Below are 72,089 nucleotides of genomic sequence, written 5' to 3'. Positions count from 1 at the left end.
GGTGTGATCACTCACCTAGAGCCAGACATCCTGGAATGTGAAGTCAAGTGGGCCTTAGGAAGCATCACTGTGAACAAAGCTAGTGGAGGTGATGGAATTCCAGTTGAGCTGTTTCAAATCCTGAAAGAGGATGCTGTGAAAGTGGTGCACTCAATATGCCAGCAAATTTGGAAAACTCAGCAGTGGCCACAGGACTAGAAAAGGTCATTTTTCATTCCAATCCCAAAGAATGCTCAAACTACCACACAATTGCAATCATCTCACACACTAGTAAGGTAATGCTTAAAATTTTCCAAGCCAGGCTTCAGAAATACGTGAAATGTGAACTCCCAGATGTTCAAGCTGGATTAAAAAAAGGCAGAAGAACCAGAGATCAAATTGCCAACATCCGATGGATCATCAAAAAAGCAAGAGAGTTCCAGAAAAACATCTATTTCTGCTTTATTGACTATGCCAAAGCCTTTGACTGTGTGGATCACAAAAAACTGTGGAAAATTCTGAAAGAGATAGGAATATCGGACCACCTGACCTGCCTCTTGAGAAACCTGTATGCAGGCCAGGAAGCAACAGTTAGAACTGGACATGGAACAGCATACTGGTTCCAAATAGGAAAAGGAGGACGTCAAGGCTGTATATGGTCACCCTGCTTATTTAGCTTGTATGCAGAGTACATCATGAGAAACGCTGGGCTGGAAGAAGCACAAGCTGGAGTCAAGACTGCTGGGAGAAATATCAATAACCTCAGATATGCAGAAGACACCATCTGCCGGGGGCCAGCGTGAGGAACTCCGCCCATGGCAAAGGTCATAAGGAAGTAGGCTTGGCATACGCAAAAGCATGATTGTGCCTCAGGAGACCCCCTGTTGCCGAGCATCTACCCCCAAAACCAGAGTCTGTTCTATGCTCTCACCTACACCTCTGACTTTACAGGAGCCTCTCCCCCATAACCATTTCTCTCGGAGAAGGAGTTAACTTGCAGCTCCAGTTAATAAAAATTCCTGGGCGTGACAAAAGTGTTTCAACTTAGAAATTCTTCTGGAGGTCCTCTAGCCTCCCTGATCAGGTTTGTCCGGCCACACGTGATTGTTTACAGCCTCCCAACTGTGAGAGGCACGAGATGCTTTGAACCTTTTTAAATACAGACTCTTTTGAGAAGTCAGAAAATTATTAGTATAGTATAGTGGGTTGATTAGAAATTATATTGGTGAAGGGTTTTTTCATTTGTCAATAATCACTGCTAATTCCCTGCCCTGGGTGTGACAAGGGTGTCTCAGGTCAAACCTCTCTGCTAACAGACTAGCTTGTGTGACAACCTCTCAACCGTAAACAGCACAGAGTCTGGAGTATTAGCATAGGGTTTTTCTCATTGTTGAGTCAGTGACTGACGCCAGGCCTCCCTATCCTTAGGCACCTGGGAATATATTAATCAATTTATTTGGAATATAGAAAAGGAAATATAGTAGTTTTTGATGTTAGCAATACTAGACTTTTTGAGTTAATGAATTTTCTCTTGTTATAGATCACTGTACTTTGTTATAAATCACTGGGTCCTCGCTATGCAAACATGTACCTTTATCCCTATCTTAAGACTAAATAGATCTTAAGGGGAACATTGGTGAAGGGCTTACATTTGTTGAGCCAATATTTGCTGCTAAATCTCCATATTCCTTGCCCTTATAATGAGTATAACTAGCATATAGGAAAAGTAAGTATTAACCTTTAAGATTAATCATGTTAAACCTTAGGCTAAGTAAATTCCTTTCCTAGTTGTAACTCACTACACCCTCACCCTATAGGAATGCAACTTTATTTGGAGGTTGGCGCCTGGTTTAAGGAAAAAATCACCCCTGGAAAAATGAGTTTTCTGGTTAACTGACCGGTATCAGAAAGGGCCATAAAATGTCAGCAGGCCTCATGGCCAGAAGATGATGTAAAACCCATAAGACCTTTGTATAATTTTATATGAAGCACCTGATTGTGACAAGGGTCAGGTCTGCTGACCCCCACGTGACTCTGTATTCATCCCTATGTATAACAAAAAGGTATATAAACAAACCTGAAAAATAAAGAAATTGGATCAGTTTCTGGAAGGACTGATTCCCCCGTGTCGTTTCTTTCTTGTTCCCCGTTTTCCTGGCTGAATTCTCATCTGGTACGAGGGTACGCACCAAGCCTACTAACTTTGCCTGGGCTTCTAAGATCGGACCGGGGAGGCCTCAGTACCTCCTCTCCTTCGGGAGAATGGAAAGACGCCTGTGGCCTACGTAGATGGTGATTGGTATTCCACATAAACCAAGTTATTCATCTTCTTTTTCTCCACTAATATTTCCTACTAAACTATCCGTTTCTAGTCTCTCTACTTATCTGTAATTAAGTTTTTTCCTAGGACGCCGATTCCATCACACCTTCGAATCACCCTGGATCCATTGGGACTGGACCCCAGCAACCATCCTTATTGCAGAAACTGTACAAGAGCCTCTTGGTGAAAATGAAAGAGGAGAGTGAAAAAGTTGGCTTAAAGCTCAACATTCAGAAAACTAAGATCATGGCATCCAGTTCCATCAGTTCATGGCAAATAGATGGGGAACCAGTGGAATCAGTGGCTTACTTTATTTTTCTGGGCTCCAAATCATGGCAGATGGTGACTGCAGCCATGAAATTAAAAGACACTTACTCCTTGGAAGGAAAGTTATGATCAACGTATACAGCATATTCAAAAGCAGAGTCATTACTTTGCCAAAAAAGGTTCGTCTAGTCAACGCTATGGTTTTTCCAGTGGTCATCTATGCATGTGAGAGTTGGACTATAAAGAAAGCTGAGCACCGAAGAATTGATGCTTTTGAACTGTGGTGTTGGAGAAGACTCTTGAGAGTCCCTTGGACTGCAAGGAGAGCCAATCTGTCCATCCTAAAGAGATCAGTCCTGGGTGCTCATTGGAGGGAGTGATGATGTTGAAGCTGAAACTCCAATACTTTGGCCACCTGATGTGAAGAGCTGACTCATTTGAAAAGACCCTGATGCTCGGAGGGATTGGGGGCTGGAGAAGAAGGGAACAACAGAGGATGAGATGGCTGGATGGCATCACTGACTCAATGGACGTGAGTCTGAGTGAACTCCAGGAGTTGGTGATGAACAGGGAGGCCTGGTGTGCTGCAGTTCACGGGGTCGTAGAGTCAGACACGACTAAGCAACTGAACTGAACTCCAGTATGAATTCTCTGATAAACTGTAAGGTGTGCGTTTTGACTAAAGACTTTGCCACATACATCACATTTATACGGTTTCTCTCCAGCAAAACTCCCAGATGAATTCCAAGGTGTGAATTTTGAGTAAAGCACCGGCCACACACATCACATTTATATGGTTTCTCTCCAGTATGAATTCTCCAATGAGCTAGAAAATAATATAAATTGCCACATAAATTACATTTATATGATTTCTTTCCTGTGTGAACTGCTTGATGGTTGGTTAGAGCTCAACGTGCATTGAAATCTTGGCCACACTCGTTACATTTGTAAGTTTTCTCTCTAGTATGAATTTCTGAAGAATTCCAAGGCTCACATTTTGAGTAAAGCACTGGCCACAAACATCACATTTATATGGTTTCTCTCCAGTATGAATTCTCCGATGAACTAGAAAATAAGATGTGTAACTAAAGGCTTTGCCACATACATTTAAAGAGCTTCTCTCCTATATGTCTTAACTGCTTGATGCTCAGTTAAGACTAAACGTGCACTAAAGGTTTCCCACCCTCATTACATTTCTATGGTTTCTGTCCATTATGTATTGATGAATTATAAGGCCCCAACTCCAACTAAAGACTCTGACACACTTCTTACATTTGTAACGTTTCTTTCCAGTATGAATTCCCTGATGAATTCCAAGGTGTGAATATTGATTAAAGCATTAAAGATGGAAAGAACAGTACTTCACGTATTCATTCCCTCTCTCCCTCCTTCTGATGCATGAGGAATAGTACAATATGCAAATATCTATTACTTTTAAAGAACTACTAAACCAAGACCATAGGGGTACAAAATAGGAAACTGGATATTTCAAAAGGTTGAAATCAACTTTATAAATACTTAAGCTCTGGAAAACCTCCTTGTGTACCATGTAGTGGGCAGATCACCTGAAGAAAGGACAAGTTTAAATTCCTAATGCCAATCATGAGGCTTTTCATGTCTGAGTCAACAGGGCTTTGAGCTCAGTCACTAAAAACGGGCTACCAAGAGGCATACAGAGAAAATGCAGAGACACACCCCCAGGGCAGATCCCAAACTTCAGAGGCAAGTTAGCCTTACCCACAGAGAGCACAATATCTGAGGGTTTCTATCATCACATCCCTGTACAAGGCCCTCTCAACAGGGTTCAGGCATTCTCATGCCTCAAGAGTGAATTTGATGGCCACAACCTTGAAGGTCAACTATCCCTGATATGAAAATACATTTCACCAATAGGCTCTGAGCAGAGTTTTTATTTTCACACAAAAGGAGAAGAAGAAAAAGAGGTAAGGATCATTTCAGTAGAAATAATATTCTGATAAATCAATGGAAAGCTATTTGGAGCCAATTCTTGGTCTCTAATTGCCTATATTATGTATTGTTTCTGAAATAAATAATGAATCAAAATTAGTAAAGTTGGGACTTTCCTGGTGGTCCAGCGCTTAAGACCCTGCATTTCTATTGCAGGGGTTTTAGGTTCAAGTCTTCCTCAGGAACTAAGATCCTGCAAGATGCAACTTGCAACCAAGAAGGAAAGACAAAAAATATTAGCAAACTTGATTTCATGGTTTAAATAGACAATGGAAAGACTAGAGACAATTAAAAGAATTTTAAGAAAAAGAAACTGAAAAAGAAGAAAAAAGATAAAACAGACAATGATATGAAACACCAACTAGTCCTGAGATCTCTTTCTGAACTTTCCATTCCATTCCCAAACACTTGTTTTCAAGGAGGTGCTCATTTACTTTTAAATGTACTATAAAAAGTTAGAACTGATTTTCACTCATTGACCTCTTTTGCAGATTTTACCATGTACTGTACATGTTAATACCTGAGGTCCACATACAGCTTCCTTACCCTGGTTGACTGAGAGCAGAAAGCGCATCCAGATCGGTCCTAAACAGTCCCTGCTGCCCAACCGCACCAAGACCCCGTCTCCAACCCGTGGGTGAGAAGCCCTGCCCAGGATGGTGCCCATGGGAGCCTCCTCACAAGGGCCAGGTCACCAGGTCATAAGGAGATGGGATCTAAGTGGAGACGACAGGCCCTGAGGGAAGGCCCTAGGTGAGTGTGCATGTACAGTAGTCAGACAGGACACTCCAGAGTCAGACATGATTAGTGAGTCCTGAGAAGGGCATTTCAGGAAGGCAGTGTGAGAATCCACTGAGAATATGACCCTGCCTGAGAAAGAGACATCCCTGACTCCTGCATTTGCCTCTTCTGGGCTTCTTCATCCATGAGTCTTCACAGTTCTATCATGAAAGTTAAAAACATGCTGTTTAATGCTTAGAGTCAACACATCCCTTTCCTGAGCCCCAACCACACACACACAGGGAAGCCCTCACTGTGTGGAACAGACAGTCCTCTGTGGCCACTATCTCAGGAGGGACTCAGGACAGTCAATTCCCACATAGAGTCCAACAGGGGACTTTCCCACAATTTCCTTGGATCACACTCCCCTCCTGGTGAGGCCTCATGTACACAGTGGCAGGGGGCACCTCTGCTGACCCCAAGATGCCCTTCAGGTCACACAGCAGGCCCTGGTCCAGCTCCACTCAGAGCAGAGCGTTCTCCCCTCCGCCAGGGCCTGAACTCAGTCTCAGAAGTGGAGGCTAAGAGCCCTGGTGCTCAATGCAGGATCCAGATCTGAATCATCTGCAGCTCTGTGCACATTCCTGGGGCGAAGCCCCACACAAGACCCTGAGGAGCATGTCTGATGGAGGAGAAACGACTAACCAAAGGAGTGTGTGTATACATACCATACACCCTGTGACCATGTGACACATGTACACTGTGAAATATTTATCACAACCCACTAATGAACACATCCATCACCTCCAAATTCCCATGTTCTGTGTGTGGTGAAAACACTGATGATGCACTCTCCTGAGAAATTCCCAGCATGCAGTAACAGAACAGGATTAACTATGGCCAGCATGCTGCACATACCTCCCCAGGACACATTCATTTCACAACTCAAAATCTGTAGCGTTTGACCAACATCCCCCCATCTTCCCCACCTCCCAGCCCCAGATGACCACCATCCTACCCTCTGGTACTAGTGAGTTTCATTTTTTTTTTTTACATTCCATATAATGGAAGGACATACCAGTCTTTCCCTGTCTGTCTTAATTGGCTTACCATGATATTCCCTACATTCATCCAAGTTGTCCCAAGTGAGACAAATCTCTATAACTGTTTACAAGAAAGTTGCTATTGAACGAACAAATCTTTATCCCAAGCTATAAAAATAATTAAATGTAAAGAAAGCAGAAAGCCAAAAGTAAAACCATCACAAAGAACATGTTTAAAGTTCCTTGAAAAGGCATCATGTAGTAAGAGTTAGTCCAGTTCTTGTCCCATTTCTTCTCTCGCATAACCTCTACTCTCACCAGGAATAGGGAGACAATCAAGCTGAGAGAATCAAGTCACTGCTGCAGCCCCCACCTCAACAGGCTCTACACATGGATGATCTTTTAATACACATAATTACAAAATACACATGCCTCACAGACAGTTTTGCAATTCTCATTCTTATCTGTATAATTTACAGAAGCAAGATTTGCATTAGATTTTTGCCAGGGTCCAGCCCCGGTGGATCCAGGGTAATTCGAAGGGGAGACGGAGTACGCACCCTAGGAAAAAACTTAATTTAATTACAGATATATAGAGAGATTAGAAATGGATAGTGTAGCAGGAAAATTAGTGAAGAAAAAGAGGCTGAATAACTTGGTTAACGTGGAATACCAATCACCACCTACGTAGGCCACAGGCGTCTTTCTGTTCTCCTGAAGAAGAGGAGGCACTGAGGCCTCCCCGGTCCGATCTTAGAAGCCCAGGCAGAATTAGCAGGCTTGGTGAGTACCCACATTCCAGATGGGAATTCAGCCAGAAGGGGAAAGAAAGGATGACACGGGGTAATCAGTCTTTCCAGAAACTGATCCAATTTCTTTATTTTTCAGGTTTGTTTATATACCTTTTTGTTATACATACGGATGAATACAGAGTCACGTGGGGGTCAGCAGACCTGACCCTTGTCACAATCAGGTGCTTCATATAAAATTATACAAAGGTCTTATGGGTTTTACATCATCTTCTGGCCATGAGGCCTGCTGACATTTTATGGGCCTTTCTGATACCGGTCAGTTAACCAGAAAACTTATTTTTCCAGGGGTGATTTTTTTCCTTAAACCAGGCGCCGACCTCCAAATAAAGTTGCATTCCTATAGGGTGAGGGTGTAGTGGATTACAATCAAGAAAGGAATGTACTTAACCTAAGGTTAACGTGATTAATCTTAAAGGTTAATACTTATTTTTCCTATATGCTAGTTATATTCATTATAAGGGCAAGTAATATGGAGATATAGCAGCAAACATTAGCCCAACAAATGAAAACCCTTCACCAATGTTCCCCTTAAGATCTATTTAGTCTTAAGATAGTGATAAAGGTACATGTTTGCATAGCGAGGACCCAGTGATTTATAACAAAGTACAGTGATCTATAACAAGAGAAAATTCATTAACTCAAAAAGTCTAGTATTGCTAACATCAAAAGCTACTATATTTCCTTTTCTATATTCCAAATAAATTGATTAATATATTCCCAGGTGCCTAAGGATATGGAGGCCTGGCGTCAATCATTGACTCATCAATGAGAAAAGCCCTATGCTAATTAAGACTTTCAAAATACTCCAAACTCTCTGTGCTGTTTACGGTTGAGAGGTTGTCACACAAGCTAGTCTGTCAGCAGAGGTTTGACCTGAGATACCATTGTCACACCCAGAGCAAAGAATTAGCAGTAATTATTGGCACAACAAACAAAAAAAAACCCTTCACCAATATAATTCCTAATCAACCCACTAATACTATACTAAATATTTTCTAACTTCTCAAAAGAGTCTGTATTTAAAAAGTTTCAAAGCATCTTGTGCCTCTCACAGTTGGTAGGCTGTAAACAATCACATGTGGCCGGAAGAACCTGATCAGGCAGGCTAGAGAACCTTCAGAGGAGTTTGTAAGTTGAAACACTTTTGTCATGCTCAGGAATTTTTATTAACTGGAGCTGCAAGTTAAGTCCTTCTCCGAGAGAAATGGTGATGGGGGAGAGCCCCCCGTAAAGTCAGAAGTATAGGTGAGAGCATAGAACAGACTCTGGTTTTGGGGGTAGATGCTCGGGAACAGGGGGTTTCCTGAGGCTTGATCACGCCTTTGCGTATGCCAAGCCTCCTTCCTCATGACCTTTGCCACGGGCAGAGTTCCTCACGCTGGCTCCCGGCAGATTTTAAAAACAAAAATCAATGCATAACGACTTAATAATTCTTACCCAACTGACTCAGCACTCTTCCGGATCTAGTCCCCACTGTCACCTGCACACTAGCTGTTTCCACTCCATTTGGTTGATCTGTTTCCCTGGTTCTTTCCCTGTCTCTCTTTCTCTGCTCTCCTGCTGTGCCTGTCCTCCTCTACTTCTTCCCTGCCTCCCATCCCGCCTCTCTCTGCCATCTGTTCACCTTCAAGTTGCTTTCTCTCAACCTCCCTGGTGATCCTCAAACTCCCTGTATTTCTGCCTTTCTTCTTCCACCTCTGCCCTCCCTCCCTCCCTCCCAACACTCCGGCACTCCCAAGTGGTTACGCTTCCTTTCAGCTCTCTTCTTTTCTCAGCTCCTCCAATCTCTAGAAGTCCCCTTTCTCTCTCAGCAGGATATTGAGGCTCTGGTCCCAACTCTTGTATCCCCTTTGCAGGCTGTCTGTATAAACTGCCTCTCCACTGTCGCCCTCTTTGGGACCCCTGATTTACAGGCGCTCTCCCTTGAAGGCTATAGAAGAGGGCAGCAGAGGATGAGACGGTTGGATACCATCCTGGACTCAACGGACATGGATTTGAGAAAACTCTGGGAGATACAGGGCTCGCAGAGTCGGAAAGAACCACCACACCTCCCTATGTTGCTCACCCTTAACGCTCCGGAGATCCTGCTTTTCTCTGAATTTCTCTCCTTTCTCCACCTGCTCCCTTCAAGGCTCATTCTCTTTCATGAAGCTGTCTCTTTCAAGTTCCTCACAATCCTCTTCACTACCATCGCTTATCCCACATGCCTTTCTCATTTCTCTAGGAGTCGCTGTCTCTGCTTCTGATCCTGCCTTCCGCCCACTATTTACAGGGTAGGAGACTGAATAAGAAAGGCCCTCCCGCATGAGCCAAATTCTAGCGGGTGGTATTTGGGTCTGAAGAACCATGGGCGTCATGCGGCTGGTTCAGATCACCTCCCACTACCAGGAATCAGGGGAAAGGTCACTCTGAAGGGCAGAAGGACCGGCCTGAGGAGACGTGAGAACAGAGGGGCTGGGAGGGAGAGGGGTCTCAGAGCGGGGAGAACTCTCCAGAATCCCAGGACCAGGGAGAGAACCCGGCCTCTCCGGGAGTGGGGCGGCAGGTGAGGCCTCCAGGGACCAAGGAGAGGCTGAAGAACATGGAGCGAATAAACCACCTTGTCTAATAGAATTGTATGTAATCATAAGGCATTTGATTTACATCATACCTGAATGGTCTAGCGGTCTTCCCTACTTTCTTCAATTTGAGTCTGAATTTGGCAATAAGGAGTTCATGATCTGAACCACAGTCAGCTCCTGGTCTTGTATTTGTTGACTGTATAAAGCTTCTCCATCTTTGCCTGCAAAGAATATAATCAAACTGATTTCAGTGTTGACCATCTGATGATGTCCATGTGTAGAGTCTTCTCTTGTATTGTTGGAAGAGGGTGTTTGCTAGGACCAGTGCATTGTCTTGGCAAAACTCTATTAGCCTTTGTCGTGCTTCATTCCGTATTCCAAGGCCAAATTTGCCTGTTACCCCAGGTGTTTCTTGACTTCCTGCTTTTGCATTCCAGTTCCCTATAATGAAAAGAACATCTTTTGGGGGTGTTAGTTCTAAAAGGTCTTGTAGATCTTCCTAGAATAGTTCAATTTCAGCTTCTTCAGCGTTACTGGTTGGGGCATAGACTTGGATTACTGTGATATTGAATGGTTTGCCTTGGAAACGAACAGAGATCATTCTGTGGTTTTTGAGATTGCATCCAAGTACTGCATTTCAGACTCTTTTGTTGACCATGATGGCTACTCCATTTCTTCTAAGGGATTCCTGCCCACAGTAGTAGATATAATGGTCATCTGAGTTAAATTCACCCATTCCAGTCCATTTTAGTTCGCTGATTCCTAGAATGTCGACATTCACTCTTGCCATCTCCTGTTTGACCACTTCCAATTTGCCTTGATTCTGGACCTAACATTTCAGGTTCCTATGCATATTGCTCTTTACAGCATCGGACCTTGCTTCTGTCACCAGTCACATCCACAACTGGGTATTGTTTTTGCTTTGGCTCCATCCCTTCATTCTTTCTGGAGTTCTTTCTCCACTGATCTCCAGTAGCATATTGGGCACCTACCGACCTGGGGAGTTCCTCTTTCAGTAGCCTATCATTTTGCCTTTTCATACTGTTCTTGGGGTTCTCAAGGCAAGAATACTGAAGTGGTTTGCCATTCCCTTCTCCAGGGGACCACATTCTGTCAGACCTCTCCACCATGATCCACCCATCCTGGGTGGCCCCACAGGGCATGGCTTAGTTTCATTGAGTTTAGACAAGGCTGTGGTCCATGTGATTAGATTGACTAGTTTTCTGTGAGTACGGTTTCAGTGTGTCTGCCCGCTGATGCCCTCTCGCAACACCTACCATTTTACTTGAGTTTCTCTTACCTTGGACGTGGGGTATCTCTTCACAGCTGCTCCAGCAAAGCGCAGCCACTGCTCCTCACCTTGGACGAGGGGTATCTCCTCTCCGCCTCCCCTCCTGACCGTGACTGTAGTCTAGCTACTCTTGGCCCTCCTGCGTCCATGCAACCACCACTCCTTGGACATCGGGTTGCAGCTGGCGGAGTAAACTGTAATTCAATACTACAGTCACTGCTAAAGGGGACTGCAGCCAGGGGACTGCTCCTTGGAGAAAAAGTTACGATAGAACTAGATGGTTTATTAAAAAGCAAACGAATCACGTTGCCAACAAAGCTCCCTATAGACAAACTATGGTTTTTCCAGTAGTCAGCTAGGGATGTGATTAAAAATCGGATTTGAGAGTTGGTCCATAAAGAAGTCTGAGCATAGAAAAACTGATGCTTTTGGATTGTGGTGCTGGAGATCAGTCTTGAGAGTCCCTTGGAGAGCAAGGAGATCAAACCAGTCAATCCAAAAGGAGACCAACCATGGATATTCATTGCAAGGACTGATGCTGAAGCTGAGGCTCCAATACTTTGGCCACATGATGCAAATATTGGACTCATTGGAAAAGACCTCGAGGCTGGGAAAGATTGAAGGCAGGAAGAAAATGGAACGATAGAAGATGACACAGTTAGCTGGCATCTCCAACTCAACGGACATCAGTTTGAGCAAACTCCAGGAGATGGTGAAAGACAGGGAAGCCAGGCATGCTGTGGTCCATGAGGTTGCAATGAGTGAGTCATGACTGAGCGACTAAACAGCAACAGCACATCATTGATACAGCATAGACTGGGAATTTGTGGAGTGTGTGTCTGGTTTTTTCCCAGGCAAACAGGGGGCTGAGCAGGGGTCTTAAATCAGTGATAACGAGGAAGGGTGGCTTTTGACAGTAAGCCTTTTCCTGGAAGTGGGAGAATTTTTTAATCTTTGCTCTTTTCCATAATTACAGGATCCGAAGTAAGCTTCAACTCTGTCATCAGAAGCTACAATACCAAGAAAAGTCAAAGAAGATAAATATACATGTAATAGTTAAAAAATGGAAACTTAGGAATATTAACCCAATAATAAAAAAAAAGAACAACAAATGACTGAGAACCTCAGTGTATGTACCTTAGAACATCAGTGAGGGGCCCTGCATGTTCCTTTCGGCTGTGTTGTGTCTGGTCCTGTCACACCTTAGAGACATCAGTAATGTGTTGAAAGACGTTCCTCTGAATCAACAAGTCAGGGGTCTGGGTTGAACCAGAACCCAGCGGTTATACAGACGCCAAAATCTTAGCTCTCTCTGCACAAATGCCAAACTGAAATACTTGAAATACAAACACAGAGTTATGGAGGAGTAAGAGTGGCTTTCTATATGTGTGAGGATAAAAGGGAACACTTTAGGCCCCCTCCTTGGTGAGTAGGGAGAGGTTATATCGTCCACTAGGGATATATGCTAAGCATCAAGGCAGTAACAGTCTTGTATTCTTGTTTCCTCTGCAAAGTTGTAAAAGGATGGGGTTGGTGACAAGATGAAGTTTTGTGCAGGGTCTTAGGTGGTCTGGTCTCCTAATCAGTGCAGTGGTAAAGAATGCACCTGCCAGTACAGGAGACTTGGGTTTGATTCCTGGGTCGGGAAGATCCCCTAGAGGAAGAAATAGCAACCCATTTTGTGTCCATTGGGTCACAAGAGTAAAAACGATTGAACCAGTGTGAGCATCCTTCTTTGATCAGCAATTGTTCTGCCCTTTGGAACTCATGGAAGGTCATGGAGGCTGCAGTCCTGTCTATAAGAAATGGGAACCAAAAAGGCCTCTGTGCCTGGGAGCCCCACAGGGCTCTGCTCTGCAGCCTCAACACTAGGAAAAATACTTTCCATTTTGCCATTTTTCTGGTGATCACGGAAAAAAAAGTCTTTGCACAGCATCCTGGATATTATGTGTATGATTAGACAGTAATGAACATCTACATCATACTGATGTAACTAAATTATCCCCTCATCTCCTCTTTTACCAGGTGTGCTATGGTGAAGAAACAGCTGCTGAAAATAAGCCTTTCTTCATTAATAAAGTGAAAAAGCAGTCAGCTCTTCTCTGTGCCCTGAGAAAGCAAGCTGCATGTTAATTGTCCACGTTCCAGATGCAGACAAACACATGGATGTGGACAGATGTGGTATTATCCTTAAAACGGTTTGGGCCAGACACCTGGGGGTCAGTCTTCACCAAATTCCAAGAGTAGATGTACTGAGGATTTAACACATATGAAGTAGTAAACACAAACTGAACTGAATTATCCAAGAAATACTCAACATTATTGGGAAAACAAAATTAATCACCAAAGTGAATGGGCCTGGAAATGATCATACTGAGAAGGTAACATGCAGGAAGTCAGGGTTCCCCAAATGGAGGACATAGGCTGCAAGTGTCAATGTTTTTTATCTTTCTCTAAGTGGCAGGAGGAGGAAACAAACTGCAAGTGTCACGCATTTCCCCCTTTTCTATTCAAAATTTTAATCTTGAAAAGGAGGTTTCTCTTAAAATACTGTGTTGCTATGATGACACCTGGTTCCACCTAAACTTTTCTCAAACCTTGAGCTAACCAATGCGTTTTTCTTATGGAAATGTTTTTATTAAGCTATGTTAATGAACTATGTATTTACCCTAGACTCTTCAAGTCGGTTTGCTAAAGAGACTCAGAACCGATAATGGGTCAATAAATCAGTATGTTTTACTCATACAGTTGTTCTCCTAATCTATGTTAATGAAACTATTTATTTGCTTGGAAACCTGCCTTTCTTCAAGATTCAAGTCAATCGTTTTATGGCCCAGGACAACTCACCTTGTGCCAATGTTATCTCAAAATGCATGTTGTGGGTGAGGGGCCTGGTGCCAATCTATGAGTTTTGAGACATTTCCTTTCTCCAATTAGCAGCCTGCTAGTAGCTGTATAACATTTCGCTAAAGACTAGCAGGGGGGCACTCTTTCTGTCCCCTTCTGATGTCTATGTCAGAAACTTTGTGTCTTTTATACTTTAATAAAACTTTATTACACAAAAGCTCTGAGTGCTCTAACCTCATCATTGGCCCTGGATTGAATTCCTCTCCTCCGGATGCCAAGAATCCCGGAGTCTTTCATGGCTCAGCAACAACCTTTCAATATTAAGTGAATAAGTCAGAAAAGGGGATGACAGAGGATGAGATGGCTGGATGGCATCACCGACTCAATGGACATGAGTTTGAGTAGCCTCTGGGAGTTGGTGATGGACAGGGAGGCCTGGCATGCTGTGATTCATGGGGTCACAAAGACTCGGACACAACTGAGCGACTGAACTGAACTGAAGTCAGAGAAAGACAAAGATTAGACAGCACTTATATTTGGAATCTGAAAAAAGATACCAATGAACTCATTTACAAAACAGAAACATCCGATAGTATAGCATAGGGAGCTCTGCTCAATGTTATGTGGCAGCCTGGATGGGACAGGGGTTTGGGGGAGAATGGATACATGCATATGTGTGGCTGGTCCCTCGACTGTCATTTATCCCAATCCCTTAAAAGATCTGAATCCTCTTGGGACCCGGTAGTACCCTACACCCATACACACTTGACCCCCTAGTATAAATCCACCTCACTCCACCTCATCTTTGCGCTTTTATTAAAATTTGAAAGTGGAGTAGGTTCACAATGTTGTGTTAGTATCAGGCACAGAGCAAGTTGAATCAGTTATATTAAAAAAATTATTATTATTATTTATTGCTACATAAATTACATTTCTACATTTTTCTTCCTGTATGAACTGCCTAATGGCAATTTAGGCATCACTGTGCACTAAAATGTTTGTTCCAATGGTTATATTTGTAAGGTTTCTCTCCAGTATGAATTCTCCAATGAACTACAAGCCTTGCATTTACACTAAAGGCCTTGCCACATAGATCACATTTATATGGTTTCTCTTCAGGATGCCTTCTCCAATGAATTGCAAGTATTGACTTTTGAGTATAGCCACGGCCACATACTTCACATGTATATGTTTCACTCCAGTATGAAGGGTCTGATGAACTGTACACCTTGCTTTTCGACTGAAGGCCTTTCCACACACATCACATTTATATGGTTTCCTCCAGTATGTACTCTCTGATGAACTACAAGCCTTGAATTTACACTAAAGGCCTTGCCACATAGATCACATTTAAATGGCTTCTCTCCAGTGTGAACTCTCCAATGAACTACAAGGCTTTCATTTACACTAAAGGCCTTGCCACATATATCACATACATTTAAATGGCTTCTCTCTGGTATGAATTCTCCCATGAATTACAAGTTTTCACTTTTGAGTATAGCCATGGCCACATACTTCACATGTATATGGTTTCTCTCCAGTAGAACTCTCCAATGAATTACAAGCCTTACATTTATACTAAAGGCCTTTCCACACACATCACATTTATATGGTTTCTCTCCGATATGAACTCTCCAATGAATTCCAAGGTGTGACTTTCAAGTAAAGCCATGGCCACATACTTCACATGTATACAGTTTCTCTCCAGTATGAAGGGTCTGATGAACTGTGTGCCTCGCTTTTCGACTAAAGCCCTTTCCACACAGATCACATTTACATGGTTTCTCTCCAGTATGAACTCGCCGATGATGTTGAAGCTGTGTATGCTGTTTAAAGCAGTGGCCACATATATCACATTTATATGGTTTTTCTCCAGTGTGATTTCTTTGACAAACTATAAGGGTTGGTTTATCATTAAAAGCCTTACAACATGTTACATTTATATGCTTTTCTTCCTGTATGGATTCTTTGATGTCTAGTGAGTTCTGCTGCTGGTGCTGCTGCTGCTGCTGCTAAGTTGCTTCAGTCATGTCCGAATCTGTGTGACCCCATAGACAGCAGCCCACCAGGCTCAGCCGTCCCTGGGGTTCTCCAAGCAAGAACACTGGAGTGGGTGGCCATTTCCTTCTCCAATGCATGAAAGTGAAAAGTGAAAGTGAACTCACTGAATCGTTTCCAATTCTCAGTGACCCCTTGGACTGCAGCCTACCAGGCTCCTCTGTCCATGGGATTTTCCAGGCAAGAGTACTGGAGTGGGGTGCCATTGCATTCTCTGAGTGAGTTCTGAGTCCTGAAGAAAAGTTATGTTACAATCATTATAACTGTAAGTATTTTTCTTGTGTGCTTCCTGGTCTGGTACCAGTTCTGAGGGACGTATAACAGCACTCTCTTGTTTGAGAATTGCCTTTACAGACACTACGAGTTCTCTGAGGTGGTAAACCTGAGGCACTACTGTTGTTATTCACCACAACCTGACTACATTCAGAAACTGTCCCTTGAGATTCAAGTATCTGCAACTGATCCTGCATCAGGCTTTCAACAGGCTTATTTCCTGCATCACTTCTACTATCATGATCTCTTCTATTGGTGAGATTTTTGTTATAGGATATAGAGGTTTCTCTGTCATTTCTTTCATCATCTGTCCACAGAAACTCAAAATCATGCATATTTTTCTGTATCTTTCTGAGGAAATAATCTTCGATTTCATGGCTTTCTGCTCTTCCAAACACCACTCTTTGAAAAATTTCTTCTTTACCACTGTCTCCTTTGCCTGTAATTTCTTGATCATACGTATTTGAGACACATCTATGAAATATAAAAACCATATGCATTCTATCAACTACAATGCATAAATAAACAGTTTCATGCTGAATACATGGTAAGGCATATTCATGCTGAACAGAATTACGCATCTTCCCAATGATTACCTTAAAAATGTTTGAAACACTAAACAAACAGAACTCTTTAAAAGTCAAAGAGTAATCACATGTAATCCAAATTAATTTTAGGGTCGCCTAGCTTCAAAGGTACAGTCAGAACATATTAATTTTTTCCAACCTCATGTCAGTTCTTAAAAACAAGGGCATTTTCGCACCATGACTTCTAAACTCATTCTACTTGGTAGTAAACACACTGCTGTCTCATAATTGAGGAGAAAATATGGCATATTGTACACACTTTATGCACACTTATACATAAGTAAATGGTAAAGAACAGATAGGGCTACATAGGTGACTTGGTAGTAAAGAATTAGCCTGCCAATGCAGGAGACATAGGATAGGGAGCTTCAATCCCTAGGTGGGGGAGATCCCCTGGAGGAGGAAATGGCAGCCACCAAACCATTTTTGCCTGAAAAAAATTCGATAGATAAGGAGCTTAGCAGGCTACTGTCCATAAGATCACAAAAATCAGACAGAATGATCAACTGAACAAGCATTCATTAACAGGCAATACACTGCAATGGTAAATAATCCCAAAGAAGCACTATAACGAATAATGGAAAACATAAATAGCAGGTGGTAACTGTTCAGGAAATTCCCTAAAATAATGGGAAAAAAAAAAAAGAAAACTTTTCTAAATACCTCTTATAAATCTATCAGTAGATAGACATATAGGCATTTTATGACATTGACAAGTTGTTCATGTCAGTTACATTGTGTAATACATAAAGACCATCATATTTAAATAACAAAATATTAATAAATCAAACATTCTTGACTTGAAGAACAGTCATTAGGTACAGCAATTCCCTATTTATACAGTAACTTTAACTTACTCAGTTCAGTGGTTCCAAGATACATGTCAAGGAATAAGCTTTGGGGCCTCCCTTCTGGCTCAGAGGTAAAGAATCCACCTGGTAATTAATGCACAAGAGTTCCATTCCTCATCTGGGAAGTTCCCTCATACCTTGGGAGCAACTAAGCTTGTAGGCCACAACTCCGTGGTCCAGAGTTTGGGAGTCACAACTACTGTGCACAGGCATAGAGCCAACACACTGTAACAAGAGAAGGCATTAGAATGAGAAGTCTGTGCACTGCAAGTAGAGAATAGCCCTTGCCTGCCACAAGTGGTGAAAAGCCCCTGAAGCAACAAAGACCCAGTGCAACCAAAAAGAAAAAACATTTAAAAAATGTAATGTATTGGTATGAAGAAAACCAATATTATTTGAAAACCTATTAACCAGAGTCAGAGACAACTCTCATAAAAGTGAAAAGTGAAATAAAAACATACAAGATGTAAAGTAAACAAAGAGATGTCACAATAAGCAAGACAGGAAGTAAATATACTCTTAAAGCAAGAGTAATCTTTGAGGCAAATTCCCTGTGGTCCAGTTGTTAGGACTACGCACATACACTGGAGGGATCACAGATTCCATCCAGGAACGGGGAACTAACACAACCTGCCACATGGCACAGTGGAAAAAACAAAAAACAGTAACTTCTGACCTTTTCTGTAAAACAGGCATCATTCTATGCCACCTAACAGTCGTGTCCAACTTTTAGCAACCCCATGAATCGCAGAACGCCAGGCCTCTCTGTCCACCACCAACTCAAGGAGTTCATTCATACTCGCGTCCATTGAGTCAGTGATACCATCCAGCCATCTCATCCTCTGTTGTCCCCTTCTTCTCCTGCACCGAATCCCTCCCAGCATCAGAGTCTTTTCCAATGAGTCAACCCTTCGCATGAGGTGGCCAAAGTACCGGTGTTTCAGCTTTAGCATCGTTCCTTCCAAAGAAATCCCAGGGTTGATCTCCTTCAGAATGGACTGGTTGGATCTCCTTGCAGTCCAAGGGACTCTCAAGAGTCTTCTCCAACACCACAGTTCAAAAGCATCAATTCTTCGGCACTCAGCCTTCTACACAGTCCAACTCTCACATCCATACACGACCACAGGAAAAACCATAGCCTTGACTAGACGGACCTCAGTCGACAAAGTAATGTCTCTACTTTTGAATATGCTATATAGGTTGCTAGTAACTTTTCTTCTGAGGATTAAGTGTCTTTTAATTTCATGGCTGCAGTCACCATCTGCAGTGACTTTGGAGCCCAAAATAATAAAGTCTGACACTGTTTCCACAGTCTCTCCATCTATTTCCCATGAAGTGATGGGACCAGATGCCATGATCTTCGTTTTCTGAATGTTGAGCTTTAAGCCAACTTTTTCACTCTCCTCTTTCACGTACATCAAGAGGCTTTTTAGTTCCTCTTCACTTTCTGCCATATGGGTGGTGTCATCTGCATATCTGAGGTTATTGATATTTCTGCTGGCAATCTTGATTCCAGCTTGTGTTTCTTCCAGTGCAGCTTTTCTCAAGACGTACTCTGCATAGAAGTTAAATAAGCAGGGTGATAATATACAGCCTTGACGTACTCCTTTTCGTATTTGGAACCGGTCTGTTGTTCCATGCCCAGCTCTAAATGTTGCTTCCTGGCCAGCATACAGATTTCTCAAGAGGCAGGTCAGGTGGTCTGGTATTCCCATCTCTCTCAGAATTTTCCACAGTTTATTGTGATCCACACAGTCAAAGGCTTTGGCATAGTCAATAAAGCAGAAATAGATGTTTTTCTGGAACTCTCTTGCTTTTTCCATGATCCAGGAGATGTTGGCAATTTGATTTCTGGTTCCTCTGCCTTTTCTAAAACCAGCTTGAACTTCAGCAATTTCACGGTTCACGTATTGCTGAAACATGGCTTGGAGAATTTTGAGCATTACTTTACTAGCATGTGAGATGAGTGCAATTGTGCGGTAGTTTGAGCATTCTTTGGCATTGCCTTTCTTTGGGATTGGAATGAAACCTGACCTTTTCCAGTCCTGTGGCCACTGCTGCGTTTTCCAAATTTGCTGGCATATTGAGTGCAGCACTTTCACAGCATCATCTTTCAGGATTTGAAACAGCTCAACTGGAATTCCATCACCTCCAAGTAGCTTTGTTTGTAGTGATGCTTTCTAAGGCCCACTTGACTTCACATTCCAGGATGTCTGGCTCTAGATGAGTGATCACACCATCATGATTATCTGAGTCATGAAGATCTCTTTTGTACAGTTCTTCTGTGTATTCTTGCCACCTCTTCTTAATATCTTCTGCTTCCGTTAGGTCACTACCATTTCTGTCCTTTATCGAGTCCATATTTACATGAAACTTTCCCTTGGTATCTCTAATTTTCTTGAAGAGACCTCTAGTCTTTCCCATTGTGCTGTTTTCCTCTATTTCTTTGCATTCATCGCTGAAGGCTTTCTTATCTCTTCTTGCTATTCTCTGGAATTCCACATTCAGATGCTTGTATCTTTCCTTTTCTCCTTTGCTTTTCACAGCTATTTGTAAGGCCTCCCCAGACAGCCATTTTGCTTTTTTGCATTTCTTTTCCATGGGGATGGTCTTGATCCCTGTATCCTGTACAATGTCACAAACCTCATTCCATAGTTTATCAGGCACTCTATCTATCAGATCTAGGCCCTTAAATCTATTTCTCACTTCCACTGTAGAATCATAAGGGATTTGATTTAGGTCATACCTGAATGGTCTAGCGGTTTTCCCTACTTTCTTTGAGTCTGAATTTGGTAATAAGGAGCTCATGGTCTGAGCCACAGTCAGCTCCTGGTCTTGTTTTTGTTGACTATATAGAGATTCTCCATCTTTGGCTGCAAAGAAAATAATCAATCTTGTTTCGGTGTTGACCACCTGGTGATGTCCATGTGTATAGTCCTCTTGTGTTGTTGGAAGAGGGTGTTTGCTAAGACCAGTGCATTTTCTTGGCAAAACTCTATTAGTCTTTGCCCTGCTTCATTTTGCATTCCAAGGCCAAAAATGCTTGTTACTCCAGGAGTTTCTTGACTTCCTACTTTTGCATTCCAGTCCCCTATAATGAAAATAACATCTTTTTTGGGTGTTAGTTCTAAAAGGTCTTGTAAGTCTTCATAGAACCGTTCACCTTCAGCTTCTTCAGCATTACTGGTTGGGGCATAGATTGGATTACTGTGATATTAAATGGTTTGCCTTGGAACCGAACAGAGATCATTCTGTCTTTTTTAGATTACATCCAAGTACTGCATTTCAGACTCTTTTGTTGACCATGATGGCCACTCCATTTCTTAATTATTCCTACACCCTAAATTCAGCAAACTTCCTTTGCCATAAACGTTGCCACAAACCTTCAGTCTTTTACTTGGGCAATCTAGTTTGATATCCAGAGGAATTACTGTTCACCCTGGCGTAATTGACTCTGATTATAAAGGAGAGATTTAAATGATGATGTTATCTCAGATTCTATGGCAATTCAAAAAGAGGGACAAAATTGCTCATTTACTTCTTTTGCCTTACATTTCTATTAACTCTTCTAATAACATAAGGACAAGCAGATTCGGCAGATCAAAAACAATCCTTATGGACATCATTGGTATCTCAATATGCCCGGCCACATATAAATATCCAAATTAATGGTACAAGATTTTTTCGTCTCCTTGACACTGGATCTGATATTACTATTATTTCCAAACACTTAGGCCCCAAACGTGGCCTATACAAAAAATTTCTGGCCAAATTGCAGGAATTTCTCAAACCAAAGTACAAGAAATTTATCAAAATATTCAAATCTACCCATATGAAGGACCAAAAGGCCAGCCTGCAACATTAAGACCTCATGTGATAGATGCACCCCTTTAATCTAATAGGAAGGGACTTACTTATGAAATGGCAAATTCAGATATACATTCCATGTTTTTCCTAGGGGTCACTGCTCATTTAACAAACAAAGCAATGATTAAAATAACTTGGAAGAGTGACGAGCCTATTTGCACAGAACAATGGCCCCTTACAAAAGAAAAATTACAGGCTACTAAAGAACTTATAGACACACAATTAGAATTAAAACATATTGAGGAATCTTACTCCCCTTGGAACTCGCCAATTTTTGTTATAAAAAAGAACTCTAACAAATGACATCTCTTAACAGACCTTAGAAAAGTTAATGCATCTATGAAACCCATGGGTGCACGACAACCAGGGATCCCATCCCCTACTACTGTTCCTCAAAACTGGCACATTATTATTACCGATTTACAAGATTGATTTTTAAATATACCTTTACACCCTTTAAACCGAGATGCTCTTTCTCTCTCCCTTTTCCTAATCACATCGGGCCTCATAAAAGATTTCAATAGACTGTGTTACCTCAAGGTATACTTAACAGTCCTACTATTTGTCAAAATTTTGTGGCCAAGGCTTTACATCCAATGTGACAGCAAGTCCCTCAGGCATATATCATTAATAATATACTGTAACTACCAAAAGGAGAAGTGATATTTTTGACACTGAATGGCCATGATATTCATTCTTTAGACTCCAGAAAAAACTGATTCAAATAAAATCTTTTTTGAAATTGCAAAACCGGTTCTTCTTACATGTGCAGTTAGGAAAAAGTTAAATTGTTAAAATACTTTTTTGGAGTTCCAATTCTGCCTGGGAAACAAAAACAGGCCTAAGAAGAAACCTAAAGTTAACTCTTACCATGTCCTTGGGATACACAGCCCACTCTATCTGGGACTCTAGCCATAAAGAAATTGGTGGAACTCAGGAAAAAAAAAAAAAAAAAAATATATATATATATATATATATATACACACACACACACATATATATATTGAGATATTATATATATATCAAAGATATTTTAAATGTCAAGTGGAAAACTATATCTTTCTGTCTATCTAAAATTATCTATGTCTCAATGTATGCTTTTGTTTTTGGATGATATGAAATTAATGAGCTCTTTAAATTCAAGTTCATGTGAACTGAAATATATCCAATATTAAATATGTTTATTTAAATATAAATTAAATATAATTGTTTGCTAGTCTAATTAAGACATGTCTTAAATCATCATTATATAATATTTTTATTGTGCCTAGATTTAAGGTAAAGTAAGTTTGTCAACAAAAAAGTAACTATATATATATATATATACACACACACACACACACACACATACATACATATATATGTAAATATATAAATGAGATGAAAACTTTCAGATAAACTCTAATAAAAATAATTATATTTTCAAAATGTCTACCTAAAATAATCTCTTAGGATTGGGTTAACTTAAATTCATAAAATTTACTAAACGAAATAATAAAAGTTTAATAGCTAGGTCATTTCCAAATAAAGTAAGATTTTAGAACATTAGTTACTGAACAATAACTTCCTCTTACAAAAAGTTTTTCTTACAGAAAAACTAAAGAGATTTTAGACTATTAATAGATACATTTTTTATTCGCCATAATGATGAACACAAACATATAAAAAAGGTTTCTGACAAATGAAAGAGAATTTTATGGCAAATGGATGGAACTCATTGCTCTGAACTTTCTTCCTCTTCCTTCTTACATGTCTCGATTGATACAAATTTTTCTTTTACATGGGCCACACCTCTCCAAGATGAAACTACATGACATGTTATAACCCACCTGTTAGCTTACTTTGCAATAATGAGAACAACTAATTCTATAAAAACAGACAATTATCCTGTCTGTATTTCTAAGCATTTCAAACAATTTTTACATTCATTCTCTATTAAACAGATTACAGACATTTCTTATAATCCACAAACACAAGACACAGTTAAACAAACACATTACACACTGAAACTACAAATAAAAAATTATATACAGGGGAATACACAGGAACACTTTTATCTTCCTTATCCAGAGCAGAATTTACTAGATTCCAATGCAATATATTCTTTAAGCCTATAACTATTGTTAATATAGCTTTGTTTTAAATTTTATAAACTTACTGCAAGGAGACATCTTGACACGAGCAGAAAAACATTTTGAGGAATTGAAGGACTCTTCTCTTCCTCTGCCCATTTCATACCAAGACAGGTTGAATGAACAATGGAAATATGGGAAATTAATCTTATAGAAAGAAGGGTATGCTTGTATTTCCCCAGATAGATCCAATGAACTCACATGGCTTCTTCTTTGGAAGATTCGATTCAAGGGGGACCCCGGCCTTCAACATAGAAATGAGACAACAAAAACCCCAGGAGGAAGAAATTCCAATACAGGCCATGGTGGCTCTAAAGATCTCCAGAAAGCACCGCCCTTGGCGGCATCAACCTTAGGATCTCTGGTCTTGGGGAACAAATAAAAACCCTTACTAATCAAGCTGAAAATCCGGTTTCTCAATAGAGAATGGCTTGGAGTCCTGAAAATGTTTTTGTTCCCCTGCATGCTTTGCTTGCTGGTGCTTCCCCCAAACTCAAGCTGAACTAATCAATCACACTGGGCTTACATACCAAACCCCCCTTCACTTAAGGTTGTAGAATGGACAGAGAAAGGACCAATCGTATTAACCAATGACTCCATATATATGCTTTCTCCCTGGAGCCTTAAACGGCCCTCACACCCTGAAGAAGACAGGAAACTAATATCTCTCTAGGTTATGAAGTCCTTCCTTTGTGTATGGGCCTAACAAAATTATGCATAAATGTTAGTAGACAAACTTGGGCTTTTGCCCTGCCTCCAAAAGAGGACTTTCGGATGTTGCTTACATTATTTACTGCCCTTTCTTTGTCCATGAACAATGTTTATACTACTGAAACGTTAGGGAGAGTTAGGAAAAGAACAAAGAACACTATGCAACGCGTTTACTAATAAGAACTTTAAATATACTCCAGTTCATTGGGACAAGTGTCAGGGCAAATCAGGAAAATTAATGTTTGTAGCTAATCACACAATTGTCGATTGGGGATCCCATGGTATGTGGTTATCTAACTGCTCAGATGATATTAACAGCACTGTGGGTGTTTATGCTACTCAAGTAACATAGAAGGTTAGTAACACTATAATGCAACATTACCATAACAAAGGACTTCTTGGGTGGCTTGATGGTGGAATGGCACCCACCTCGTCCTCGAATAGTCCTCGATAACCAGATTGGGCCTGAACATGGGGACACCTGGAAACTTGCTGCAAGCACCGAAGAACTTGGGACTAGGACTGGACATTTCACAGGGACTAATCGTAGTCACAGAAATTATTTCTTCTGTTATACTCAATCATATTTCATACAAGCTTCTGTTCCCCTTCCTTTTGTTCTTGCTATAGGAAGTTTACAATTCAGTAAGATTTTACGTTCTGTAATTTTTATAAATTGCAAATTATATACTTGTCTTAACTCTTCTGTTTCCTTAGGAAATGAATCCCTTTTGATTCTTTGATCTCGATGTAGTCTGGGGTTACCAATAAATCTCCAGTGGCCCTGGGAAGAAGGCCCCATGGCTGGACTTGCTTCCCAGTTACTTACTAAACTGCTCCAGTGATCTAGACGATTCATTGGATGGCTGATTCTTGGCATTTGAGGATTAACAGCTATTTGCACCACTGCTGCCGTCACTGGCATTGCTTTACAAACCTCAACTCAAACACATGATTTTATCCAAAATTGGACTAAAGATGCTCATGCTATGTAGGCCACTCAGGCTCAGATAGATGAGCATATTCAAGATGCAATACAGGAACTAAAATCAGTCATCAAATGGGTTGGAGATCAATTAATACATGAACAGAAACAGGTGATGCTAAAATGTGATTGGAATTCTACTCAATTTTGTGTTACACCTGTTCAATTCAATAAAAGTACCTACAATTGGGAACAAATCAAATTTCATTTATAAAACACATGATAATGCCTCTCTGAATGTACAATTATTAAAAAAAAAATGTTTGAAACCTTTTCTAAAAATCTGCCCTCGTCCAGTAATTTGGAAACTTTAGCTGAACAACCAGCTGATCAATTATCTGGGTTAGACCCACGTGGATGGTTTCAAAGCATTACTCACAGCCCTGGGTCTGGAACTGTAATTTTGGTGATTGTTTTGACAATTATATTTGTCGTTCACCATTGCCTTCATGCAAAATTGTTAGAACTAAACAAACTCAAATGGTCAGAACGCTTTTTACAAATAAGTGGGAATTGTCAGGGAATGTTTAACAGGAGGATTCCAACGTGCTGTTCCTCATAAATCCTCGTTCCTTATCAGTTTCTGTTGTCAGAAACCAGTGGAACAGCACACCGCTCCCAGGACTGTGGTCATAGGATGAGACAGGCTTGAATCTCCTTTAGTAAATATTCTCCTTATGACACAACTCCTTAGTCTTGATCCTCTTTCTTGAGATATGGATTGTCTCCTGACCTTGTGACCATTACTAATCCCTTGTTCCCTTGGTAATGGTTGCTGTCCATTTGGTTTTCTGATTTTTATCAAAAGAAATTTCTTGTACAACAGCCTATATATACTCACAGAAACACCATTAAAGCACCTTTGCTGCATCAGAGCTTGCGTGTCCATGTCTTTCTTTCTTTCTCTTTCTCTCTTTCACTTCCTTATCGTCGACTCCGGACCGCCAGGTTCCAGTCCATTAAAGGACCCCAACAGATTCCAATACAATATCCTCTCTAATCCTATAACCATTGTTAATACAGGTTTATTTGCTTAAAATTTTTAAACCTGCTGCAAGGGGATACTTTGACAAAGCAAAAAAAACATTTTGAGGCATTGAAGGATACCTCCCTTCCTCTGCCCATTTGGTATCAAGATGGGTTGACTAAACAATGGAAATCTGGAAAATTAAATTACAGGGAAAGGGATATGCTTGGATTTCTCCAGATGGACCCAACGAAATTAGTTGGCTCCCTCTTCAGAAGACCCACACCAGGGAAGCCACAGGCATTCAAGACAGAGAAGAAATGGTGAATCCCGAGATGGAGGAGTTTCCAGTACAAGCCATGACGACTTGAAAATTTCCAAGAAATGCTGCACTCAAGGTCATCGATCTTATGATTTCCCCACTTGGGGACAGATAAAAACCCTTACCAATCAAGCTGAAAATCTGGTTTCACAACAAGGAATGCCTCAGAATCCTAAAAATATTTTTGTCACTATGCTTGCTTTTGCTTCCCCCACTCAGGCTGACCTGATTAATCACACTTACTGGGCTTACATACCTAACCCCCCTTTATTGCAGGTTGTAGAATGGACAGATATAGGACCAGCTGTATCCACTAATGACTCAGTACATATGCCTCCTCCTTGGAGCTTGGTTGGAGGGGCCCTCTCATCCTGAGGATGAAGGAAGATTAACATTCCTCTAGGCTATAAAATCCTTCCTTTATGCATGGGCCCAGCAGAATTATGTATTAATGTTAGTCGACAAAAGTGGGCTTTCATCCTGCCTCCAAAAAAGAACTTCCACACATTGTTTAGACTGTTAACTGCCCTGTCCTTTTATGAGAACCATGTCAATACTACCAAAACTCTAGGACAAGAACAAAAGTTGGAATGTAAGGGGTTTACTTGTAAGGATTTTAAATATACTCCTATTTATTGAGATAGATGTCAAGCCAAATAATGGAAATTCATGTTTGTGGCCAATTACAGCACTGTTGATTGGGGACCCTATGGTATGTGGTTATCTGACCTCTCAGATGATATTAACAGTACTATGTGTGATTAAGTTACTCAAGTAACATGGAAGATTACCAACAGTTCAATGGAATACTTCCATGACAAAGGACTCCTTGGCTGGCTTGATGGTGGAATGGCACCTCCTTGCCCTCAAATTGTCCTCAATAAACAAATTGGGCCTAAACAATGGGACATCTGGAAACTTGCTACAAATACTGAAAACTTGGAACTTGGACTGGATATTTCACAGGGACCAGTCATAGTCATAACTATTCCTTCCATTATAATCATTCATATTTTATACAAGCTTGCATTCCCCTTCCTTTTGTCTTTGCCATAGGAAACTTACAATTTAATAAGACTTTATGTTCTGTGACTTGTATAGATTGCAAATTGTACACTTGTCTTAATTCCTCTATTTCTCTAAAAAAACGAATCCCTTTTGATTCTTCGATCTCGACATAGTCTGTGGTTGCCAGCAGATCTCCAACGACCCTGGAAAGAGGATCCCATGGCAAGATTTACCTCCTAGTTACTCACGAAATTACTCTGACAATCTAAGCGATTAATTAGATGCTTGATTCTTGGCATTTTGGGGTTAATAGCCATTTGCACCACTGCCGCTGTTACAGACACTGCTTCACAACTTTAACTCAAACACAAAACTTTATTCAAAATTGGACTAAAGATGCTCATACTATGTGGGTCACTCAGGTTCAGAAAGATGAAAAAGTTCAAGATAAAATTCAAGAATTAAAAAACAGCCATCCAATGGGTTGGAGATCAATTAATTGATTTACAAAAACAAGTATTATTAAATTGTGATTGGAATTCTACTCAGTTTTGTATCACTCCTCTTTGGTTCAACCATAGTGCTTACAATTGGGAAAAAAATCAAATTTCATTTGCAAGATATGCATAATAATGCTTCCTTTAAAGTACAATTATTGCAAAAGGAAATCCTTGAAACCTTCTCTAAGAGTCTACCCTCTTCCAACAATTTGGGAACCTTAGCTGAACAGCTAGCTGATCAATTATCTGGGCTAAACCCTCAAAGATGGTTTCAAGGCATTATACATAGTATTGGATCTGGAGCTATAAAGCTGATAATTATCCTGGTGATTATAACTGTAACATACCGATGCCTTTCAACTAAAATTGTTCAAACTAAACAAACTCACTTGCTCAGGGCCTTTTTCACACAAGTATCTACAGTCATCGCCAATTATGACAAAGTAAAAAAGGGGGAAGTGTCAGGGGATATTCAACTTTAAAGAATCCAACAGGATATTTTCTTCTTCTGTGTGCCGATTCTCAAGGACTCTATTCTTTATCAGTTCCTGGAACACAGGAATGAGCAGAGCTGCATGCAGTTCTCAGGACTGAGGTCATGAGAAAGAGCATCTGCTTGGAATCCATTCAGTGACTCCCTTCAGTGACCTTTTACTTGAAGGTAATCTGTTCAGTTATGCCCCTCTTCCTCAGGATATGGAATGCTTTCTGGCCTTTTCAAGATTGTTATTTGCTTCGCTTTGTTTATCTTCAATGTTTTTACTGCTTAAAGCTCCCCTGTATAAAGATATATAAACGTGCGTTTTTGCAAATAAAGCACCTCTGTTTCACTCGAGACTTGGGTCCCCTGCTTCCTTCTTCTCATCGACTCCATTGCTCAGTTCCCGGTCTACAAAGACTATGACAGTTCTGTCTTCAATTTCCACAAATAAGAGTAACTCTTCTTTAATCATACATACAACAGTTATTTCTATCCAATGGAGAACATGACCCTATTCCTATGCATTGTTCCTAGCACACCATCAGTCCCTGGTAACTGTCCCTCTCCTCCTACGAAAAGCCCAGGCCTTTTAACATCTTGCGTACTCTGTTCAAGGTCAGCTGGTAGAACATTATGTTTTATAACAGGCTGGACTATGTACGGAAGGGCTTCCTGATCCTACTGAACATGATGAGTCATGTCCTAGTTTTACATTATTTTCCACCCTCCCTGTTGCTAATTCACAGACACTATTGCATTTTGTAATTCAGGCTGTGTGTTTTTCCAGGTAACATGGATGTGAATGAACTGTATCTAATGAAGTCGGTCCCTTCATCTCATTGATTCCTTCCCAGAGACCATCGTGAAACACATGTAGCAAATGCATTTGATCAATGTATTACCAAAGCCAAGCTCTTAGAGCTCACCACACAACAGGCCAATAAACTGAGAGACTACTTGTTGGACAAGGAATGGTGAGTTTATTCAGAAAGCCAGGAGACCAAAAACATGGTGTCCCAAAGAATCATATTTGCTGAGGTAGAATTTGGGTTTCTTTTACATGAAAAGATCTCTATAGCTTCTCTTCAAATATGGACTTACTGCAGTTGCTGAGTACCTGAACTAAAGTCATCAGAGAATACACATAGTGAAAAAGGTAAAGGATTTGCTTCAACCACTGAGTCTGGGAAGTATGGCCCCACTATGTTCCTATCTTGTGACTTTTGGGTAAGATCCTTGAGACACACATTACATTGCTGTGTGTTTTCTCCAGGATAAATAGTCTGATACTGCTGGTGAGATGTGAGGATACGGTTGTTTTTTCTTTTAACATTTGTGAAATTGGTGAGGAATCTTTCTAGAATGAATTCATGTTCTAAAGACCTGACTAATCAATACATATATATCTGGCTTCTATCCAGTATGAATATTCTCATAAAGCCTAAGATGTTGCCACACTCACGATATTTGTATGGTTTCTCCGTAGGATGATTTTCTGAGCAACAGTAGGGTGTGAATTTTGAACTTTGAAATTTGAAGACTTCTACCATATACCATTCATATGAGTTTCCCTCATGTATGGATTTTCTGATGTTTAGTGAGTGCTGAGACCTGAATAAAGGATTTTCCACACTCGAAACATTTGAAAGCTTTCTCTATATGTATTTTCTGATGTTGTTTAAGGTTCGCATTTTGACTGAAGAACTTGCCACACTCATTACATCTGAAAGGGCTCTCTCCAGTATGAATTCTCCAGTGAAGTTGAAGATGTGATTTTTGACCAAAGACTTTTCCACACTCATCACATTTGTAAGGTTTCTCACCAGTATGAACTGTCTGATGACTTAAAAGGGTTGACTTTAGACGAAAGGCCTCGTCACACTCATCACACTTGTAACGTTGCTCTCCTGTATGAACTGTCTGATGATTGAAAAGGGTTGACTTTAGACGAAAGGCCTTGCCACACTCATCACATTTGTAACGTTTCTCTCCAGTATGAACTGTCTGATGACTTAAAAGGATTGACTTTACACAAAAGGCCTTGCCACACTCATCACATTTGTAAGGTTTCTCTCCAGTATGAACTGTCTGATGCCTTAAAAGGGTTGACTTTAGACGAAAGGTCTTGCCACACTCATCACATTTGTAAGGCTTCTCTCCAGTATGAACTGTCCAATGACTTAAAAGGCTTGATTTTACACGAAAGGCCTTGCCACACTCATCACATTTGTAAGGTTTCTCTCCAGTATGAACTGTCTGATGACTTAAAAGGTTTGACTTTACACAAAAGGCCTTGCCACACTCATCACATTTGTAAGGCTTCTCTCCAGTATGAACTGTCCAATGACTTAAAAGGCTTGATTTTACACGAAAGGCCTTGCCACACTCATCACATTTGTAAGGCTTCTCTCCAGTATGAACTGTCTGATGACTTAAAAGGTTTGACTTTACACGAAAGGCCTTGCCACACTCATCACATTTGTAAGGTTTCTCTCCAGTATGAACTGACTGATGACCAAAAAGGCTTGACTTAAGACGAAAGGCCTTGCCACACTCATCACATTTGTAACGTTTCTCTCCAGTATGAACTGTCTGATGCCTTAAAAGGGTTGACTTTACACGAAAGGCCTTGCCACACTCATCACATTGGTAAGGTTTCTCTCCAGTATGAACTTTCTGATGCCTTAAAAGGTTTGACTTTATACGAAAGGCCTCACCACACTCATCACATTTGTAAGGTTTCTCTCCAGTATGAACTGTCTGATGACTTAAAAGGCTTGAGTTTAGACGAAAGGCCTTGCCACACTCATCACATTTGTAAGGTTTCTCTCCAGTATGGACTGTCTGATGACTTAAAAGGGTTAACTTTACATGAAAGGCCATGCCACACTCATCACATTTGTAAGGTTTCTCTCCAGTATGAACTGTCTGATGACTTAAAAAGCTTGACTTTATACGAAAGGCCTTGCCACACTCATCACATTTGTAAGGTTTCTCTCCAGTATGAACTGTCTGATGACGTAAAAGGCTTGACTTCAGACGAAAGGCCTTGCCACACTCATCACATATGTAAGGTTTCTCTCCAGTATGAACTGTCTGATGCCTTAAAAGGCTTGACTTTACACAAAAAGCCTTGCCACACTCATCACATTTGTAAGGTTTCTCACCAGTATGAACTGTCTGATGCCTTAAAAGAGTTAACTTTACGTGAAAGTCCATTCCACACTCTTCACATTTGTAAGGTTTCTCTCCAGTATGAACCCTCTGATGACCAGCAAGGTTTGAATTTCGGCTGAAGACTTTGTCACATATATCGCATTTAAATAATTTCTTTCCTGTATGAATTTTCTTATGTTTCCTGAGGTGTGAGCTGTGAGTAAAGGACTTGCCACACTCATCACATTTGTACGGTTTCTCTCCAGTATGAACTGTCTGATGACTTAAAAGGATTGACTTTACACGAAAGGCCTTGCCACACTCATCACATTTGTAACGTTTTTCCCTGTGTGCTTTGACTTCTTGTGTTATTCCTGAAGGATTCATAAAATCACTCCCATATATGTTAGAAACACTGGTTTGGACACAAGGAGGAATTCTTTGAACTGGTGAAAATGAGAAACTGTTGTTGACAGAACTCTTAACTTCATTATATTCAGAAATTATTCCGCCAGTTTGAAATATCTGCAGTTTATCCTGAAAGTTAAATCCAAACCTCTTTCCAAAGGGCTTGATGCCTCCATCCTTTCTATCATGCGAATATCTTCCATCAGGCACATTTCCATTAAGGCTTACAGGTGTGCCTTTGTAATTTCTTTTGTCATCTCTCCCCTGACACTCAAAGTCACACATGTTCTCCTGACTTTCCCAAAGATGAACATGTTTGATTTCACAGCTTTCACGGCTTCCCAGCATCAATGTTTGCAATGTTTCTAGTTTATCACTGTTCGCTGTGGGTTGTAAATGCTTGATCACATGTGTAGGAGAGATATCTACAAGATGAAAAGAATCATAGGTATCCTGCTCACAATAATTCAAAAATAAATGTTTCATGTTGAATATATATTACACCAAAAGTAATACTTACATCAAGTTATGAAACACCTCAATGATCACCTTAAGTGTTTAGAAATACTAAAGGAATAGAATCCTTAACTTAAGAAAGCATAACATAAATTCACCGTTACAGTAGCCTAGTTTTAAAAACCATATGCCAAACACACTCATATTGGACAATCTTATGCCAACTCTCAAACACAGAGTGTTTTTCTACCAGGACCCTTAGGAACCTATTGCTGGGAGCCAGCACCAGGAGTCCCGCCCATGGCAAAGGTCATGAGGTTAAGGGGTCTGACAGGCAAAGTTGAGTCCAGCCTTAAGGGAGCCTCGCTGGGTTTTCTCGAGCAGCTACCCCCAAAACCAGAGTCTGCCTGCCGTACTGCATTATGCTTTTCACTTATGCATCTGACATTAACAGGGGCTGTCCCCCACCACCTTCCCCTAAAAGGAATTAACTTAGAGCTCCACTCAATCAGTCTCCTGAGCGTAAAAAGAATGTCTAGCCTTAAACCCTTCTGATAGCTTTCTAACTTACCTGACTGGTCTGTCCGGACTTTTACAACCATGCATGTGATTGTTTACAGCCCCCCAACCGCGAGAAGCACGAAGCTTAACACATCTTAAAGATACAGAGCCTTTTTTAAAGAGCTAAGAATTATGTCAGTGTAGGTTTTCATTGTTGAGTTAATGACTGCTGCCAGGCCTCCATATCCTTTATCTTTTAGGCACCTGGAGGATATTAATCAATGTAATTGGGATGTAGAAAAAAGAATATAGTAGTTTTGATGTTAGCAATACTAGACTTTTGAGTTAATGAATTTTCTCTTTGTTATAAATCACTGTACTCCTCTTTCCTTGTTATAAATTGTTGTGTCCTTGCTATGTAAGAATGTAACCTTAATTAGTGGTTTCTGAGAGTGGCACCAGACTTTAGTAAGAACAACACTTTTAGGGCAAATAAGTTTTCTGGTTGACGGATCTTTATCAGAAAAGGGCCATAAAATGCTAATAGGCCTCCTGGCTAGAAGATGATGTAAATCACCTAAGACCTGTGTATACAGCTAAGTATGCAGAGAGAAAGCCTGGTCTCGATAAGAGTCAGGGCTGCTGACCCTGCATGACTTTGTATTATCCATTAATATCTATGTACAACTAAAAGTATAAAAGCTTTTCCTGGAAAATAAAGGACGGACCAGTTTCTTGGACCAGTTCCTGGAAAGACTGTCTTCCCCCGTGTCTTCTTTTCTTTCTTACTCTATTTTCTGGCTGATTCCCACCTGGAGTATAAAGGATCATCGTGCCTACTTATTTGCCTGGGCTTCTAACACCCACGCGAGAGGGAGCTCAAGGCGGGTCACCCTCTCCTATTCAAGCGGGCGCCTGTGGCTTTACGTAGACGGTGAAAGTCTCTTGACTGAGGCTTCATTGGCTTTCTATGCAAACCAAGGAATACAGCCTCTTTCTCTCCTCTATTCTCTTAACTGCAAAATCTTTCCTTATCTCTCTCTACATTTATATATCTCTCTCGCCATGCTGTCCCCGCTTCGAATTACCCTCGATCCACCCAGGCTGGTCCCCAGCAACATTATCAATCAACAGTTGTCTCAAATTGAAAAGAAAAATATTACACTATCATTGTATTCTGCAAACTTACAGTACATAAATAAATTCTAAACAATATATTATATTTTGTAACAGTAAATAATCCAAAACCAAGCTTACAAAATTAATAATTAACTCTTCATAACGGGTTGTTTACAATTAAAAACAAATGAGAAAATGAAGAATATGACTAAAACAATTTTTTGGAAACAACATACTTTTTAAATCTGCTGTAGAACTATGTACCCAAAAAGAAAAGGCATTTTACAACGTTAACAAGTAGTTGTGTTCGCTGTATGCAGAATAAATGCTAAAAGACCGTCATCTGTAAATGACACATAAATTAAGACGTAAAATATTCACTGGTTTTCTAACAGCCAATAAACAATGCAATCCCCACCTATGTTGTTGTTGTTCAGTCACTCAGTCGTGTTTGCCTTTTTGTGACACTGAGGACTGTAGCACATGGGACTCCTCTGTCCATGGGATTTCCCAGGCAAGCATAGTGGAGTGGGTTGCCATTTCCTTCTCCATGGGATCTTCCTGACACAGGAACCAAACCTGCATCTTCTGCATTAGCAGGTGAATTCTTTACCACTGAGCCACCAAGGAAGGCTAATCTCTAGCCATGCACTATTCTTAATTACCTAGTTTAATGGCAGCAAAATATAATAAATTAAAAATGAGTGCTTTGTGTATTTATTGACTAGGGTCAGACATGATATTGCTGAAAAATGTTGGAAGTGAAACACATACAAGATATAATGTAGTTGAGGTTTGACAGAAAAAAAAATTTGGCAAAGCCGTTATCCTTCAATTAAAAAATAAATAAATTTTTAAGAAGATACAATGTAGACCTAGAAAAAATAATTTCACAATTTGTATGGAAATACAAAAAATCTCAAATAGCCAAAGCAATCTTGAGAAAGAAGAATGGAAGTGGAGGAATCAACCTGCCTGACTTCAGGCTCTACTACAAAGCCACAGTCATCAAGACAGTATGGTACTGGCACAAAGACAGAAATATAGATCAATGGAACAAAATAGAAAGCCCAGAGATAAATCCACGCACCTATGGACACCTTATCTTTGACAAAGGAGGCAAGAATATACAATGGATTAAAGACAATCTCTTTAGCAAGTGGTGCTGGGAAAACTGGTCACCACTTGTAAAAGAAAGAAACTAGGTCACTTTCTAACACCATACACAAATATAAACTCAAAATGGATTAAAGATCTAAACAGAAGACCAGAAACTATAAAACTCCTAGAGGAGAACAAAGGCAAAACACCCTCTGACGTACATCACAGCAGGATCCTCTATGATTCACCTCCCAGAATATTGGAAATAAAACCAAAAGTAAACCAATGGGACCTAATTAAACTTAAAAGCTTCTGCACAACTAAGGAAACTATAAGCAAGGTGAAAAGACAGCCTTCAGAATGGTAGAAAATAATAGCAAATGAAGCAACTTGCAAACAACCAATCTCAAAAATATACAAGCAACTCCTGCAGCTTAATTCCAGAAAAATAAATGACCCAATCAAAAAATGGGCCAAAGAACTTAATAGACATTTTTCCTAAGAAGACATACAGATGGCTAACAAACACAGAAAAAGATCCTCAACATCACTCATTATCAGAGAAATGCAAATCAAAACCACAGTGAGGTACCATGTCACACCAGTCAGAATGGCTGTGATCCAAAAGTCTACAAGCAATAAATGCTGGAGAGGGTGTGGAGAAAAGGGAACCCTCTTACACTGTTGGTGGGAATGCAAACTAGTACAGCCACTATGGAGAAGAGTGTGGAGATTGCTTAAAAAACTGCAAATAGAACTGCCTTATGACCCAGCAATCCCACTGCTGACATACACACCGAGGAAACCAGAATTGAAAGAGACATGTGTACCCCAATGTTCATCGCAGTACTGTTTATGTTAGCCAGGACTTGGAAGCAACCTAGATGTCATCAGCAGATGAATAGATAAGAAGGCTGTAGTACATATACACAATGGAGTATTACTCAGCCATTAAAATGAATTCATTTGAATCATTCTAATGAGGTGGATGAAACTGAAGCCTATTATACAGAGTGAAGGAAGCCAGAAAGAGAAACATCAATACAATATACTAATGCATATATATGGAATTTAGAAAGATGGCTATGATAACCCTGTATACGAGACAGCAAAAGAGAGACAGATGTATAGAACAGGCTTTTGGACTCTGTGGGAGAGGGAAAGGGTGGGATGATTTGGAAGAATGGCATTGAAACATGTATAATATCATATATGAAACGAATCGCCAGTCAAGGTTCGATGCGTGATACTGGATGCTTGGGCCTGGTGCACTGGGATGACCCAGTGGGATGGTACAGGGAGGGAGGAGGGAGCGGGGTTCAGGATGGGGAACATGTGTATACCTGTGGTGGACTCATGCTGATGTATGGCAAAACCAATACAATACTATAAAGTAATTAACCTCTGATGAAAAATACATTTATATTTTAAAAATATATATAATGTAGATAAAGTCATATCATAAAGAACATGATAGAGTACAGACATTACCTTTATTTAAACAAATCAATTTTGAGCATTTACTATAAAACATGTTCTACTGACAGCACTAATTTGCTATAAAAGGCTTGAGGTAAACAAACATGCTTTTCTCTAATCAGAGCAGGAGACACACCCAATTGGCCTACAAAGTGGTGAGAGAACCAAGATATGAATCTGAACCTACTGGGACGACTGAAAAAACTTATTTGTAAACAGGACCACCCACCAAATGAATAGACTAAAAAATATTTTTTTAAAAATATATGGAACTTAGAAAGAAAATATCAAGGAAGGTACAAGACAGAAGTAGTCTGTTTAACTATTATTCAACCATCCCATCTCGAATGGGTTGTGAGTCATCATGGATGCACAGAGTGATTTAGGTCATGTCCTGACAAACCTGTTCAATAAATGATCAGAGATTATCTTTACAGTGAGAGTATGTAGAAGGTGGAGGGACGTGATAGGTAAGAACAACGTTTCCATCCATATCAAGGTACTATGTGAGGACTGGTCAGGACTAAGAAAGGGCCTGCGTGGAGCATAGGGTACACAGGTTTATGTCAGATATCAGCTTGTGACTGCATGTCTCTGTGAAAATAACTGACAGCACAAACTAACATACTGACCTTAAAAGAAAAGAACTGGTTCAGCAAGTTTAGGGCATTATACTATGGGAATGGGACAGAAACAAGAGAGATTTTAAAAGTGACTGTGATATATGGAGAAAGCCGGATAATACCTGTTATACTATTTACAATGTAATGTATCCAACTGTGAATTTTGTAAGTTACAATGGAATGCTTATATTCAAGAAAAACATACACAATATTCCAGGATATTGTGTAAGAATCTTATTAGCAGAAATCAGAAGGAAAATCCAGGAAAAAGCTATCTAAACCTGGGTTCCTCTGCCAAGTATGATTCACCTCTCCATTGGACATTTATCTCATTTCTTCTTCCACACATGGTCATCTCAAGATCGAGGAGTATCAAAGGAAACGAGGGATCGACACTGACTCTGGAAGACCTTCCCAGTTACAAAAGCCTTTCTGAGGCATCCAACTCTTTTTTGTAGAAAAAGGCTTTATTCTCCTAGACCTTCCCTGAGTTCAAAAGAGCAGATTCAAACAGTTACTAACACATTAAAGGACATTGAAGGATCATACCACGATCAAGTGGGATTTATTGCAGGGATGCAAGATTTCTCAATATCCACAAGTTAATCACTATGATGCACCACAGTAACAGTTGAAGACTAAAAACCATATGATCATCAATAGACGTAGAAAAGGTTCTGACAAAATTCAAGTGCCATTTATGAAAAAACCTTTCAGAAAGTCAGCACAGATGGACCCTACCTCAACATAATTAAGACTGTATATGTCAAACACACAGCTAACATCATACTCAACAGGGAAACACTGAAAGCATCCCCTTAACAACATGAATAAGACAAGAATGTTCACTATTGCCACTTTTATTCAACATATTTTTGGAAGTCCTAGCCACAACAATCAGAAGAGAAAAAGAAATAAAAGGAATTCAAGGTAAAAAATAATTAAAAAGAAGTAAAACTGTCACTATGATGCTACACACAGAAAATCCCAAAGATGCCACCAGATGACTACTAGACCTCATCAATGAACAGAGTAAACTTGCTGAACTGCTGCATTTCTATACACTAATAATGATATATCAGAAAGTGAAATTAATGAAACAATCCCATTCACCATCTCAGAGAAAAGAATACAATTCTAAGGAATAAACCTACCTAAAAAGTCAAAAGAACTGTACTCATAAAACTATAAGATGCTGATGACTGATACCAAAGATGACACAAACAGATGGCACAAACATACCATGTTCTTGGATTGAAAGAAGTAACACTATCAAAATGACCATACTATCCAAGTCAATCTACATATTCAGTGCAACCCTTATCAAATTAACAATGACATATTTCATAAAACAAAGAAAAACTTAATTTGTACCAAAATAAAAAAGACTCTAATATCTAAAATGATCTTGAAAAAGAAGAACACAGCTAGAGGAATCATGTTCCCTAAGTTCAGACTATACTACCAACTGACAGTCAACAAAGTGAAAGTGAAGTCGCTCAGTCATGTCCAACTCTTTGTGACCCCCCATCGACTGTAGACCAGGTTCCTCTGTCCATGGGATTTTCCAGGCAAGAATACTGAAGTGGGTTGCCATTTCCTTCTCCAGCAGATCTTCCTGACCCAGGGACTGAACCTGGGTCTCCTGCATTGTAGGCACATGGCTTTACCGTCTGAGCCACCAGGGAAGTGGTATGATGATGGCACAAAACAGAAACACAGTTCAGTAGAACAGGACAGAAAACCCAGAAATAAACCAATTTACTTAGAGTCAATTATTCTATAACAAAAGAGGAAAGAATATAGAATGAAGAAGTCTCTTTAATAAGTGGTGCTGGGATAAATGGATAGTTACATGAAAAAGAATGAAATTAGAACATTCTCTAACACCATACACAAAAATAAACTCAAAATGTGTTAAACATCTAAATGCAAGACCAGATACTATAAAATTCATAGTGGAAAACAAATGCAACACTGACATAAATGTCAGCAAAATTTTTTTGAATCTATCTCTTAGAGTCATGGTAATAAAAGCAAAATCAAACAAATGAGACCTAATCAAATTTAAAACCTTTTTGCAAAGCAAAGGACACCAAAAAAAGAACAAAAATTCAACTTTTGGACTACGAGACTATACATGCAAATGATGCTACCTATGAAGGATTTATTTCCAAAATATACAAACAGTTTATACAGCTTAATATCAAAACAAACGAACAACCCAATCAAAAACTGGGCAGAAGATCAAAACAGATTCTTCTCCAAAGGAGACAAACACATGGCCAACAGTCACCTGAAAAGGTGTTTGACGTCTCCACTTATGAGAGAAATGCAAATCAAAATCACAAAAATGTATCACCTCACACTGATCAGAATGACCACCATCAAAAAGTCTACAAACAATAAATGCTTGAGAGGGTGTGGAGAAAAGAGAACCCTCCTACAGCGTTGGAAGGAACATAAATTGGTACTGCCACTTTGGAGAATAGCATGGAGGTTCCATAAAGAACTAACTATAGAGCTATCACATGAACCAGCAATTCCAATCCTGGGCATATATCCAGAAAGGATGAAAATGAATTCAAAATGATACATGCACCCCAATGTTTTTAGCAGCACTATTTATACCAGCCAAAACATGGCAGCAACCTAAACGTTCACTGACAAACAAAGGGATAAAGAATATGTGGTACATATATACAGGGGAATATTGTGAAGTGAACATAGCTCAGCCGTGTCCAACTCTTTAAGATCCCATGACCTGCAGCTGGCAGCCTACCCTGTCCATGCAATTCTCCAGGCAAGAACACTGGAGTGGGTTGCCACCTCCACAGCATAAAACACAATGAAGTAATGCCTTTTGCAGCAATATAGACAGACTTAAGGAGTATTCTAAGTGAAATCAGACAGAGAAAGACAAATATCATTGGATATTTTATGTTCAACTGAAATAAATGATACAAATGAACTTATTCACAAAATAAACTCCCCAGAATAAAAAACAAACTTATGGTGACCAAAGGGGATAGTACAGGATGGTGATGGGGGCAGGAAAGGGAGAGATAAATTAGGAGTCTGAATATTTACAAACTAATTATATACAAAATAGATAAACAACAGGAACCTACCATATAGCTCAGGGAACTATATTGAGTATCTTGTAAACTGCTTTATACCTGAAACAGAACATTGTAAATTAACTATACTTAAAAAGTGGAGAAGGAAATGGCAACCCACTTCAGTATTCTTGCCTGGGGAATCCCAAGGACAGAGGAGCCTGGTGGGCTGCCGTCTGTGGGGTCGCACAGAGTCAGACACGGCTGAAGCGACTTAGCAGCAGCAGCATACCTAAAAAGAATTGTTAAAACAAAAACACCTCTCACGGAGATGTTCAAAAGATGTTTCACAAGGGTATAAAAACTACTAAATGGGGAAGCAGTCTATGAAACAAGACATGTTGACAAAACTGAATACCCACCAGCAAAAGAATTTACTTGGGACATTATCTTACACTGCAGACAAAAACAAAATGGTTCAAAGACCTAAACCTAACTCCCAAATGTATAAAACTCCTAGAAGTAAACATGCAGGAAATGTTTCTGGAAATTAGACCCACAAATGATTTACCAGATATAACACCAAAAGCACAGGCCACAAAATAAAACCAGATATTAATAAATTGAACTATATCAAAATTATAAACCACTCTGCATTAAAGTGCAGTGAGTTTGAAAAGACAATCAACAGTAAAAGAGAAAATATGTGGAAATCATACATCTGATAGTAAGTTGAGTACAAAGAATATATAAAGAATTTTAAGAGGGACTGATCACCAGTTCCACCATAGGGACCATTTCCCAATCAATCATCCAACACATTGCAAATACAAAACAGAAACACTAAGAGTAACACAGAAATTTGAACTCAATGATAAAATTAAAAAATACCTACAATGCACAGAACAACAGTGCAGCCAATAGCCCCATAGATATGAGAATGTGAACTTGGACAAAGTTGTCCTGGGATAAATTCCCATACCATTTACAGAGGCTAAAATATATGGTCATGGTGCCCTTGACAGAGTCTCCAAAGCCAGAAAATAACCTGGAAAGATGTATCAGGCTCTCATGATACTTTCTCTCTCATCATCCTAGAACATACTGACCACTCTACTAGATAGCTTCAAGTGGTGACTTTGTACAGAGCAAGAAAATAACATTAGGAATAGTGTCTCCATCACAGTTTTCTGTTACCTACTAAATCCACTCCACAGAGACTCACCAGAGGCTGCCAATTAAACTAGGTGGATTATCACAGCAAGGAAACCAGATAAAATTTCAGACCCTCAGGAATATATTTCAAGGAAATTGAAGAGGTAAAATGATACAAAGTAAGGAGAAAGGAACATCAGGAACAGTTGACATTCCCAGACTGGGTAGAGCAGCACAAGAGTAAAACTAACACAACATGAAGGTCAGACATTACAGCATCTTGAGATGGGACCATGCACTCGACCTACAGATGGCAAGCTAAGAGCCCGCGAGATTTACATATGCTCCCCTCGTAGGATCTAGGATCAAAAAGATGATCTCTCTACACACTCTTACATTTTCCTAAGTAACAACCACAGAGGATTCAATCCACCAACTTGTCCCACTCCTAAACAGAAAAAAACAGCCCTTTTGAGATACTCGTTTTTCTTTACATGTTGTAGTTTTGGCTACTTTTACATCACTCCCCACTGTAGGGAACAAGCTATAAGGAAGGTTGGGAAGTGCTTGCAAACGAGACTCTCAACCAGGGCTGAACACTCTTGCAAACGAGCCGTTCTACCCAGAATCCTCTGTTTGTTCCCGTGGGAAAAGAACATTTCTTGCACACAAGGATGTTTCTCTGATTCCTCAAAAGGAACAGACCCAGGGACAAAATGGTTTCTAAGCTGATAAGGAAGTTCTCAAAACAAAGTCTTAGCTGCAGCAAATAAGTTAAAGAAAAGGTTATCTCGCCCCGCGCCTGTGCACTGTACAGTTGCTCAATCATAGTGCTTGGCAACTTGCCCTGTAGATTGTTGTGCAAAAGATATAAAGTAAAGCAGCTGTGAGAAGTGGGAAGAAAAAGTAGAAAGATTCAAACCACTCTGTAGTGTTGGTGTTTCATTCCGTCGCTAGCACCTGGTGCCTAGCGCGGGCACGACAGAACCGAAAGGGTAAGCACCCTGGGGCGAGACGCTGAAAGGGGGACTTTTGGGAAAAAGAAAAAAAAAAGAGAAAAAAGAAAAGAACCAAAAGGGTAAGCACCCCGTTGCGGGATGCTGAAAGGGGGACTTTTGGGAAAAAAAAAGAAAGAGAAAAAAGAAAAGAACCAAAAGGGTAAGCACCCCGGTGCGGGACACTGAAAGGGGGACTTTCAGGAAAAAGAGAAAAAGAAACAGAAAAGAGAAAAGGAAGAAAAAACCATGGGGAATTCCCCATCTTTAAAGTCACACTATATGGAGCTGGTTAAGGGGCTCCTGCATTCTATAGGAATTAAAACGTCTACTCGCCATTTGAGTGAGTTGTTCTGCCTCATAGAGCAGCACTGCTATTGGTTTCAATATCAAACAAAAGTACAGCTGAATTTGAAGGAATGGAAAGTAATACAAAAAGAGTTAAGAAGGCAGCATCAAAAAGGAAATGTGATTCCTTTAAAGCTGTGGACTCTCTGTAGCGCTATAACGCAGGCTTTAAAATTAATGGCTACTGATAGTGAGGCCGTCTCATGTTCTCTTAAGAAGGATGATCCCCTGTATGAGGATGTGCCTGTGAGTGGGGAGAAAGAAGGCGAATGTGAAGGGGGGGCTGCACCTCGGCCTCCGCCCAAACCTCCAGATGATAGTACAGATTCATCCACAGAGTCAGAGAGAGATGTGAGTTCGGGGGAGGATTCAGATTCTGTAGAGGCAATGACTGCTGCCTTTCGGAAGGTTTTATTAAATAAAAAACAAACTTCCAAGGCTATTAAACGTTCTGCACCACCTTATGCATCCCTATTTCCAGTAGCTGCTGACAAGGCTGAAGTAGGGAGCGAGTCAGTGGTTTTGGAAGTACAGGACAAAGTATATTTTGGGAAATGCTTGTTAATGACTCTTGCCCTTTAATGTCACTGATTATTGAAAACAGACAGTTTGAAGGATTAGTGGATACAGGAACAGATGTTTTGGTTATTTCTCTCCAGCAGTGGCCTAATGACTGAAAAAAAGAAAAAAGTCCTCTTGTTTTAACAGGCTTAGCATCTATAGCAGATGTGTGGACAAGTGCTCAACCTTTGTCATGCCAATTGTCTAATGGAAAGAAAGTATTTATTTCTTTTTACATTGTTAATATACCTATTAATATCTGGGGAAGGGATCTTATTTTCTTTAGGAACAACGCTCACCATCTTGTTGGAAAACTTGTAGCCACTGCTCAGATTTCTCGAGCTCTCCCATTGAAATGGTTAACTGATGTCCCTAAATGGGTTGAGCAGTGGCCGCTTCCGAAAGTGAAGCTCGAGGCTTTAGAACAATTAGTAGAAGAACAGCTTCAATCTGGCCATACTGAACCTTCCACGTCTCCTTGGAATTCCCGTTTTTGTCATTAAGAAAAAATCTGGTAAATGGAGAATGTTGACTGATTTAAGGGAAGTTAACAAATGTATAGAACCTATGGGAGCTCTGCAATTAGGTCTCCCTTCTCCTGCTTTGATTCCACAGAATTGGTCTTTGATGGTTTTAGATTTGAAGGATTGCTTTTTTAATATTCCTTTGCAAATAAAAGATAGAAATAAATTTGCTTTTACTATTCCAGTGTATAATCATGGGCAGCCTGTAAAATGTTATCAATGGACAGTGTTGCCTCAAGGAATGATTAATAGCCCTACACTTTGTCAGGAGTTTGTTGATCGTGCTCTTATCACTGTGAGGTGACAATTTTCTAACTGTCTTCTCTATCATTATATGGATGGGAAACTTTACTTTGAATATTAATGATCCTAGAGGGCTGTTTCAAGTTCATTTGCATATTAATAGATCTTACTCTGCTATAGCATGTGTAAAATTTCCTTACTCTTTACTGTATGGGCAATGGATTTGGAATGAAATTTTGGGAGTTATATCATGTTCTGATTGTAACTTGACTCAATGTATAAACCATTCCTGGTGGGAAAATGTTGAAGACAAGATGGTCCATTCCAGTAATTACTCTTTGGTTATTGTGAAAGCATGGACTGACTCTGGTTGCCTGTTAATCTTACTCGGCCTTGGTTGGACTCTTTTGCTGTCACTCATCTTGTGAATGCTGTACAAACTCTTCTCCATTGATCTCGAAGAATGCTTGGCATCGTCATCACATCAATTCTTGCCGTGGCTTCAGGAACAGCAACTGTAGCAGGTCTTGCTTTGCATCAGGGCATACAGACTGCTGATTTTGTCAGGGAGTGGCATAAAGATGCTCATTTATTGTGGCAACAACAACATGATTTGGACACTCAACTGGCTACTGATGTATTAAAATTTACAACACACTGTTTCCTGGTTAGGAGATCAAGTGACTGTGTTAGCTACAAGGAGTGTGTTAAAATGTGATTGGAACTCATCTCACTTATGCGTAACCCCGTTCCCTTTCATATGAGTGAGGGTTGGGAAAAGGTGAAAAGGTCTTTGATGGGACACCAGAATTTAACTGCTGAAATTATGGAATTGGAACAAACTATATTGTCAACTTTTACTAAGACGCTGCCTGATATTATTGGTTCTGATATACTAAAGAGTCTTCAAGAAGGATTAGATAACCTCAATCCTTTAGGGAATGTGTCTGCATTGTTAACAACATCCTTTGTGAATACTTCGTTAATTGTTGCTTTATGTTTTATTGCTTTTATAGTCAACTGGCGCTAGTGAAAAGGGAAACAAAAGAAAAAGCTTTCCATATTAAGTGCTTATTCAGCACCTGCAAGAAAAGAAAGGGGGAGATGTAGGGAACAAGGTATAAGGAAGGTTGGGAAGTGCTTGCAAACGAGACTCTCAACCAGGGCTGAACATTCTTGCAAACGAGCCGTTCTACCCAGAATCCTCTGTTCCCATGGGAAAAGAACATTTCTTGCACACAAGGATGTTTCTCTGATTCCTCAAAAGGAACAGACCCAGGGACAAAATGGTTTCTAAGCTGATAAGGAACTTCTCAAAACAAAGTCTTAGCTGCAGTAAATAAGTTAAAGAAAAGGTTATCTCGCCCCATGCCTGCGCACTGTAGAGTCGCTCAATCATAGTGCTTGGCAACTTGCCCTGTAGATTGTTGTGCAAAAGATATAAAGTAAAGCACCTGCAAGAAGCGGGAGGAAAAAGTAGAAAGATTCAAACCACTCTGCAGTGTTGGTGTTTCATTCCGTCGCTAGCACCCACTGTCCAGAGCTTTTTCTCATGCTCCAATGTGGAGATAATATTCAGATCAGACACAGAAATTCTGGGACTTCCCTGGTGATCCAGTGGTTAAGACTCTGCATTTCCAATGCAGGGGGTGCAGGTTTGATCCTTAGTCAGCGAACTAAGATCCTACATACGGAATGGTGCAGCCAAAAATAGGAAACAAGCAAGCAAAAACAAACAAGTAGATATTCAGCGTTATCAGAAGAAAGAAATCTAAAGTGCTGTGGATTTTTTAAAACACTGAGCAAAAGTCAAAAGGCAGGAAATAGGAAATCGGGTTTTTTGGTGTTTTTTTTAACATTTGCCAGTGAGCTTTGTAGATAATTAAGCTCTGGGACAACCTCAGATATGACATGAAATAGACACAGCATCTGAAGACGGTCAGTTTAACCTTGTGAAGCTGTGTCATGGCCCAGTCACCAGAACTCTCAGATGAAAGACATCAAGCCTCCCAAGGGGCACACAGGAAAAATGCAGATACCCAAGGGCAGCTCTGGAAGGAAGTCATCCTCACCCACAGACAGCAGGTTCCTGTAGGTCTCCAGCATCACGTCCCTGTACAAGGCCCTCTGAGCAGGGTCCAGGAATTCCCACTCCTCCGGAGTGAATTCGATGGCCACATCCTCAGAGGTCAGTTGTTCCTGAAATGAAACCACATGTCACCAAAAGGGCCATGAAAAGTTCTCATTTTCATGCAAAAGAGAAAGGGTGGTAAGGGGCAAGGATTGACTTGGTTGAAGTATGTGTTCTAACAGATCCCTGCAGGGGTATCTGGAGAAATTATGCATTTCTAATTTTAATTTCTTATGGTTTTTTCTAAGACCTTATGAGATCCTCCAATTAATATGGATTTTTCATCATTGTTCAAAATCCATGAAATATATATAAATAAAGCTCAACACTGTTTTGGCTATACAGAAGTGTCAGATATTATGTTCTACCCAGTGAGTGCAACTGATTATCTTGATGAGGTACAGCATGAGTGGTGTCTTCAGAGATGACAAAGTCCACAGCACTTTTAATGGAAAGGTCAAAATTTTCAGGTATGATGTTGATAATAGCAGCAAGGACCAAAAGTGTCTGAAGGCTTCCTGTTGCTCTAAATTACTGTAGCATTACTCTAAACATTAAATAAGTACTTTACAGGCAAGAACCTGTCATCAATATAATAGCTCATTAAAAAACCACCTGTTTCCACCTTAGAGAAGAAAACCTGTGTCACAGACACTCTGAGAAACTCGACTCAGATCAAGAAGGTAAGAAATGTTACATGAAGCACCTGAACTCAGAAGCTTGGGCTCAGCAACTGAAGCTTAAGCATCTAACAGTGAAGTAATACAGAGAACATTACAAGTCCTTTGACAGAGGGCTCCTAAAGAAAACTTGAAAGAAGTCCAAAGTGAGCCTCCTCCCTGCCCCTCTGTCTTCTCTGCCGGGGAAGCAGCTCTTGGGCCTTGGGCCTTCCTCCCTTGAAAATGGACACCTGTGCCAAAGTAGTCTCTACCCACTCCCTGATTGGGAGAACCTCCCCCTTGTTGAGTGGTCACTGTCCACAGTGGTGGTGAAGGACCAGAGACACTGACCCATGAGAGCCACAGCAGCTTGGCAGCCCCAGGTCCCCAGACTACCTCACTTATTCCTAGCCACAGCTTCCAAACCAGGGCCATTTCAAAGGACTTTGACACAGCAGCCAAGTTCCCTGGAGCTGGAGTTGCCACAGCAGGGGTGCTGGCTACGGGGCTGGAAGTGGGAGTGTGTTCGGGAGCTTCATCACTGTTAGGCCAGGCACCCTTCTCTGAAACAGTAGCTCTTCTACACCATGGGCTTGGCCCTCTCAAAGGCCATGGGGCTCTTTTGCCTGATGGTGGTCTACTTCATCTTCTTCACGATATGAAGGAGCTATTTCCACCTCCCATAGTTCTTTCTCCTGTGTCTGCCCTGTACATTCCCTTTCCTGTAACTCCCCAGGCAGCCTGGGAAAGTGGTGGGCTCAGGGTTTGACAGAAGGAAAACAAATAAATATTGTATTAGTATGAAAAAAAAAAAAAAAAGTCCAAGGTGAACAATGTGGAATGGCATGAAAGGTCATTATAGACGTGGATATAGAAACACAACTCTTAGTAATTTACTACTTAAAACACTAACAGGATTGTTTAGAAAATTTCAAGGCCACAGATTATACTGATTACATAATTTCAACTGAAAAATAAAAAGGTGATATGTAGTTTTTAAATCATGATGTCTTCTATCTAAACCACAGACTTGCACATGCATGCATACTTATCTATAAAAAATTAACTGAAATGAGAGGATTTGTCTTTGACAGATTTTTTGGACAATTTTATATTATCCTTCTATTCACATGTATTTCAGCATTCTTCAGATGATAAATATGTATCCTTTGTACTCAGCTGAGTTTGTCAACAGGATTCTATACTAAGCTACCAAAAGAAAACTGGTAAAAACATTAAAAAAAAAAAACAATACTTGAACTCAAGTCATAATAAAATTACCATATATAAAGATACAATTTTACCCATTTAAATTTACATAGCAAGGCATTAACAGAAGCCAAAGACTTTCTTTGCTTTTTTTTCCACTAATAAAACAGATCTGAAATTAGAAGAGTCATTAGGTTATGACAAAAAAGAATTATCACAAAAGCAAAGTAAAAAAACTCAGAGAATTAAAAATCATGTCAAAAAAGAATATGGAAAAAGATATAGTTATTAAGCAAGACTATATGAAGAAACATCATGATAGGAAGGAAACATTCAATACATTCCTTCTGAAATTACAGTGGCATGAAAGGAGCTGTCCAGGGTTCCTGTCTTTCACCACCACAGGATGCACAGGAAGAGGGGACACTAGAAGTAAGAGGAGGTAAGACACAGGGCAACAGACACAGAGTTTGTCAGAGAGTTGAAATAGGTAGTACTCACAAACCTAAGGACATGGAAAGGTGAAAAGTGAAAGGATGGAAAAAGACAGTCCATCCTAAAGAGAGCAGGGGAGACTGTTATATCAGACAAAATAAACTGAAGAAACAAAAGTGCAATGAGATAAATATTGTATAATGATAAAACGGTCAATTTACCAAAAAGCTGTAACAAGTAAAAATATATACACATCTAACATTAGATAGCTCAGAAAAATAAAACAAACATTGAACAGGCATGTACAGATCACAGAACAACAAAACCATAAAACACATGTATCTCAAGGACACATAAACCATTCTCTATGAGAGACAACATGTTAGGCCAAAATTAACCATTTTAAGAGACTGATACCATAAAAGTATCTTCCCTAACAACAACGAAATAAACACAAGAAAAAAAGGAAATTCCTCAAATGTGGACATTAAAAAACTCACTCTTACATCACAAATGGGTCTAAGAAAAAAATCACATGGAAATTTTTAAATACATGGATCAAAACAAAAACACAACATTACAAAATTTATAACACACAGAGACCACTGTACTAAAAGCAAAGTCTGAAAGGTTAAATGCTTACAGTAAAAAGAGAAAAGATATTAAATCTGAAATCTATTTTTAGACATCTAGGAAGCAGAAAACAGAAAACAAACTGAACTCAAATTTAGCAGAAGGAAACATGTAAATAAGAAAGATTAAACCAGAGATACAATAGAAAGTAGAAAAATATAAAAATCAACAAACCAAGAGTTGATGTTTTGAAAAAACTGTATACGAAAACCCCGACCAAGACTAAGGACAAGAGAAAAAAAGATCCAAATAATTAAAAACAGATATGAAACTGGAGTGATTACAACTCATGTCAAAGAAAGTTTCTAAAGATATGGAAGTACTATGACCAATAATGCCTATAAGTGACAGTATACAGGACATACTGGCAAATTCTTGGAAACATACAAACTATATTACTTATTAAGAAATAAAAAAGTTGAGAACTGTTGAAAGTGAAAGTGTTAGCCACTCAGTCATGTCTGACTCTTTGTGATCTCATGCACTGTAGCCCACAAGGCTCCTCTGTCCATGGAATTTCTCCTGACAAGAATACTGGACTAGAGCCATTCCTTTCTCCAGGGAATCTTCCGACCCAGGGATAGAACCTGGGTCTCCCACAATGCAGGCAGATTATGATTTGAGCCATCAGGGAAGCCAATTATAACTAGAGAGATTTCAAAAGTAGTCAGAAACCACTAAGAAAAATACAGTGCCAAATTCTACCAAACATTTACAAAAGAATTACCACTAATCCTGCTAATTCTATGGAGCAAGCATGATTCTAATAGTTTGACGATTTCCCAAAGACACAAGAAAGGAAAACTAGAAACCAATACCCCTGATGAATACTGATGCAAAATTAAAATACTTGCAAACCAACTTCAACACATATTAAAATGATCTGGAGAAACAGACACAAAGAACAGATGGAGGGGGAATGGGAGGAAGGAGAGGGTGAAATATATGGAGAGAGTAACATGGAAACTTACATTGCCATATGTAAAGTGGAGAGCCAATGCGAATTTGCTGAATGACTCAGGGAACTCAAAGAGGGGCTCTCTAACAACCTACGGGGGTGGGATAGGGAGGAAGATGGGCAGGAGGGGACATATGCATACCTATGGCTGATTCATATTGGTATTTGGCAGAAAACAACAACTTCTGTAAAGCCATTATCCTTCAATTAAAATAATTTAAATAAATAAATAAAAAGATCTGACACCATAACCAAGTGGATTTTATTCATATAAGGCAAGGAGAAGTCAACATACAAAAATCAATTAATATGACACACTACATTAACAGATTAAAGGGGAAAAAACAGGATCATCTCGATGCAGAAAAAAAACATTCGATAATTTGACAACCTTTCAAGATGGAACACTCAACAAACTACAAACAATAAATTATACCAACATCAACATAATAAATGCCATTATGAAAAGAGCACAGCAATGGAGAAAGAATGAAAGCTTTTCCTCTGAGGTCAAGAAGAAGGCAAGGATGCACACTCTGCACTACACTTCAACAAAGCACTGAAACCCTTAGAGCAAGTAGATGAGAAAAAGAAATCAAAGGTCCCCAAATTGAAAAAGAAGTAAATGTATCTTCTTTCCCACATGACAAAGCTTCATCAGTAAGAATCATAAAGATTACAAAAGAAACATGTAATATCAAAAAGTATCTTTAATAACCACACAAAGGGTCAATCAACCAATTAACTCATTATCAAAACTGCCATGACAATCGTTGTAGAAGCAGAATAAAACATTGTGAAAGTCATAGAACTATTCTAAGAGCAAACAGCAAAACTCTTGGAGAAGGAAGATGGAGGTCTTTCTATTTCAACACCTATTACAAGGTAATCAAGGTGATGTGGTACTGGTATAAAAACAGACAAATAAACCAACTGAACAGAACACAGTACTCAGAAATAATTCTTTGTGTATATGTAACGTATATTCACAAGAATGTCAAGATACACAAAAGGGAAAGGACAGGCTCAACTGATCTGTTTCCCAGATTTAACCAGCTGTTGTGCGTACTAACACCTGACTTCCACGAGCAGTTTCCTTACCCTGGTTGACAGAGGAGACAGCGCATCCAGACAGGCCCGAAGCAATCCCTGCTGCCCAGCAGCACTGAGACCGCATGTCCAACCTGTGGGCGACAAGCCCTGCCCAGGACAGTGCCCAGGGGAGACTCCCCACGAGTGTCAGGTCACCGGGTCATGGGGAGATGGGATCTAAGTGGAGACGACAGGGCCTGAGGGAAGGCCCCAGGTGAGTGTGAGTGTACAGGAGTCACACAGGACATTCCAGAGTCAGACATGATTAGCGAGTCCAGAGAAGGGCATTTCAGGAAGGACAGACTAAATATGACCTTACCTGAGAAAGAGCCATGCCTGACTCCTTTTCTTTCCTCTTCCTTAACTTCAGGGCTTCCTCAGGCAACACGAGTCTTCAGAGGTCTATCATCATGTTGAAAACACGCTGTTTAATGCTTAGAGTCAACACATCCCCTTCCTGAGCCCCAACCACACACACAGGGAAGCCCTCACCATGAGGAACAGACAGTCCCCTGTGCTCACTGTCTCAGGAGGGACTCAGGACCGTCAACTTCCACAGAGAGTCCCAACACTGGACTTTCGCACACTTTCCCTCGGATCACACTCCCCTCCTGCTGAGGCCTCAAGTACGCAGCAGCAGGAGGCAACTCCGCTGACCAGGCAATCTCCTTCAGGTCACAGAGCAGGCCTTGATCCAACCCAAAAAACAGAACACGCCCTCCTCAGCCAAGATCTCAGCTGTCACGAAAGGGAGGACTCAAGAGTCCTGATGCTCAGTGAGGGATCCAGACTGGAATCAACTGGGCCATCTTAAACATTCTCAAGCTGTGGACCAACACAAACTACCTGAAGGAGAATCTCTGGTCAGAGGGTACAAAACATGTGTGTCGGGAGCCATATTACACGTTACTGACAAAACGGAGCACGGCCCCAAACCCCTCTACTTATCCCCCAAGCACGAACCCAGAATGAAGGAATTAGGTCTTGTGATTATGACTTGTTATTTCCTTTCCTCAGTAGAGCTGACTGAAAAGAATGTTAACGTGCTTTTTGATCTTGAGAGGAGCATGAAAAGGCACAAAGCCTTCTGCAGTTGTGCCCAGAGAATAATCCGTAAAGTTAACCATTGACATTTGTTCAAGGATCTTTACAAAGAGTGTTCCAGGATGCTCACATACACAGCTTGAGGCCTTGGGAAGGATTGTCATCTGAGACCTATTTGTGAACAAAATGTTTATGGCAAAGGAAGTTAGCTGAATTTAGAGTGTAGGAATAATTAAGAAATGGAGAGGCCATCACGGTCAACAAAAGAGTCCGAAATGCAGTACTTGGATGCAATCTAAAAAAGACAGAATGATCTTTGTTCGGTTCCAAGGCAAACCATTCAATCTCACAGTAATCCAATCTATGCCCTAACTAGTAATGCTAAAGAAGCTGAAGTTGAACGGTTCTATGAAGACTTACAAGACCTTTTAGAACTAACACCCCAAAAAGATGTTCTTTTCATTATAGGGGACTGGAAAGCTAAAGCAGGAAGTCAAGAAACTCCTGGAGTAACGGGCAAATCTGGCCTTGGAATGCGGAATGAAGCAGGGCAAAGACTAATAAGAGTTTTCCCAAGAAAATGCACTGGTCGTAGCAAACACCCTCTTCCAACAACACAAGAGAAGACTCTACACATGGACATCACCAGGTGGTCAACACCGAAATCAGACTGATTATATTCTTTGCAGCCAAAGATGGAGAATCTCTATATAGTCAACAAAAACAAGAACAGGAGCTGACTGTGGCTCAGATCATGAACTCGTTACTACCAAATTCAGACTCAAATTGAAGAACGTAGCAAAAACCACAAGACCATTCAGGTATGACCTAAATCAAATCCCTTATGACTATACAGTGGAAGTGAGAAATAGATTTAAGGGCCTAGATCTGATAGATAGAGTGCCTGATGAATTATGGAATGAGGTTTGTGACATTCTATAACAGACAGAGATCAGGATCATCCCCACGGAAAAGAAATGCAAAAAAGCAAAATGGCTGTCTGGGGAGGTCTTACAAATAGCTGTGAAAAGAAGAGAGGCAAAAAGCAAAGGAGAAAAGGAAAGATATAAGCATCTGAATGCAGAGTTCCAAAGAATAGCATGAAGAGATGAGAAAGCCTTCTTCAGTGATCAATACAAAGAAATAGAGAAAAACAACAGAATGGGAAGGACTAGAGAACTCTTCAAGAAAATTAGAGATACCAAAAGAACATTTCATGCAAAGATGGGCTCGATATAGGACAGAAATGGTATGGACCTAACAGAAACAGAAGATATTAAGAAGAGGTGGCAAGAATACACGGAATAAGAGTACAAAAAAGATCTTCACAACTCAGACAATCACGATGGTGTGATTACTCATCTAGACCCAGACATCCTAAAATGTGAAGTCAAGTGAGCCTTAGAAAGCATCACGACAAACAAAGCTATGTGGAGGTGATGGAATTCCAGTTGAGCTATTTTAAATCCTGAAAGATGATACTGTGAAAGTGCTGCACTCAATAGGCCAGCAAATTTGGAAAACTCAGCAGTGGCCACAGGACTGGAAAAGGTCAGTTTCCATTCCAATCCCAAAGAAAGGCAATGCCAAAGAATGCTCTAACTACCACACAATTGCACTCATCTCACATGCTAGTAAAGTAATGCTCAAAATTCTCCAAACCAGGCTTCAGCAATATGTGACACGTGAACTTCCTGATTTTCAAGCTGTTTTCAGAAAAGGCAGAGGAACCAGAGATCAAATTGCCAACATCCCCTGGATCATCGAAAAAGCAAGAGAATTCCAGAAAAACATCTGTTTCTGCTTTATTGACTATGCCAAAGCCTTTGACTGTGTGGATCACAATAAACTGTGGAAAATTCTGAAAGAGATGGGAATACCAGATTACCGGACCTGCCTCTTGAGAAATCTGTATGCAGGTCAGGAAGCAACAGTTAGAACTGGACATGGAACAACAGACTGGTTCCAAATAGGAAAAGGAGTACGTCAAGGCTGTATATTGTCACCCTGTTTATTTAACTTCTATGCAGAGTACATCTTGAGAAACGCTGGATTAGAAGAAACACAAGCTGGAATCAAGATTGCCGGGAGAAATATCAATAACCTCAGATATGCAGATGACACCACCCTTATGGCAGAAAGTGAAGAGGAACTAAAAAGCCTCTTGATGAAAGTGAGAGAGGAGAGTGAAAAAGTTGGCTTAAAGCTCAACATTCAGAAAACGAAGATCATGACATCTGGACCCATCACTTCATGGGAAATAGATGGGAAAACCGTAGAAACAGTGTCAGATTTTATTTTGGGGGGCTCCAAAATCACTGCAGATGGTGATTGCAGCCATGAAATTAAAAGATGCTTACTCCTTGGAAGAAAAGTTATGACCAACCTTGATAGCATATTCAAAAGCAGAGACATTACTTTGCCTACTAAGGTCCGTCTAGTCAAGGCTATGGTTTTTCCAGCAGTCATGTACGCATGTGAGAGTTGGGCTGTGAAGGCTGAGTGCCGAAGAATTGATGCTTTTGAAGTGTGGTGTTGGAGAAATCCAACCAGTCCATTCTGAAGGAGATCACCCCTCAGATTTCCTGGGAAGGAATGATGCTAAAGCTGAAACTCCAGTACTTTGGTTATCTCATGGGAAGAGTTGACTCATTGGAAAAGACTCTAATGCTGGGAGGGATTGGCGGCAGGAGGACAAGGGGACGACCAAGGATGAGATGGCTGGATGGCATCACTGACTCGATGGGCGTGATTCTGAGTGAACTCCGGGATTTGGTGATGGACAGGGAGGCCGGGCCTGCTGTGATTCATGGGGCCGCAAAGAGTCGGACACGACTGAGCAACTGAACCGAACTGAACTGAAGAATAGTTAGAACCTAAAAATTTAAGGAATGTGGTAGTGCTAGCATGTTTTACTATAGCTTATACAGATTAGGAATTTCAGAGATATTAATAGCTAGAAGCCTTTTTAGGAGGTAGTGTGCTTAGGATTCTAAGGGCAAACAGGATTTAGAAATATAAGAAATAACTGAGGAATGTGGTATGCAGCCCAACACAAGCATGAGTTACAATGTAATCACAAGTCAAAGTAAACAGGATTCTGAGAGAATCGCTGAAGCAGAAACTCTGTTTGAAGGGCAACAATGTTTTATGGAGACAATAAATCTGGGTGAGGCGAAACTGAAAATGCCAAACCTCTGACCTAATGTTTTTGTCAAAGTATAAAAGAGAACCTGAAGCTTGAAATAAACATGCAGTCCCGTACCTTGAGTCAGAGGCTGCATCATTCTCCACCGACAACACTCATCTCTTCAGGCTGATTTCCTGGCTGCTGGAGCTGGATTCCGGCACATCTGTATGCAAAACATGTCATCAATGAAACGTGAAGCCTGGACTGAGCACCATTCAGAGAAAAGCACCCCCCAACTCTCTTTTTCTTTCCCAGCCTTACTAAGGTGTAACTAACAAAAATGGTATAAATGTACTGTGTACAAAGTGATCATGTGATAGACTCATACACTGAATAATTATATAGTGGAGTAAGTTACACATCCACCTATGACTACACTGTATTATTTCTCTCTGGGCAAATTTCAAGGATATAGAAACACTACCGGCAGCAGGCAGTACCTCAGATCCCCAGAACTGACTTATTTTACAACGGAAAATCTCTACTCTTTCACTACCAGTGCCTCATTTCCCCTCTACCCAGCTCCTGGTAACAGCCTTATTACTCGATGGCTCTATGAGTTTGACAATAGGGTCTGTTCTCTTTTGCCAGGCTTATTTCATGTGGCATAATGTTCTCTAGGTTCATTCATTCTGGCATAAATGCAGGATCCTTGATTTTTATATTTATATACAGAGAAAAAATAGTTCATGAATATACAGTATATAATAAATATTTTTATACCACACTTTTGTAACCCATTCTTTTGTCAAGACACATCTGGCCTGTGTCTATGCCTTGGCTACTGCAAATCTAGTCACACTCATAGGACTGTGGACATATCCCTGAAAAACTGATTGCTTTTCCTTTGGATATCTGTCAGAAATGGGTTTGACAGAGTGTAGGCCTGTTCTATATTGATTTGTTAAGGAACTTCCATTTTATTTTCCAACATAGCAGTACCATTTACATTACTACCAACAGTGGAGTTAAGATTCCGTGTTTTCTGTACTGTGCCTGTATCTGTGCTTATTTTGGGAGGGACAGGAATGGATAAAACAGAACCCAGCCTGTTAGCTGCATCTTCTAGAGGACAAGCCTCCAGGCTGCAGATCACTGTGGCATTGCTGCCCTCTGATTTTTGGAGCCATCCTCCCCTACGTCATAGGACTTTATGACTCTTCTCAGGTGGGGCCCAGAGATCCCTACCGAGCAGTACCACCTTATAATAAGCATTCTGTGATCTTAACTTTCAGTTCAGTTCAGTTCAGTTGCTCAGTCGTGTCCGACTCTTTGCGACCCCATGAATCACAGCACGCCGGGCCTCCCTGTCTATCACCATCTCCCGGAGTTCACTCAGACTCAACTTCATCGAGTCCGTGATGCCATCCAGCCATCTCATCCTTGGTCAACCCCTTCTCCGCCTGCCCCCAATCCTTCCCAGCATCAGAGTTTTTTCCAATGAGTCAACTCTTCGTATGAGGTGGCCGAAGTACTGGAGTTTCAGCTTTAGCATCATTTCCTCCAAAGAAATCCCAGGGGAGATCTCCTTCAGGATGGACTGGTTGGATCTCCTTGCAGTCCAAGGGACTCTCAAGAGTCTTCTCCAACACCACAATTCAAAAGCATCAATTCTTCGGCACTCAGCCTTCTTCACAGTCCAACTCTCACATCCATACATGACTACTGGAAACACCATAGCCTTGACTATACGGACCTTAGTCGGCAACGTGATGTCTCTGCTTTTGAATATACTTTCTAGGTTGGTCATAACTTTTCTTTCAAGGAGTAAGCATCTTTTAATTTGATGGCTGCAGTGACCATCTGCAGTGATTTTGGAGCCCAAAATAATAAAGTCTGACACTGTTTCCCCATCTGTTTCCCATGAAGTGATGGGACCAGATGCCATGATCTTGGTTTCCTGAATGTTGAGTTTTAAGCCAACTTTCTCGCTTTCCTCTTTCACTTTTATCAAGAGGCTTTTTAGTTCCTCTTCACTTTCTGCCATAAGGGTGGTGTCATCTGCATATCTGAGCTTATCGATATTTCTGCCGGCAATCTTGATTCCAGCTTGTGTTTCTTCCAGTCCAGCGTTTCTCATGATGTACTCTGCATAGAAGTTAAATAAGCAGGGTGACAATATACAGCCTTGACGTACTCCTTTTCCTATTTGGAACCAGTCTGTTGTTCCATGTCCAGTTCTAACTGTTGCTTCCTGACCTGCATACAGATTTCTCAAGAGGCAGGTTAGGTGGTCTCGTATTCCCATCTCTTTCAGAATTTTCCAGTTTATTGTGATCCACATAGTCAAAGGCTTTGGCATAGTCAATAAAGCAGAAATAGATGTTTTTCTGGAACTCTCTTGCTTTTTCGATGATCCAGGGGATGTTGGCAATTTGATCTCTGGTTCCTCTGCCTTTTCTAAAACCAGCTTGAACATCAGGGAGTTCACGGTTCACGTATAGCTGAAGCCTGGCTTGGAGAATCTTGAGCATTACTTTACTAGCATGTGAGATGAGTGCAATTGTGCGGTAGTTTGAGCATTCTTTGACACTGCCTTTCTTTGGGATTGGAATGAAAACTGACCTTTTGCAGTCCTGTGGCCACTGCTGAGTTTTCCAAATTTGCTGGCCTATTGAGTGCAGCACTTTCACAGCATCATCTTTCAGGATTTCAAAAAGCTCCACTGGAATTTCATCACCTCCACTAGCTTTGTTCGTAGTGATGCTTTCTAAGGCCCACTTGACTTCACATTCTAAGATGTCTTGCTCTAGATAAGTGATCACATCATCATGATTATCTGGGTCGTGAAGATCTTTTTTGTACAGTTCTTCCGTGTTTTCTTGCCACCTCTTCTTAATATCTTCTGCTTCTGTTAGGTCCAGTACTCCTATTTTCCCAGCAGGACTCAAACAAACTTACAAACTTTCATGGTGTCCAACACAGTGTCCACAGAGCCCAAAATGAGCCTCTAATGCTCTTATACAAACACAAAGCATTCCAAGCCCTGATAGCTCATGCATGAGGCAAAATACAAAAGAGGACACCCAAGGATCCGCAGACACAAGACACCATATTTTCATTTACGGTGAGTGATCCAGGTCAAACATCGAAATCTCCAAAGACTATGAAAAAAAGGGATAATTCCAATGATGCACATGGCCCACTGGACCTCAGCATATTCCAAGGAAACACTCCAGATTCTCTTGGCATCGTCCCAAATGCACATGAACCTTTCTGCACCGGCAACCCCAAGTACACAATGATACCAAAGTTGATGCAAAAAATGACCTGAGATTTTCCCTGTTACTCTACACTGCCTGCCTGCTAAAAGAGCCAACAAAAGCCAGGGAGTGGAGTGGATGCTGGGGGCACCTGCTAGAACCAGCCCCTGAAGCCCAAGGCTCCCATCCTCCTGCACCCACAGGTGCCTGAGGGCTCAGCCCAGGCCACCGTTCAAACAGTGGAAAAGACTTCTCTTGGCTGAATGCCACGTCCTTCATTGCTCCTCACATGTGGTCGCGAGTTGTCAAATCAAACCTGTGCAGGCACATGTCAGCCTCAGCACTGCTGTCCTGGGGAACACGAGCTCAGGCAGTAGAACCTCAAACCACTCCATGCGGACTCTCCAACAAACCCCCTTCCAGGTGCTCCAGCCTGAACGGAGACATTCTCCTCCAACAGATCCACACACCCCTGGTCCCTGCAACTACACTTGGGATGGGCGCACACTCCATTCACTGGGCTCACCTGGATGCCCCCAAGTACTGCCACAAGCCTCCTGCAGACCCCACCAGGCTCCCTCCGCTTTCCCCATTTTCTACCTCTCCTCCCTGATGACTGGGCTAAGCAAGACTAAAGCGCACAGGGGTTTCCTGGCAAAGGCGATCACAAGAGGAGTGCCCACGAGCTACCACCCAAAGGACACTGCACATGCAGGATGAAAATCAAGAGACTGGCCCTCCTGGGAAAGTCTGCTACCACCTGGGGACATTATGGAGTCCATGTACAAAGGCATTTGAGATCAGGAAGTCTCAAAGCAAGGGTCTCCAGGTCGATCTCCTCTTTTCTCCACCCACACCTACTTGGAAGATATTCTAGCTCTTGGGGGGTGCAGGGGGCAGCGTCTCCTTCTTGCCCCATTAGATTTGGATTTCTGCTCATCCTCATCCTCAGAGCACTGAAATCACAATGCTGACACTGAGCACATGAACTCCTAGATGGCAAAGCTGCTGTCCACGATGGTGACTGGTCCTGGTTGGACAGAGCTTAGATCTGGGGGCTGCAGAGGATGAAACCCAGCAGACGAAACATGGGGACATCTAAGCCCACTGCTTGAGGACACCAGTTTTGCAGGGCTTTTCAGGACTTCCTATATTTCTTGGCTCATCTTTGGAGTAATTAAGTAGTCACATGGGGTAAAGATCAATTACAGCTGAAATGTCCAGAACATGGGAAACATCTTCATCACCTGCCCTGTTCTCTTGGTCTTCCCTGAGGATTATTCAGCCCAACCCATAGTCCTTTCATCTAAAGACATTTCCAGTAACAGGTACTGTAGCCACGCTGGGAAGAAGAGGAACACTATGAGCCCTAAAAAGAGGGGAACCAGGAAGGACTCAAAATAACCCATGAAGAAGGGCATTGATTTCTGCTGATGGCAACTGATACAGAGGCAATAAAGTTGGGTAAAATGAGAGAGACTTTAGGAGGGGATGGGGAGATCTCTCTGAGCCTAGACTTGAAGGGTGACAAAGGGCCTGAGGCACGGTGACCTGAAGGTGAGAAAAGGAACTACAATGTCAGACAGAGAAAAGGTAAATGAGACCGGGACAGGCTGAACCATGAGCAAAGGGTCAACTCCCAGGATGAGGCTGGAGACACTGACAGGGCCCTGAGCTTGACAGAGGGCTGTGGAGAAACAGCGAGGAGTCAAGCTTTTGACCCAAGAACAAATGAAAGCCAGTGTAGGTCTGAATATCAGGATGTAAAAAAAAAAATCTCCCTTCAGATTTAGCCTCATTCATAGAAGTCATCTAATTCTGAGCCTGTGATCCTGCCTCCATCCTACAGTTTTCCTTTTCGTTTTTCATTCAGGAAGGACTGGGATCTATTTAAAATTCTCATTACCACCAGAAACTCCTTCCAAACCAGAAATGCAACACACAGACACACAGCCAATTGGCTAATCATTTCAGGGGTCAGTGTTGCTCAGACTCAGAGATTCCAGTCTAGTCTCTCATCTGCATGTTACAAGTGGGCTCCCTCAGGCCCAGAGAGAAGCCATTTATGAGAAGGTCTGAGCTGAGTGAAGAGAACCAGGTATAACTGAATAATGAAATGGGAGGCTGAAGGGCAAGTGGGCCAAGTCTGTCCTTATTGCCCATCCCATTTAAGACCAGGAACATCTGTCATGTATCTGAGCAAAAGAAACTTTTCTTTCAAGATTGGGTCAAACTGATATCAAGCAGGTAATGCTTTATTATACAACTGCAGTAAAATATTTTAAAAATACAGAATTGCAAATATACATCCACTGGTACAAAAAACATCGTAAGGGCTCAGCTTGGAAATACGATCTGAGCAATCTTTTTCATTATGAATAGAGAGGCTCTGTTGAAAGGTTCCAGGTCAATCCAGCCCATCCTTCCTCATTTGCACAGAAAAGTCACAAAGGGACCTGAGAGAAACATCTTCATATCACTGCACAGCTCACTTTTTTTCACTGATCATAGAAAATGGAGAAAACAGACCATTATACTAACCAGTTAAACTAGGTGTTTTTCTTTTTTTGAAAGGGAAAAATGTAGCATTTTGTTGTTTTTATCATGTTAAATGTACTTTTATTTTCCCATTTCTCAGAGAAATGCCTTTAATTTCACAAGATCTAATGTCATACCTCCGTTATTCTATGGTAAAGAGCTGAGACCAGAAATATCCATTTGTGTGTGCACACATAAACACATACAAACAATTCATGTCTTTCGTAAAACCACAGTTGAAAATATGTCTATTTTATTACAAGATGTTGAGAGGGTAACAGGCAGGAAGGCCAGGGGTCTCCAAAGGGATGAAATAGGCTGCAAGTATCAGACATTTTTTGCTCTCTTAAGCAGCAGGACGAAACAAACTAGCAATATTTTTTTCCTTCACTATACAAATCTAAAAGGAGGTTTTTCTTAAAATACTGGATTGTCATAATGACACCTGGGGTCAGACTCTAAAGACAATCAGGACTGAAGGTGCCCGGGGGTCCCCACACAAGCTCCTGTCCTAATTACACCTGAGGAACCCCGGGTATTAATAACTGGGGGGGGGCAAGCTGTCGATTTCCTTTTAGATACTGGGCAACATTGTCCGTGTTTACTGACGCCCTTGGCCCACTTCCTTCCCAATCCACTTCCATAAGGGGACTGTCTGGACGAGCCAAAGGGTATTATTTCAGTTATTCTTTATGTTGTAACTGAGATTCTGGGCTATTTTCACACGAATTTCTGATCGTGCCAGAGTCTCCCTCACCCCTTTTGGGGAGGAATATACTGAACAAGGTCCATGCCTCTGTTTTCATAAATATGGAGCCCTCCCTTTCTCTCTCTTTAGTTGAACAAACTGTAAATCCTAGAGTATGGGCTGATGGAAAATCTGTGGGTCGAGCACAAAATGCTATTCATGTAGTTGTCAAGCTCAAAGACCCACTTATTTCCACATAAGAAGCAGTATCCACTGAAACCTGAGGTTAAGGGTTAAAACACATCATCGAAAATTTAAAGGAACAGGGACTATTAGTTCACTGTAACAGTCCATGCAACACTCCTATTTTGGGTATAAAGAAATCAAATGGTAAATGGAGACTAGTCCAAGATTTACAAATAATAAATGAGGCTGTAGTTCCTTTACACCTCATGGTGCCTAATCCTTATACTCTATTGTCTGAAATTCCTCAACGAGAGAAGTATTTCTCCATAATTGATTTGAACGATGCTTTCTATTCTGTGCCTTTGGCGGAGGAAAGTCAATTTCTCTTTGCCTTTGAAGACCCTATGCAGCCAGCTTCTCAGTTAACCTGGACAGTTTTGCCCCCGGGATTTCGTGACAGTCCTCACTTATTTGGACAAAGTTTGTCACGGGATCTATAAAACTTTAATAGCTCCGAAGCGGTGGTGTTACAATATGTAGATGATATTTTGCTCTGTGCTGAGACAGAGGAAGCTTGTTCAGGAGCCTCAGAAGATTTATTAAACTTTCTGGCAGGCTGCAGTTATAAGGCACCAAGAGAAAAGGCTCAGCTTTGTCAACAATCTGTTAGATATCTGGGCCTAATCATATCAGAAGGGACTAGGGCCATAGGCCCTGAGAAAATTAAACCTGTACTAAATCACCCCCTACCTATGACATTAAGACAATTGAGACGATTTCCGGGAATCACAGGCTACTGTCATATTTGGATTCCGGGTTATGAAGAACTTGCCTGGCCTTTATATAAACTTATAGCTGAAATTCAGCAGGCCCAGACAGACAAACTGCTTTGATCTCCAGATACTCAAACGGCTTTTAAGGTTCTTCAGACTGCCCTCCTGCAAGCTACCACTTTGAGCTTGCCCACAGGGTCAGAATTTAATTTGTTTGTCACTGAAAGAAAAGGCATGGCCTTGGGAATTTTGACACTAGCCCGAGGGCCTCACCAGCACCCTACTGCTTATCTAAGCAGAAAATTAGATGTAATTTCACATGGGTGGCCCCACTGCCTAAGAGTAATTGGGGCAGCGGCTTTATTAACACCTGAAGCTTTAAAAATAATTAATCAACGAAATCTTACTGTCCTGACTTCTCATGATGTGAGTGGATCTTAAATTTTAAGGTTAATATTTGGATGACAGAAAGTAGGCTTCTTAAATATCAGTCATTGTTGTTAGAAGGACCAGTAACTTAGCTTAAAGTCTGTGGACATTTAAATCCTGCCACTTTCCTTCCTAAGAAGGAAAATGAAACACCTTATCACGATTGTTCCCAATTTCTAACTTTAAGCTATGCAGCTTGGGAGGATCTAGTGGAAACCCATTAGACAATCCTGACATGGAAGTATTTACAGATGGCAGTTCTTTTGTTCGGGATGGAAAGCATAAAGCAGGTTACCCCATGGTGACTGCTGAACAGGTTTCAGAAACAAAATCTCTCCTCCAGGGAACCAGTGCTCAGTTAATGGAGCTTGTGGCTCTGACCCGAGCTCTAGAGTTAAGCAAAGGGCAGCCAGTAAATATCTACATGGATTCTAAGTATGCTTATTTGACTATACATGCTCATGCTGCAATATGGAAAGAAAGACAGTTTAAAACAGCAACAAGAGAACCTATTAAGCATTTCAAAGAGATTGAGAGGAGTGGAGCTATGCTGCTGCTAAGTTGCTTCAGTTGTGTCCAACTCTGTGCGACCCCATAGACGACAGCCCACCAGGCTCCCCTGTCCCTGGGATTCTCCAAGCAAGAACACTGGAGTGGGTTGCCATTTCCTTCTCCAATGCATAAAAGTGAAAAGCGAAAGTGAATTTGCTCAGTCACGTCGGACTCTTAGCGACCCATGGACTGCAGCCTACCAGGCTCCTCTGTCCATGGGATTTTCCAGGCAAGAGTACTGGAGTGGGGTGCCATTGCCTTCTCCGTTTAACTGCTATATATTATCCTAAAGAAGTAGCTGTTTTGCACTGCAAAGGGCACAGCAGGGATGGGAGTAAAGCAGCTGAAGGTAATCAGCTGGCTGACTCTCAAGCCAGAAAAGCTGGCACTTTATGAAACCCCTTCACTGCAGATGCCTTTGATCTGGACAGATCCTGTGGAACAGGACAAACCGTAATATACTGAGGAAGAATTAGAAAGATATGAGAAAAGACGAGCAAAGATTACATATAAAGGATGGTTACAGTCTGAGGATGGATGATTAATAATTCCTGAAAATGCTCAATGGAAAATTCTTAAGGGTTTACACCAGAGTTTTCATTTGGGTGCAGAGAGTACTTACCAGATGGCTTCTCGTTTGTTTGAAGGTAAAAATATAATGATAACTTTAAAGAACATTACCAAAAGGTGTGAGGTTCAACAGAAACATAACCCAAAGACTGAGAAGCTAGAAATATCTGGATTACAACGAAGTGGAAAGTATCCTGGAGAGGGCTAGGAAATTGATTTTACTCCTAGGCCAAAAGCTAATTGATATTCTTGCTTACAAGTTTGGGTAGATGCTTTTACTGGATGGATTGAGGCTTTTCCCTGTCATAGTAAGCAGGATAAGGAGGTTATAAAGATTTTAATTCATGAAATTATCTCCAGGTTTGGGCTGTTATGGAGTCTTCAGAGTGACAATGGCTCCGTATTTAAAGCTGCTCTAACTCAGTGGGTATCTAAACCTCTAGAAATAGAATATCACTTACACTGTTCCTGGAGACCCCAAGCCTCAGGAAAGGTTGAAAAATCTAATGACATTATCAAAAGACATCTGCGCAGATTAACTCAAGAGACGCGGGACAATGGATTAAAGTCCTACCCACAGCTTCAATGAGGGCTTGAACTGCCCCCCAAAAGGAGGGAATTTCCCCCTTTGAATGCATTTATGGAAGGACTTTCTTATGCAGAGACATCGTTATAGATCCTGAAGCCTTGGAATTAACTAGTTATGTAACTCAGCTCTCAGCTTTTCAACAGGCAATAACAGAACTCAGGGAGAGGACTCCTGACCCAGCCTCTGAGTCAAGCAAGCCTCTATTTGAGACAGGAACCGAGGGCCTCATAAAAACATTGGGATCTGGGGGCCCATCCCTTGAGTCCCTCTGGGAAGGCCCTTACCAGATTATTCTTTCTTCTTCCACAGCTGTCAAAGTGCCAGGAATTTATTCACTTGACAATTCACTTGACAATTTATTCAGGGTACATTTCACTTGAGTTAAGAGGTGGCACCCTGACCAGAACTAAGTGACTTCATTTTATGTCTTTACTTTCTATGCTATGACTTTGTACTTTTCAGATGGACTTGATAATCTATGTGAGCCTACTTCTGCTGACTCCAAAGCTCCTGAGTGTGCCGTTTGATCCTCAAGACAATGCCTTCATGTCCTGGGCTCACTCCTACGCTGCATTCCACAATTGGTCGAACTGCGGAGTGCTCCCCTCTTCATGATGAAAGGCTTTTGTGGTGGACATCTCCACTTCAAGAAAAAGACTTTCTCCATCTCTCCGAATACCTTCCACAATAATCATATGTGATGCCTCTTCTTCATCTGATGACATCTACCAACCCTAAAATGGACTGGTGCACCACTTTGTACTTGTAACTATGGACATAACGTGACTTTTAATTTTGATTATACGTTGTCTCGGTTTAATGACTACTTTGCTACACATAAGGAAAATAGGTCTGGATCTAATGGTTTTTTACCTGACGTTTACCAAATATGGGATGAGGTTATATGGCTAACTCCTGAAAAAGGACGTCTAGTATCTACTGCCCCTATATGCTGAGAACAGAGCTAACCCCAAAGTTAGCCAACAACTTCATTACAATGATTGGAAACAACTGGGATTTTTGCCTCAGGAAGTATGCAACGTAATCATTCCCATGTTTTCCAACCCCAATTCAGGTCCTCCCTTTGTCTAGCCAGGCACTAACTGGGACTGGATATCTCAGTCAGCTTGGCTTGCTCCAAACGGGACCTATTGGATATGTGGCTCTTACCTATAGGCATGGCCTCCCCTTGGTTGGATAGGAAGATGCACCCTGGGTCTAGCCTTTACTCATGGCTTTATATTTTCAGAGCTTCCAGAAAAGCCTGCTAGTTTACCCCACCTTAAAACTTGGTGGGCAAAGTCTGTACTTCACTGATATCATTATTTGGCTGCAGCCTTTGTTCCCTCTTTGGGAACTACAGATGATATGCTACGAGTGGATGCTTTGACTAATTTTACTCAACAGGCATCACAAGATTCTCAAAAAGCTATTTCAGCTCTTAATGCTGAACAAGCACAAATTAGAAAGGTGGTGTTACAAAACAGATTGGCTTTAGATATTCTGACAGCTGCGAAGGAGGAACTTGTGCCATTATTCATACCCAATGCTGTACATATTTACCTGTTATGAGCACTAATGTTATTCATTTTACTAAACACATGAACAAGATGACTGGGGCTATGGATATTCCTGAAGCCTCAATTGCCTCATTTTTGGGAGATATTAACTAGTGCCCCATGGTGGAAAATTATCTTACTTATAATAATTCTGACTGTTTTGTTTTTGCTGTTTGCTCCCTGCATCTGTAACTGTGTAACTGGATTTGTTTCTAGTTGCATGAAAGCTTTTAAGTTACAAATGGCAGTGTTAGGGGAAGCACACTGATTGAAACCCCCCTCCCTGGCCAGGCACCATAGTAACCATTTGCATGAGTTGTTTTATGACAGGAGATCCTGATAAGGAATACGGAACTAATGAGCCACCACCAAACTGAAGAGTTCAGGAAAGGTTGAAAGGAGACCGGGAGTGTCTGTCCACTTCCCAGAATCTCTCTCGCTAGCATCCATCTTGGCTGAGAGATGGGTGCACCACCAGGAAAGATTCCGAATTAGAATGATTGGCCAAAGACCACCCGGAAACTAATCTCATCACCATAAAATCCGAGACTGCAGACAGTGTGGCAGAGCAGTTCTCCTGGGTTCCCTTACCCTATTGCTCTCTACCCAAGTGCCCTTCCCAATAAAATCTCGTTTGTCAGCACATATGTCTCCTCGGACAGTGTATTTCCGACTGTTAGACAAGAGCTCAGTTTCGGACACTGGAAGGGGTCCCCCTTCCTGCAATAGTTGCTCAAACTCCTGCTACTGCTCCAGCTGCTTCCAACTACTATTTGGGGGCCCTGGATCAGACATCTTCGGCATGAGGGTTAGAAGAATATGTTGCCTCACCAATTTAGGGACAATGCCCCTTTTCAGCTCGGAAGCACTTATGAAATGAGAATGATGCCCCTTTTCCCTAGGCAACATAATTCTTCTAAAAGAAAAGGGGGGACTGAGAGGGTAACAGGCCGGAAGGCCAGGGGTCTCCAAATGGAAGAAATAGGCTGTGTCAGACATTTTTATCTCTCTTAAGTGGCAGGAGGAAATAAACTAGCGATACTTTTTTCCTTCTATATACAAATTTAAAAGGAGGTTTCTCTTAACATATTTGTTGCCATAATGACACCTGGTTTCACCTGAAGTTAACTATTCTCAAACCTTGAGTTAACCAATCCATTTTCCTTACGGAAATGTTAGTCTTAAGTTATGTGAATGGACTATGCACTTACCCCAGACTGTCTTCAAGTCAGTTCCACCTAATGGCTCAGAACCTACTTCACAAACGAGTATGTTATACTCAGATATTGTTCCCCTGACCTATGTAAACAAAACTATTTGTATGGTAATCTGCCCTTCAACAAGATTCAAGTTAATCATTTTACAGCCTGGGATGAATCATCTGCTGCCAAGATTATCCCAAAATGCATTTTATAGATGAGGGGCCTGGCGGCATTCTGAGTTTTAAAACCTTCCTTTCCTTCATTAACAGACTGCTAGTGACTATAATGGCACCCCACTCCAGTACTCTTGCCTGGAAAATCCCATGGATGGTGGAACCTGGAAGGCTGCAGTCGATGGGGTCACTAAGGAGTGTTAAGAGTTGGACACGACTAAGCGATTTCACTTTCACTTTCATGCATTGGAGAAGGAAATGGCAACCCATGCCAGTATTCTTGCCTGGAGAATCCCAGGGCCAGAGGAGCCTGTTGGGCTGCCGTCTATGGGGTCGCTCAGAGTCGGACACGACTGACACGACTTACCAGCAGCAGCAGCCCCTCCATTCTGAACCCTCTTCCACCTCCCTCCTCACCAGATCTCTCTGGGTTGTTCCAGAGCACTGGCTTTGGGTTTTCTGCTTCGTGCATTGAACTGGCACTGATAATTATGTTTTACATATGGTAATTTACATGTTTCAGTGCTATTCTCTCAAATCATCCCACCCTCACCTTCTCCCACTGAGTCCAAAAGTCTGTTCTTTACATCTCTGTCTCCCTTTGTTGCCCTGCATGTAGGATCACTGGTACCATCTTCCTACATTCCATATACATGCATTAATATACAGTATTTGTCTTTCTCTTTCTGACTTATTTCACTCTGTATAATAGACTCTAGGCTCATCTACCTCACTAGAACTGATAAACGCGGTGACATTTTTGCTAAGTATGGCACAAAATAGTCTAAGATCATTTACTACTTACCAAAGAAAATTTCAAATGTATGAGATGAAGGGAAGAAAGCACTCAGGCAAGGAATGAATCTGAAAAAATTTTGAAAAAAAGAACTGAGAATTATTTTTAATCTAAAAATCTGGTGTCAAAGTTTAAAAAATTGTGGAGAATAACCATATTTAGAAAAGGATGATAAGAGTAGAATACTGGAAACTAAAAAAGCTTATTTCTGAAGTTAAAAATGAGTACAGAAACTGAATGAATTAAGACCTTTTCCAAGCTACAAAAAGCACCATTCATTAAGAAAGGAGAAACTGTGAATCAGTTAAAAAAAAAAAAAGTGTTCCTTTAAAAATGCTACCCAATAATGATACAGTGGATAAGAATCTGCCTGACAATGCAGGGGACATGGGTTCTATCCCTGGTTCACGAAGATCCCACAAGTACAAGCAACTAAGCCCGTGCACAACTACTGAGCCTGTGCTTTAGAACATGGGAGCCACAACTCCTGAGGGCACGGCAAGCCCAGCCAAAAAAATTCATTTTAAAAGAAAAAGCTACCACAGAGTGACACTCTAGAGTCAGTCATTTCTTGCCCCAGGTCTCTTCTTCCCTGACCTCTATCTTATGATAGGACAAGGGAAGGGAGTCACTCACAGCTCAGTGAATCAAGCCACTGCCCCAGGCTCAACAGGGTTTGCAAATGAAAGTCATCTTCTGCCACAAGTAATAAATTAAGACACAAGCCTTATGGACAGGAGTTTTGGAATTCTCATCCTCCTCTGCATAACTAAAAAGATCATCTGTATCCAAACAGCTGGCCACACCTGGATCGAGCTTACCCCTCTGTTCCCCTAGCTCCCTATTTCATCTGGGTCTGGTGTCTCTTTTTCTCCCCTCTGCTCTCCTGCTGCTCCCGTCCTATTTCCTCCCTCACACGTGTCCTGTCCCAGGCTGCTGCAAGTCGTTCCCCCTCGAAATGCTCTCTCTCCAACCTTCCTGAGTCTTTCAAATATCCATACCTATGTCTGCCTCTCTCCTCTCCCATTTCGGCTCCCTCTCTGCGCTCCAGATTACTCCCCTCCTCTCGCTGTGACTTACCTTCCTCCCCACTCTCTGGGAGACCAATGGCTATGCTTCCTTCCAGCCCTTTCTTCCTCTGCTCCTACCTTTCTCTGCCAGCACCATAAAACCGGTCACCTCAGATTGAGACTTGAACCCTTGTGGCAGGACTACAACCGGATGAAAACACAAGTCGGGACTCTAACGGAAGAGGCCTGGACTCAAATCCGGACAAAACCGAGTTAGGGACTCTCCACCTCTAACGTCCCTCATCGCCCTTCGCCTCCCCGCTCCCATCACTGAGACAGGGCAGTTCTCCCTGTGCTGTTTTCCAGTCCCTGGAGATCTGGCTTTCTAATTTATTAATACTTCTCTATTTTACTCACTTGGCTATTTTCAAGGCTTAACCTCTTTGACTTGACTATCCCTTTGCAAATCCCTCAGCCATTCTCAGATTTCCCACTGGTTCTTCCTGATTCTTTTCTCCTCAGTTTCAGTTATTTCTCTCAGTCCTGACTCTGCTTCTCCTGATCCTCCAGCCTCCTGAATTTACTGAGTGGGCGACAGAACGTATCGCCCCCGGACCGGAAGAGCACCTTTTCCCCAGAGTTGAACTGGGCATGGAACAGCACTTGGCTGTCACATGGCTGGCCCAGGTCACCGACCCTGTGCGGGGTGAGGGGACGGGCTGACAGGAAAGGGGGCTGCTGCGGGGTAGAAGGACTGGGCTCAGGAGACGCGAGGACAGAGGGGCTGGGAGGGAGGGGGCTCAGGAGCGGGGCGGCCTCTCCGGAATCCCAGGACCGGGGAGAGGGCGCGCGGCCTATCTGGGCTCTGCCTCCAGCGGTCGACAAGGCGACGCGGTGGGCGCGACTCCAACTCGCGAGAGAGGGCTTTACTTGGCGAGGCCAGAGGTCAAAAAGGGTTTTAAGCAGGAAAATGTCGCCAGAGGCGGTGTCTACGCGCACCCAGGGCCGAAACGGCCTCAGCAACACTTAAAACCCAAACGAAAAGATAACTGGGCCGCAACGGCAATGGCAGCGTTTATTGGGGGCCGAGCACCGGGTGCCAGGGTGTTCAGGTCGCTGGCAATTCCCTCACCATGAGGACGAGTGCGCGGGGGCGGAGGTGGGGGTTGGAGGGGTGGCGAGCTCTGCAAACTTACTCTAGAAGGAAGCTTAGGCGCCGCTCGGGAACCTCGGCTCCGCGCTCTCCAACTTCCGGCGCTGTGGGAAAGGGCTTGTGGTATTCGAACCGCGGCTTTCGACCAGGGGCGGGGCGAGCATTCGCTGTGCGCAGAGTTCGTGGGAGGGGCGGGGCGTGGAGGGGGCGGGGCGAGAAGGGGGCGTGGCCTGTTACCTTGACAGCATTAAGTTACAGTCTGAAACACTGCTCAGGTAAAGGCTTTAAGTTATGTCGGAAACCAAGATACTTCCTCTTAAGACTAAAAGGGCTTATTCTCAATAAAAAGCTGTTTTTCACAGCATGTTGTGCTCAGATCCTGCTAGTGAAGCTGAAGCAATTCAGGGATCTGGGAACTTGCGCGGTTTTAAGAAACAAGAATGGGACTAGTCTCTATATTACAAATACAAAACTCTGCCTGGTAGAAACGGGCTATTCCCTACTCACACGCTACAAAACAGCAAACTTCGCATAGTGCTGAGTTCAACGAACTCAGGGTCAGTACCTGGGTGTCTGAGATGGAAGACTTAAGGGATGTGATCATTTGAGTCACTAAGCACAGCCTTTTAAGAGCAAGACACTTTAAATGATTATAAACTGCGTTATTGTTTCTTTTATCCAACGTGTTTTAATTATTTCCCCTTTCTAAACCTAACTCTTTAAACAGTGACATAAAAGGGGTTGTATAACCAACTCTTACAATGACAAATATCATTGTGTAAGTTTAAGCTACAGAGAAAAAATTAACTGATACATATACTGTGAAACGATTATCACAATAAGTTCGTCTAGCATCCATAATTTCGTATAGGTAACCTAAAAATGATTCTCGACAGTGGATTCACCAATGATTTATCAGATACAACACCAAAAGCTCACGCCAACAAAATATAAAGAGGTAAATTGCACACATCCTAATTATCAAATATTGTGCAGTAAACCATCCTCAGCAGTGAAAAACCAATGTACAGTATAATAA

At 41.2% G+C, this 72,089-nt stretch overlaps 1 protein-coding gene and 1 pseudogene across 1 annotated transcript; one reads left to right on the top strand and one right to left on the bottom strand.

The window, feature by feature from the left end:
* Positions 1 to 29,631: 29,631 nt before the first annotated feature.
* LOC138096901 (zinc finger protein 665-like) lies at positions 29,632 to 71,184 on the bottom strand. The gene is made up of 5 exons (XM_068993142.1): positions 71,094 to 71,184; positions 55,705 to 55,792; positions 51,715 to 51,797; positions 46,318 to 46,477; positions 29,632 to 32,539 (listed from the first exon to the last, which is right to left on the bottom strand). Exons 3-5 carry the CDS (start codon positions 51,727 to 51,729, stop codon positions 30,123 to 30,125), a joined length of 2,592 nt encoding a protein of 863 aa, XP_068849243.1. The 5' UTR covers positions 51,730 to 51,797; positions 55,705 to 55,792; positions 71,094 to 71,184; the 3' UTR covers positions 29,632 to 30,122.
* Positions 47,258 to 47,730, top strand: LOC138096505 (ATP synthase F(0) complex subunit C2, mitochondrial pseudogene; annotated as a pseudogene).
* Positions 71,185 to 72,089: the final 905 nt, after the last annotated feature.

This window comes from Capricornis sumatraensis, chromosome 20, assembly GCF_032405125.1.
Source record: "Capricornis sumatraensis isolate serow.1 chromosome 20, serow.2, whole genome shotgun sequence".
In the NCBI taxonomy this organism is placed as follows: domain Eukaryota; kingdom Metazoa; phylum Chordata; class Mammalia; order Artiodactyla; family Bovidae; genus Capricornis; species Capricornis sumatraensis.
The sequence above is the reverse complement of the archived record's forward strand: the minus strand, read 5'-3'. Positions and strand labels throughout refer to the sequence as shown.

Excerpts from the sequence above, each read along its gene's own strand:
- LOC138096901 (XM_068993142.1), bottom strand. Across the intron at positions 32,540-46,317 it reads CCTTCCAGAGCTGCCCTTGG|ATATCTCTCCTACACATGTG; the intron begins GTATCTGCATTT and ends TTCATCTTGTAG.